The sequence below is a fragment of the Phragmites australis genome, chromosome 6 (assembly GCF_958298935.1).
Source record: "Phragmites australis chromosome 6, lpPhrAust1.1, whole genome shotgun sequence".
Lineage (NCBI taxonomy): Eukaryota > Viridiplantae > Streptophyta > Magnoliopsida > Poales > Poaceae > Phragmites > Phragmites australis.
Genome location: NC_084926.1, coordinates 10,825,906 through 10,883,220, shown reverse-complemented (window position 1 = coordinate 10,883,220; position 57,315 = coordinate 10,825,906). Strand labels below are relative to the sequence as shown.

Genomic DNA, 57,315 nt, shown 5'->3' with positions numbered 1-57,315 from the left:
GCGATCTTGACCGCCGACAAGTCTTTCCCGCTCCCGATCCCTCAGACCGCCTTGTCACTTGCACCGGCATCTACTTTGCTTAACTTTATCAACACGACGCCTTCATAAACCTCCATCTCTTGCCTTGATTGACCTCCACGTGTACTGTTAAGATCATCCTTAACTCCGTCCGACCTCCTTGATCGTCCGACACCAAGTACCCTGCTTAGCCACGATTACCCGCCGTCGATCGTCAAGTTGCATCCATCATCTACACACCATGAGACCAATAAACATGTATCTCCAGAACCATATAACATCATGACATATTAGTCCAAATCGAAATCAAGATGAAAAAGATCAGACGTAACAAAAATGTAAACACCAGATGGTCCGCGTGTTCACCTCAGTGCAATACCGAACCATCCGGTGAGTACAACTCCACTGGAACCCGATTTGCATTCCTCTATGAAAAAATTAGTCCGGTGATCACAAAATCCTAACACCGGATAATCCTGTGAACATCTCAACATTTGCTTCAGAACTGAAAAGCTCATGTGATACTCTCCGGTGTTCACACGCCCATCACTGGACCATCCGATGAGTACATCTTCATTGGAACTTAGTTTTTTAACCTCTCTAAAAATCTTTATCCGATGAAGCCTCCAATGATTACTCGTGCACACACCGGACCATCCGGTGAGGCAACCGCACCAGATTTTCACCTTTGCACCCTTCTCTGGAAAAAAATAATCCGGTGCTCACTCTTACCCACACCGAACCTTCCGACGAATGAATTTATCTCTGCCTCTACGCTGAAAGCTCCGATGTTCACATCTACCACACACCGGACTATCCGGTGAGGTCAAAAACCCTCACACCGGACTATCCGTTGAATGCAAACTTCCTGCACCGAGACACCGATACAAACTCTAATTCTTTTCAACTTTAGTTAGACAAAATTAATATAGTAGTATATAATCATACATATGCTAACCAATAAAAACCACACAAACATCAATTACTCATCACACAAAATAAATTAAAATACAGCTCAACTTGGTTTCTCAGCTTCGAAGAGCAAATTCCGTGGTACCGTGTTCACATTTATCAGGGATTCAGGTGTGGAGGGAGGATTTGTGTGACAAGGCCATTTTATCTTCTCGTCGATCAATGATCGTCATCACCTTTCCCATTGTACGTCCAATCCTCCATCGGTGAAATTCACATTTTTCTACTAGCTTCCTGGCGTGAATTTCATGCAGATCGGTGGCTTCACCTTCGCAAGGGAAAGCAAGGAAGCAGGGAACGTCCATATACCATCTCCGCAAATAAAACCGGAAGCTACTGCAGGCACCAGCAGCGCTGCCTCCTTGCTGTTGATCTTGTGCCAGGCAAAGACTATCAAGCTTCCCACACACATGTCGATAGCGAAGTTTGCGCCGACAAGGAACGGCACAGCCATTGCCATCGGCAGGGGCACGTACTGTCTGTACCTACGTGGCATGAAGCCCTTTGCTATGTTGATGAGCACCGCGAACGAGAAGAAACCAGCAGACAGCTCGAGGCAGTGTTTTGGTAGCGCAGAGAAGCCCTCAACGCCGAGGATAGCCATGTTCCGGTATATCAGCGCATACGGAGCCTTCCAGTATCCATCTGGGTTCCCGATATCAAATGCTCTGTAGAAGAGCAAGAACGTGAGTGGTGCGATGATGCAGCCCATGGCTGTACCGATTACCTGCCCAACAAGCATGGATTTCGGTGATGTCAATGTCAGGTGACCTGTCTTGAAGTCGTGCATCAGATCAGCGGAAACCTGCACTAGCTGCTTCACTATCCCACAACCAACAAGGCCAGCAATGACACCGTCGTCCTTCCCTCCCCAAGCTGCAAAGATGAAGAGAGCAATCTTGCCATAATTGTAGCTCATGTTTATGTCAGTGAGCCCAGTTCCATAGGCATTGGAGAACCCCAGCACAGGAGCAAGTAGATATGCTACGATGACATAGTACCACTTCACCTGTGGGAACATTATTGGTATGACAATTATCGCGATGATGCTTAACAAGGCGTATCCAGTGTATGCCAGCCAGTTTGGGATACTGTCCCGATTGAAGACTTCATCGCGCTGCATATCATCAGTTGCAATTGTATCATCATGTCCCACTGCAATTCACTCAGCGTCAGATAAGATTTTGTAATAAAAGGTGGAGAGAGACGGGAATGGTTGATTTCTCAGTGAACATTTACCTCTCTTAACATGTCTGTGGTTGGATCGTTCATGCAAACTCTTAACAGTGATTACTGTGACTTCGATGAAGTGGTAGAGGCCATCCCCCATGATCAGAGCTACACACAGGAAGGACTGCACCAGGGAACACGGTAAAAAATACTTTGTAAAACTGAATATCATAGACGGCGTGTAGTCTGGTTCGAAACGGAGTAAATAATCAAGCAGACCTTGTAACCAAACAAGCTTGTCATGCTGCTCTCTGGTATATTTGCTGGGTACCAATTTCCCTTTTGTTTGATGATGAGTGGCCACAATATCCCCCAAGAAAGTATAGCACCAAAGAGGGTGGAGAGGTTCACAAGATGTGAGCAGATCATCCCCGCACCAACATATGTGAGGCTAAAATCGAAGAAAAACCTGGCAGCCAAAGAACTAGAGATTTAGGAGATTCTGACATGCCCGATGCATTAGAATGAAGAAACCTTTGTTTCCAAGCCTTTAGACCAAAAATGTACGTTTGTTTCCAAGCCTTTAGACCAAAAGTAGGGAATTGAAGAAATCCACAACTCTCTCCGCCTGTGTAAAACCATTGGAAGAAGCTCCAAAGGAGGCTGATCGCGAAGCACCTCAGGAATTCACGGACTTGCTTCCTGACATGCAAGGTAAAAAAAAATATTCAGGTCATGAATTCATCACGAATAAACTGTTTTGTTTTTTCTGAAAAGTTTGGCAGGAGCTCTACCTGTTCATTCAAGGAGCGAATCAACCGGTAATTAGCAAAAGAGCAATTTGTCTACATGGCACTAATAAAATATAATCTGTTCCGTAGGACATTGTTAATTTTTTGCTTGTCTACAAGACATTGTCTAGTGTCCTACAGACAAAAAGTGAGTGTCCTGCAGACAAGAAATTTTTTAACAGTGTCCAACAAACAAATTCACAGAAAAATAGTGCCCCTAGACCAATTTTCCTTAGCAAGATTGAGTTCAGGTTCATACTTTGCATTCTCTTCTCCTTTAGGTGTATGGAATCCGTTTATAAGAACAGCAGTTGCAGTCCCACTTGGATAAGTCAATTTATAGTCTATGACCAAAGCCTGAAAAATGTTACGCAAATCATCAAGTGCTGACATGTAAATAAAACAAAATGGGAGTTGTTGTGTATATATCTTCAAACCGATAACAGCAGTCTATGCTTTATTTTTCATTTCTCTACATTAACTTCATTCGTTGGTTTAGAGCAGCGGCAAAATGGCATGGTAATTCTATTTAGCAGTTTCGGCCAAAACTGTATTACAGAGCAAGTCCAGAAGCCTACTTAAATAAATAGAGTTTATCCAAACTCAGGGACCTTCAGTAAGCAGTTTCCTCTTGAAAGGACATAAAATCTAATAAGCTTGGCAACCAACTTACAGTGAATTCTACTTGATCTAGTGCAGGTTTGAAATCTTGCATCCCTGTTTCTGAGAGTGTTTGGTGACGCAGTTTTATTGTTAAAAAATGAGAAACCAAGTTAAAATATACCTTGATTTATATGTAATAGGTGATTGTCAAGGTTGTCGATTTGGTTTGTTAAGTTTTGGATTGATTGAGCTTAGCTTGAACATTTTGATTATGTATTAACTGGAGTTGAAGTTGGAGAAATATATTTGCTTGCCTCATAGTGTGTATGTGACGGATGCAACTTGGCGGTCCACGACGGGTGATCGGGGCTAAGCAGGTGCTTGGTGCCGAACGATCAAGAAGGTCAGACGGAGTCAAGGATGATCATAGTTGTATACGTAGAGGTTAATCAAAGCATGAAACAGAGGATGAAAACGGCGTATTGACAAAGTCAAACGAAAGGAATATCGGTGCAAGTAACAATGCGGCCCAATAAATCGGGAGCGGGATAGACTTGCCGGTGGTTATGATAGCAAGATGGAGTACACGTGTCAACATCAGAGCGCTTGCTTAAGGTGTAAGCAAGTGGCGAGTCACGTTTTGAGAAGCGTGTAGAGAGTTTCATGGTTGGACCTTAAAACTGTGAGATGACTGGATGAGTATATGGCACCATCGTGAAGCTTGCGTCGAGACGAAGTTAAGTCGTGAAAGCGCCGCGGCCGTTCGATGAACGGAGCAATAAATGAACCAAAATGCGTTCGATGGTAGGTAGGAGTGGAGAGACAAATATTTTGTTAATAAGCTAGGAAACTTATAAGTCAAGTTTCTTAGACCTATAAATAGAGGGTAGGGCTACGAGAGAGTTTGAGCCAACCACTTGAGCTCCTTATGCCACCCATTTGAGAGCCTAGTGCTAGGATTTTAGAGGAAATGAGAATGAGTGTTTAGACTATATAATATGTGAGAGTTTTTTTTGAAAAAAATCATTGTAATCTACCTAAAATAGGTCTAACCTCGTTGAGTAATGAAGTTTATGTTTTTGCATATACTTGAATTCCCCTCCTTCTAGTCTCTATCCATTGGTAGGTTAGTGCTTAGTATTACCCTTTCCAAATGCCTTGCATTTGAGATGGTGTTAAGGGTAAAATGGTCATTGTACTCTAGTCTAAGGTTTGAGGTGTGTCTTATGTCTTATAATACACACACACACACACACATATATATATATATATATATATGGGGCTGTTCAATATTACTATATATTAGAGCGGCGCAGGTTGTTGGCCAGCCAACGGCTCCACGTCAGTAAAAAAATTTACACCGTTAGATTCTAATCGTGTGGCGCTCCGAGTTTACCTAGTTCTCTGCTTTGCACCGGCTAATGCGCTCCACCTGTCGATTTCTTATTGCCTCACGGAAAAATATTTGTGTCTCGAAGGCTCGAGAACCTCAAAACCTGTCTTGCCATCCTCGATCCTCGCCTCGTCTCCTCCTATTCACTTGCCTATTCTTTTCACCTTCCCTACTGTGCCTCCACTACCTTCCACCCTATTACGGCCATCATCCCCGATCTGTGCTGCCCTTCCCGGCGTTGCGTGGGCAGCCTTGGCGGCGGCCGCCTCCATATCCCCACACAACTCCGCTGCCTCTGCCTCTCCTCTCGTCCCTCGACTTTGTTGCATGGGTGCGGTGTCGCCCTCCTCTCATACCCATGCCATCGCCGCCGCTTCCGCTCTGATCGTCCGGTTGCTTTTCGCTCCGCGACCCGCCCCTCCCGCCGTGGCCCCGCCCCTGCTCGACCCTTAACGAGGCCGCGGTTGAGCCCGCATCGTTCTCCCGGCCACGTCTTGCTCCGCACCCTGTAGGCACCATCCCTTTTCTGCGGCATCCTCCCAAGCGCGTCGCCCCTCCCGTCGGATGAGCGCTATGGAAATATTAGCATCCATCGCCATGCTTATAGATTAATAGTATTGACATTTCAATGATTTTCCTTTTCTTTTGGAGGGCACAGGTAGCTGAACTTTGAGGAATTACTTGCACATGAACTATAATATTACCTCGTTTAGGTCATAATTACATTTTCCGATCCCTTACAACCAACTTCGCTAAACATCATGCTTATTTTATTTCCTACCTATTTTTCTCACTCCTCAATACAAACTAGTCATCACTACATAAAAAAAAAAGTAAAAAGCATAAAAAAAATATCACTAGCGCGCGGGGGCGAGCACAAGCCACTAGTAACTATACATTCATACACTCCTTCCCTCTATCTAACACTGAGAACTAGCAAATCTCTTTTTTTAATGGAGAACTGGGTTCCTTATGTCTTTTATTTTGTTTGACCCGTTTTTGTCTAACCTGTTTTTTCTCCTCTAATTAATGAACTACCAGCTCTTCTGCTATCAGAAAGCGCAAGCAGTAATTGACAATTTACTTCAAAACTGCATGTTATCCTAATGCTCCATTAATTCGAGACAAAAAATTTGGGGAAAGACAAAGACGGCACCTTTCTGAGCGGGAGCAAGCTGAGGAGCCCCACGAAGCTAATCGCGAGGAGGAATCCGGTCATCCACCGGACGCCGGGCTCCTTGTAGCTCCCCGGCGCGTTTCCCGGCGTGCTCACCCCGGCCAGCTCGTACGTCTTCTTGTTTAGCGCTAGTAGCGACGACCCAAACCCACCTGAACAGCACCAAAACCCGATTTTTATATTTGCAGCAACCAGCGACACATGAGTAAATGACGTAATTAAGAAAGACTAAGACTGCCTGATGAAAGGAGAGGGAGGAGGGCGCGCACCGCCGAATCCCATGGTGTAGCACGCGACGGCGCAGGTCTGGACGACGGTGTTCTCCTGGCGGGTGAAGGGTCGGGCCGCGCCGCCGCCGCCGCCGCCGAGGCCGAGGCGGGCGAGCGCGCGAGTCCAGCCGCGGAGCGTGAGGAAGCCGAGCAGCGCGGCGGAGACGTTGAGCGTGGGGATGATGCCCGTGGTGAGCGCCAGCTTCAGGATGATGACGGTGTAGACGAAGCCGATGAGCAGCGCCGCCACAAGGCCGCGCACAGTCACCTGGTCCCGCCACGTCGGCACCGGCGCGCGCTCCTCTTCCTCTTTGCGCGCGGGGTCCAACTCCACGTCCTCGGCGTCGACGCACTTCTCGATCTCGGGCCCCGCGCCCCGCGCGGGAGCTGCTTCCATGGAGATCAGGTGGATGGAGCGGAGGGCTGGCGGGGCGGAAGAACTTGCCATGGCTGCGCCCGCCTCTTTGTACAATGAGAGAGACCTGGCTTGGTGAAGGGGGGTTCGCACACCAAGAAGGCTTAGGTCGTGACTCAAGAGTCAGGCGCAAGTGACACAGCCACACAGTCCAAAGCGGCATACCAGCTAGGCGGTCGGCAACATCCTACATGCCGTGCCGTGGATTCCAATCATGCCAAATTCCTATCAATATCATCAAGACATGTAAATATCATCAAGCCAATCAAACCAAATTCCCATAAATTTCTTCAACCACGCTAGAGTGAGCACCGACTTTACCAAAAGCTCACATCTTCATCAACAACTTGGTCAAGACACTACCGGACTTGGTTAGTCGCTGCAGTGGCGACGGTCTTCCAGTCGATTCAGCATCTCGTTAGGATTGGAAAGAGTTTGTTAGGGCGTTTGGAACCTCACGAGATTAGATTGTCCACCGTAAGGCGCCAGAACCCTTTATTTATATGGCGCTGCTCGACTCGGGACCGCAACCATGTGTTGGTTGCGCCTCCGATCGTGGCGCGTACGGGACTCCCCATATCTCGGTCTCGTTAGTTAGGATTCATCAACCGAGATCAATTCCAACATTCTCCCCTTTGATCGTAAGGCTATCATCATAAGTCCACTCTCAATGAAATAGCACACCAAGGCAAAAGATTATAGCGGCTCATTAAATGCCACTGAAACTCAAAAACTTATAGTACACTATTTCATTTTAAAATGGAAATTCGTTATTCCTAATGGGAGTTGGTTTGCATTATGGTCATCTTATTCAGAATCATAGGCTTTCCAATAACCCCATACCGGCAACATGATCACGAAAAATATGGGGTGGTAAACCTTTAATGAGCGGATCCGCAAGCATTGACTTAGTACTTATATACTTAATCCTGGATTCTATCTTTCACAACATAATACTTAATGTCGATTTGTTTGGCAGCACCACTCGACTTGTTGTTACTCGTATAGAAAACTACAGATTGATTGTCGCAGTATAACATAAGTAGTTTTGAAATACTGTCGACCACTCTTAATCCCGGGATAAAATTCTTTAGCCATACAGCCTGCCCGGTAGCCTCATAACATGCCACAAACTCAGCTTGCATCGTTGAAGATGCTGTAAGTGTCTGTTTGGAGTTTTTCCACGAGATAGCTCATCCAGCGAGGGTAAAGATATGACCTGACGTGAATTTCTTAGTGTCTACACACCCCGCAAAGTCTGCATCCGAATAACCAACGACTTCAAGGTTATCGGATTATCTAAATTTGAGCATGTAGTTTTTAGTGCCTTGCAAATAGTGAAGGACTTTCTTAACGGCTTTCTAGTGGTCCGGTCCTGGATTTGACTGATATCTGTCAAGCATCCCGGTCACAAAAGCTAAGTCAGGGCGTGTACATACTTGAGCATACATAATACTTCCAACAGCCCAAACTTATCGCCCTTAACAATAGGAGCAGACGTGGCAGAGCACTTATGCATATTGTATTTCTTCAGTACTCTGTCAATGTATGCCTTTTAAGACAAACCTAATACCTTTTGGACCGATCTCGGTGAATTTCAATGCCAAGAATATAAGAGGCTTCACCGAGATCCTTCATATCGAAATTGGAGGAAAGAAATCTCTTGGTCTCAAACAACATATCCTTATCACTGCTAGCCAATAAGATATCATCCACATAAAGAACTAAGATGGTGAATTTTCCCCCTTTAAACTTTACATAATGCAGTTATCAACTTCATTTTCTTTAAAACCAAAATTTTTAATAACTTTATCAAACTTGAGATACCACTGCCTAGACGCTTGCTTTAGACCATAAATTGATTTCTTAAGGCGACATCCCAAATATTCCTTGCCTTTCATGACAAAACTTTCCGGCTGAGCCATGTAAATTTTTTCTTCCAAGTCACCATTAAGGAATGCCGTCTTTACATCCATCTGATGCAGCTTTAAATCATAATGCACCGTGAGCGCCATAATTATTCTAAAAGAATCTTTACTTGATACAGGAGAGAAGGTTTCATTATAATCGATTCCTTCTCTTTGCGAGAAGCCTTTAGCTACAAGCCTTGCTTTGAACCTTTCAATGTTCCCATTAGAGTCATGTTTGGTTTTGTAGACCCATTTACAGCCTACTGTTTTGGCTTCGTCAGGGATTTCTACCAGGTCCCACACATCATTATCGCTCATAGACTTTAATTCATCATTCATGGCATTAAGCCACTCAGACGAATGATCACTTATCATGACCTCTTTATGTGAGTTGGGATCTTCTGTCTTACCTATGCCATTAACATCTTCATTCATATAAACAACATAATCGTTCGAGATGGCAGGTCTCCTCTCACGATGTGATCTCCTGATCGGTTCATTATGCACTTGTCGGTGTATCAGGAACCAGGGGTCACTGAGTCTCGAGGCCCGGCCAGCCATCCGCCACATGGCGCCATTCCACGAGGTCCCTCCTAAAGGATGAGAAAAGCTCAAGTCCCGGGAGAAGGTGCTCGGGGCCACAGTCAGTGGTCCCCGGGCACCCCAGTTCCCCGATGATCCACAGAGCATAAAGTACCAGGAAGAAAGTGCTCGGGGAGGTGCCCGGTCACCCCTGAGCACCCTAGTCCCCCGACGATCAGAAGAGCTAAGTTCCGGGAGAGAGTGCTCGGGACTGCGTGCGGCAGCTCCCGAGCGCTCGGTTCCCCGAGGATCCGTGTAAAAGTGCTCGGGAGAGAGTGCTCGGGGCTACACGTGGCAGCCCCTGAGCACTCGATTCCCCGAAGGATCATGCAAGAGTGCTCGAGAGAGAGTGCTCGGGGAGGTGAACAGTACCCCCGAGCACCCGGTACCCCGAGGATAAGGATAGGCATTCTCGGGAGAGAGTGCTCGGGGAGGTGAACAGTACCCCCGAGCACTCGGTGCCCCGACGACCCAGAAAGGCCCCCGAGGGGCCCGCCGATGAGGTGTCCACCAGTCAGAGGTCCGAGGCCACATTTAATGAGCGTGCGTGGTCTGACATCTCCAACTTCTCCCGCCGCGGTGTCAGTTCCTGCCATGTTTTGGCAAAGAGGCGTGGGGCTATTAATTGCACGGGTCACATCCCGTATCATCCGGCTTGCCTTGGGATAACATCGTGAGGATCAAGGTGTTCCGTCTGCCGCCCTGCTGTGGCAGAGGAACAAGACAGGGTGGGCACGCCGGGTTGCCCTGCGGTTGCCCGGTGGGCCCTCTCCACGGCGCCCGTTGCCAGGGCGTTTATGGTGACAGGTGACCGGGCGTGCGGCGTTTTTTCCACCCCCGGTCACTTCACCCAGAAGAAATGATGATGTCTTTCCCAGTCATGGCGTCTTGGAACTTGTGCCCCCTCCTTCCCGTTTGGGACATGTTGCAGCCGGCGAGTACTTAAAAGAGCCGGTGGCACAGAGGAGAGGGCAGGCATCCAGGCATCAAAGAATCGAAGAGATAGATCCAGAGCCAGACCAACCAGAAAACAACACAACGCACAAAGCACAACGTCAACAAAGAAGAACGAGAGACACTGTGAGCTAGGTTGAGTACAGTTTCAACCGAAGAATTAGGAGCCTCAAGCTCTTAGTTAGGCCAATATTCTTGTAACCAGCAACATCCTTGAGGGACTTCCTCAGGACAGTTATTGCATCCATACAGGAGTAGGGTATTACGCCCCCGTGCGGCCCGAACCTGTCTAAACTCTGGTGCATTTACTTCTTTTTGCACTAGGTCATCATCCCCACCACCGGCCGTTGCATTCATTCCATTTATTTCTCCGACGAACTTATTCAGGATCATCCCCCCGGCCGAATCTCTAAAAAGGGGTCTCTCGGGATCCCTGCGACAGGAGTTAATCCTCCGACAGCACTGCAAGACCAGAACTGGGTACTGCAGGGGACTGCTGAGGCTCATCGTTAGGTGTATCGTTAGGAATTTCAGAGACCTCAACAGGGGGTGCATTGACATTAGTTTCTACTGAAGGTGCAACCACCTGGGGTACAGGGATGTAGGCTCTTGGATCAGCGGTATAGGAACATAAACTCGCTTTTCTTCAAGATCAACTTCCCTCAGCTCCAGATCCCTGTTCTCAAGAAATACAGCGTGTCTTGTTTCTACGAACTTAGTGATCCTATCTGGATAGTAAAAGCGATACCCCTTTGATCTTTCAGGATACCTGATAAAGTGGCAACTAACTGTCTTTGGATCTAATTTCCCAATATGTGGATTAAAGACTTTAGCTTCAGCTGCACAATCCCACACGTGTAAATACTTTAAAGAGGGTTTTCTTCCAGTCCATAATTCATAAGGTGTTTTTGGAACTGATTACTGGGAACCCGATTAAGAATGTGTGCGGCTGTCTTAAGTGCCTCCATCCACAGTCCAACTGCTAAACTAGAATAGCTGAGCATACTTCGCACCATGTCCATAAGCGTGCGGTTGCGTCGCTCAGCTACCCCGTTTTGCTGAGGTTCACCAGGTGTAGAATATTGGGCTAATATGCCATTTTCCTGAAGGAATCTGGCAAAAGGACCAGGGATTTGCCCATATGGGGCATGCCTTCCATAATATTCTCCCCCGAGATCCGATCTCACTACTTTAATCTTCAGGTTGTGCTGATTTTCTACTTCAGCCTTAAATATCTTAAATTTATCGAGAGACTCAGATCGATCTTTAATGGGGTAGGTATAGCCGTAACGGGAGAAATCATCAGTGAAGGTAATGAAAGAATCAAAACAGTCAACTGATGTCACAGGAAAAGGACCACATATGTCCGTGTGAATTAATTCTAATAATCCAGTGCTTCGAGTGACCCCTTTCTTTATTTGCTTAATGTATTTTCCTTTAATACAATCTATGCAATGGTCAGAGTCGGAGAAGTCTAAGGGTTGGAGAATCTCTTCCTTAATGCTTCATTCTCCCCCTCGAAATGTAGTCTAGATGACAATGGCACAATTTCGAAGAAGTCTCATTAATTATACTTCTCTTTCTCTTATGGCTTATATCATAGACATTTATCGTCACAGAGGATTCATTGGGAGGAAGCATATAAAGTTTGTCTTGTCGGATGGCAAGACCAATAACATCTGAATTAAATTTAAGAATGCATTTATTGTCTCCAAAATTACAATGAAAACTATCATCATCTAACATCGAAACATAAATGAGATTCCTCCTCATGGAAGGAACATAAACTACATTATTCAGTCTAAGAGTGAAGCCACTATCAAGAACTAATGGAAGGGATCCGACAGCTTCAACTTTAGTTTCCTTCCCATTGGCCACTCTAAGACTTCGCTCCCTCTTTCCTAATGTTCTCGTGGTAAGGAATCCCTGTAAGGAGTTGGTAACGTGCATAGTGGCACCTGAGTTAATCCACCATAAATTAAGGAAAAAATCAACATCGCGATCAAGTCGCTCATGCTCCACTTCTCTTTCTGAGTGTTGTAATTTACCTTAAAAGGAGTAAACTCAAGAGGGAGAGAGGTCATAATGAAGTGGACAAGGAAACCCTCAGAAATTTTCATGTCCATACCCTTGAGTTTAGCAGCCATATCTGTCATCATCATGATGTGTTCTCTTATGCCACCGGATCCATAATTATATTTACTGTTGAGGAGCTTCTGAATCAGTGTACTGGCATAAACCTTGGAGGTGCCTTTAAATTGCTCCTCCACAGATGCCAAGTAGGTCTTAGCCTTTTTTGAGTTTGGGATCGCTCCCCTTGTAGCATCTGATATTGAGTTCCTCATTATCATAAGAGACATGCGGTTGGAACGCTCCCACTTCTCAGAAAGTGCATCATAAACTTTCTTTAATTCATCATAATTTTTCACGCCAATGGCGGGAGCAGTGGGAGCGTCAACCCTGAGTGCATAATCCAGGTCGAAAACACCAAGGACAATAGTCACCTTAGCTTTCCAAGTGGGAAAATTATTGTCCGTAAGTTGCTCTATGCCGTCAATAGTGGCGGCAATAGAGGAAGTGTTAAGAGCTGGAGAGAAGAATTGTGCCAGATTAGAAAATTTATCATAAGGAAATAAAATTTGCACGAAAATAACCCTACGTTGGTCTGATTAAAATCATGCGAAAATAAAACTCTAATCCGCATCACCGTTGGGCAGAAAACGGAAAAGAATTTGAACTATCACATAAAATGGCGCATAATCACAGTCAACTTTGGTCAAAAAGTAATTATGAACCTACATAAAATTCTCCGAAAAAATCTTCCCATTGGATCCAATTCAACCAAAGAATTAATCATAATATTATATATTTTGTGTGTGCATAAAGCATCATTAATCTTGGGCTATATTTCAATGGAAATTTCAGTGCATAAAAGATAAAACGTTAATAAATCACTGAAAAATTCCGAAAAAGAAAGAAGCCCATAGCCGACCTTGCGGCCCAGAAAACAGTGCGCAGCCCAAAAAATTTCCGCGCGTGCGCGCGTCGGCCCGGCCAAGAACGCGGCCCAGCCACTGCGTTCAGCCTGTCTACGGGAGTGGCCCGGCCGAGGGCATGACCCAGACACCGCGCTTGACCTTTCTACGCGAGCAGCCCAGCGCAGCACAACCGTTCATCGCGATCAACGGTTGGCTGAAGAAATCACCTGGTATAAAAAGCCACCGGTTGAAAAAACCCTAACCCTAATTCATTTCTTCTCTTCCCCTCCGATAAATGCAGCCGCAGCGCGCGAGAGAGAGGCAGCCGCCCGAGAGTTCCGACACCGGAATACCGCCGGCGAGAGAGAGAGAGAGAGAGAGAGAGAGAGAGAGAGAGAGAGAGAGAGAGAGAGAGAGGCCACCGTGGGTCTACCCGCCGGAGTGCACGCGTGAGGAAGAAGCACGTGCCTCCATCGGTTAAGTCTTCGGTGGTGCCGGACCATGAGGTCGTGCGAGCGGCGACCTAAGAGGAGCATGCTGGAGACGACGTGCAAGCACAAGCAGTGGAGACGAAAAGACGTCGCCAACCGGAAGATCCGCGTGCAACCGAAAAGAAAAGGAGGAGATCCCGCCGGAGAAGAAGAATCCGACGGACAACGGCGTTAAAAAACGCGTAAGTCTCATCCTCATCTTCTCTAGATTAGGGTTTGTTCTGAGAATGAGATTCGAATTTGGGATTTAGGGTTCAGATTTGGGGATTTAGGGTTCGGATTTGGGGGGAGAATAGGGATTGGGATATTCATTAGGATTTGTATTAGAGTTTCCCCAATCCCCTCCTTCTTAATGCTACCCGAACTTAATTCGGTATGAAAGTTGTGGATTTACCCCCCCCCCCCCCAAAACACACAAGAACATACATATATGCATAAAAACATCTAATCCGAGCCTTAAAGAACCCTAATACATGAATATGTAGGTTTAAACAATGCTAATTGGGGCTAATTCGCATCAATTAAGCCTTAAACAGGAGTAATTATTGCCTAAACTTACTTATTTGACAACAACAGTACTAAAAATATCACCTTAAAAATGTGCACTCTAATAAAATATCACCTTAAAAACCTAAAATGACATCTAGTTAAGAACAAAATCAAAATTTTAAAATGATATCTATTTAAAAATAGAGGTAGTACTGAATTAGCCAGCCAACCCGTATGTTTGCTAATCCTTCAGTTGAATTCCAGAAGGAAAAAATGAAATCATTTTACTTTGAGGGGAGGGAAAAAAATTATGAAATCCTGATGCGTTGGAAGAGCCCGAAAGAAGAAGCTGAGCCCATACGGAAAAGACATCCGACCCAATATCGCAGTAAGGACGGCCCAATTAACATACAGCCCAAAACATGTTGGCGTGTGGCATTTTTTATTTTTTATTTCTTAAATTAAAAAATTGTAAACATATGTACTTGTTTTGAAATATTGCAAATGTAGACTCATGTTGCCTGTTGGAATGGTGCCAGGCCAATGGATGACAAGTTGTGTCAGCCTCATTCCAACTTAATTACTTTCGCATTCATGCTAACATATTTTACTGCATAAACCATTTTGTAGAGTTCACAGATATGATGACATCATAGCGTCGACGAAGGACCTGGAGCATATCATCAAGGAGAGTACAACGAATATCTCAATTGACTTTGACACCTTCCTCAACTCAGGTGGTGCACAGGATGAGATCCCCTCCTAGCTTGGTAGGGCTCCTCCCATAGTCACAGGATGACCCAGGAGAAATACATGACGCTAGCTCCCATTGGCTGGTCTTCACAGACAATTGTCCCACCCAACTCACTCACGTACTCAGTGGAACACGTTAGAGCATGGGAGTACAGAGTGCCGCGACCTTTTGAGCATATACAGATTGTCCTCAAACGGAACACATGTAGATACTTAGTTTATAGACTATATTATGTGTATCATATATTATGGATATATTATTATACTATGTTACTATCCTATATCTGATTTATTATCCCGATTCATTCTTTTGTTAGTATCGTGACATAGGATTCCAACTAACCGTTCCATATATGTTGTGATCTCAAAAATCTAAAAACAATGTCAAACCTCTTGTGATGCTAACGGTCAGTCGAACACGGTTTAACTGAGCTAACTCAAGTTCGAAGCTCGACATCCTCTTAATGAAATTCCAAATGACGTCCTCCCCTATGTGCTTATTTTTAAAATCTAAAAATAATTAATTCTAAAATATTATCCTATTTGACAGGTTATCATTCATGTCTACGCTGGCAAGTCACGTCGATGTATCCTCGAGCGATAAGAGCTTAGATTTACAATATTTCAAAATCAACACTTATATTTGTAATTTTTGATTTAAAATAATATAAAAAATCGTTAGCGTGTCACACGCCCACACTGCCAATCGAACTGTCGAAGTGCCTGCAGCAGCGGTTAATTAACTCAGCATACCGCCCCAGCGTCCGCGTCTTCTTCCACTTGCTTCTCATCTGCAGGTCAATCACTCACCCCCACCGACCAACCCCAGTTGTCAACCCCAAATCGCGCACAGCATCCAATGGATCCACCGACCGCCGATCGATCATCCGCCGCGTCGCAGACCCCAAGAACCTCTCGGATCTCCCGTCCGCGTCGTTTCCCGTTTAAATCCGTTGTGCGGACCGCGGAAGGACGGGGAGGAGCAGAAAGAGGACGGGAGCTACGCGATGGAACTCGTGGAAGGGCTCGTCAAGGGATTGAAAAGTGTCGCGCTAGACGACGCGGTGGAGGGGGCTGAGAGGAGGAGGGACCGCTGTGCAGCTCTGGTGGACGGGGACCTGGAGGAGAGGGCTCGGTCGACGTGGGCCGAGGTGCTCGTCACCTGTTCGTTACGATGCCGCAGCGGAGGAATGATCGGTTTAGAGAGAGCTGGGTCAAAGCGTCTAAGGGGTCTTGGCTCTGCAGGTGGTCTCCGAGGAGAAAGGCGAGGACCATGAGCAGAGGCAGGGGAAGGCGGAGCATGACAGGAACCAACAGCAGCATATCCCCGCGCTCACTCAATGGCACAACCAGGTCGAGGGGTTTGGCTTTCTTATGGTTTTTTGGCACCTTGGTTACGAATCCATCTTATCACATTGTGCCCTGTTCGTCAGTGCAGGACGAGGGAGCTCAAAGGAATGGTGGAGGACCGGATGGTGTCATAGGCGTTGGCAACTTTAGGCCACAGCAACAGAAGGCACAATGTGGAAGAGAGCAACAGGTTCATATATGTTCCGCTTGCAGTACATCCTGTGTTCTATCTTGTTGCCTGATTGGTGGTGACAAGTTTCTCCAACTGTGCACTTGCTGCAACATTGTTTATACGTTGCAGCATCTGATGCCACTAGGTTACACTGATACATAGTGCAGATGTTGAAGCATAACTGGTTGTTCACGATTATCTTTTTTCCTATATCACTTTGCTCCAGTTATCTTTGTAAAATCTATTTTTTTAGACAAATGTGAAATACTGTTCCAGCCTTGTAAAATTTAATTAGCTCCTTGGTTTGAAATATTAGGATGGAGAAGAGAGAAACAGTGGAGGTTAGGTCGCCGTGGGCGACAGAAAGCATCACAGAAGACTAGATCAGGTTTGTTTTCAATCCTGCTGGAGGATTGGGACCTTTCTATTTTTCTCCAAACATAAAAATGCATGCATAACTTGTTATTCATAGGTATCTTGTGTGCTCATATATAGCATCGGTGTATATTATATCACCTCTCAAAAATGGTATGTTAATTAAATCACATGTCATTAGTGAACATAAATCCTTCTGGTTGTTTCTCTATATTGGTTTCCGTTTGCTTCAGCACTTTAAAATGCTGTTCGGTGTTCAGAAAGTACCTGTGCATTCATAGCTGTATATATCAGAGTCTAGAAGTCAAATTATCCTCAGGCCAATGCTGCAAAGTTTTGTCTTCTATCTCCTGTACACCATATAGTGAAACTGTGTTTTTAGAATGTTTGCATTCAAACAATACCATGGGTAAGTTTATCTCAAGGTCAGTATTATTATAATTTTATTTGGTTATACAAATATATTACAATAGATATTGGCGGTGAAAGTTATATTTTGGAGAACATGTCAATGTCCAAAACAACACTTATTTAACTATTTTGAACCAAATGTATGTATTGTTATTCCAACTTTCTCGATATACTGATATAACATGAACTGAAAGTTACACCCTGTTTGAGAAATCTGAGTATATGGTGGCTATATAGTATTCTTTTTTCCTGACTAAATTCTGAACTTCTGTTAACTCTATGAAGCACTCTGAAGAATCAAAGGGATACAAAAGACCACCATCTGAACAAGAATACTCTTTTTTTTTTTCTCGAACACGCAGGAGAACTGCGCGTCATTATATTAAAAAGAAAAATGAACCAGTTTATAAGGGAAACTGGTCTCGAAAAATCTTAATAAGCACCGCCATACAACCACGGAGTCTAGCTCACGCACAAGACAAAGAGGGAAAGAAAGAAAGAAAAGAACCCCAGACCCTCTAACGACCAGATGACAAGGCACGACAAAGCAACATACATACAACCTGGCAACCACATATGCAACATACAACCTAACACTCCTGAACAACGAAGCGACACCTAACCAAACGACACTACCTAGCCAGTTAGTAACTACGCCCAGCTAGCACCTCGACCAGGACATCCCGACAACTCAACAGGCGGAGCCTTACTCCCACGCCTCACGACCCAACTCGGCTAGCAGCCCACGTTGAACCACAAGCAATAGAGGGATCCTGGGACGACGGAACAAAGCCACCTCCACGAAGCGCATAAGGTGATGAGAAGCTCTGCTAAGTAGGAGAACGAAGGGGTTGGAAAGCGAGCAGCAATGGAGGATGGTGCCCTGCAAGGAGTGCCGCCGGTTGCAAGAAAGAACATATGGATTCTCCGAAAACGACGCCTTCAAGAAGGGAGCGGCAAAGGAACCGCCATCGCTCGTCTAGGAAACTGGACAGGGTTTTCACCCGGAGAGATCCCAAAAGGGGAAGCTTCTCCACGAAGCCTCTAGGGAGGTTATGACACTCGTGGGCGTCACCGTCGTCGGCAATGGCAAGGAGCCTGCCAGAGCTTTCACCCCAATTCCCCCCTTCACGACACACCCAAAGAACCCGAAGGCACCATGGGTCGACCAGATCACCTGCAATAGCGCAACCAGTAGCACAGAGCACAAGAACACGACGGCACGCATCCACCAGCAAGAGGCGACCGGGGGCCGAGCCCTAGCCCGCAGCAGCACACGACATGATGGTCGGGGTTGTACCAAAAACATCAACATCAACGGAGGGCGAAGGGTGAGGCAATGCAACCGACAGCAGCCGCGCCCACACCAGCGATCTGAGGTGGACGAGGAGACGACCACAACAACGAGCACCAGGAGAGCAGCACACCTCAGACCAAAGCGGCACAGGGAGCCAGACACAACCCCACATCCGCCCTCCGCAGCCGCACCACCACAGCCGCCCACCACGAGGAGCACGCTGGCGCAGCACCCCAACAGAGAGCCCGCAAAGGGTCCGAACTCGGCGAAGAGGACCGTGCCGGCAACGAATCCGAGCGGATCCGGCCGCCAACGGCCAAATAAACCGGCAACAGGACGTCACGCCACCGCTGGTCGGAGGCCCGACCGGAATAGAAGACCGGCAACAGCAGGCCTAAACCGGGCAGTCGCGACATGCAACCGCGTGGATCCGGTTGGGAAACAACAGATCCAAAAAGCTTCGGCGCAGATCCGGTCGGAGCAAGCACCCACGCATCGGCCGGCCGAAAGAAACGCGACCAATAGGGAGAGGGGAAGGGGGCGGGGAGGGAGGTAGAAGGGGAGAAAAGGAGGGAGAAGGGGGGGAGGGCGCTGCCACCATCGCCGGCCATCACTGGGTGGGGAGGGCTAGGCGGCGGCGGGTGGAATCGCCCCCGAGTCACCAGAGCTAGCGACGCAACAAGAATACTCTGAGGATGTCAGTCATATCCACCATGGCCTAAATGTGGAGCCTACCAGGGAGGAACTCAACGATTTGTCAAAAGCATGTGGTCGGCTATGGGAGCTTGATCTAAACCGCCTCATTCCCAGTAAGGACTACACAATTGAGTGTGGTGAAGGGAAGAAGGTTTATCAGAAGGGGGACAAGGCATCTGAAAATCTGTTCAGCTGGCTGGAGGACAATGTACTGAGGAGGCCTACATACTCCCGTTTCTGTGCACTTCTTGACACCTACAACCCCCACCAAGGATACAAAGAAGTAGTCACCCAGCAGGACAAGCATGAAGAATCTGCTTTCATTGAGGAGATTTCAAGAAGCGCTCCAATCAGGTACTTGCACCGGTATTTGGTGCTGAAGGGGGGCACGTCTCAGGACTACCAGGACTTCAAGAAAATGCTGACATCCTTGTGGTTTGATTTGTGTGGAAGAGGTGGCTGCTCTAATAGCTCTTCTGCTTTTGAGCATGTGCTTGTGTGAGAGATCAAGGGGCAGAGACAAGGTGAGAATGAGGTCTCAGGCTTCCACAACTGGATTCAGACCATTTTGCGTAATGTTTCAGCAGCATAACTTTATTTGTTGCCTTATCTGAGAGATTATGATGGTGTTGGGTGACAAATACGCAGTTTTACCTTGAAGAATCCAATGGAAATGTTGACTACCAGGGGTACATATTCCTGAGGAGGCGTGGGGAGCTAGTGAGTATCATCTGAAAATACTTGGCATACACATATATCATGAGGGAGCTTAGCTTTTCAAATTGATCTGCAGCCGGACTCTGAGATGCAGCTGCTCACAATTCAGTTTGAGTGGCACGGCGTGTTAAAATCTGTGTCCAGCACACTGATTGGTGTCAGTCCCGAGTTTGAAATTGCACTCTACACTCTCTGCTTCCTTGCTGGAGGGGAAGATAACATATTGGCCCATATTCAGTGAATATCAAGTGCTACAGATTGGGGGATAACAATATTGGTTCAGCTTTCCCAATCGCAGAAAGCTGATTGTTCTGATGACCATATACTAAAGGTCAGTTAGGTTTCAAGCATGGTTCTATCAGCAAAAATAAATTGTATTTTTCAATAATTTGTTGCAGTTATACTGCAATGTGCACTATGTGATGTAACTCTTGATCAACACATAAATACAGCATCCTAATTGAAAATAGTTGTTTTCCGTTGTTGTTGTCAGTGCATGTTCTTTATGAAATTCAAGAAATCAAATGTACAGAACAGAAGGTTCTATTCTCTTTTACTTTTCTTCCTTTAGGAGCTTGTATTAAGTAAATCTTCAACATTTTTAATGGGTTAAAACTCAAAAAGGTATATTTCACCATATGAAGTTTTAAATAACATCAAATGAATTCTGGCATAGCGCTATTAGGAATTACATTTTGTACGTAGGATTCTACCGAGAAAGGAGACTGTTACATGTACATGGCATATATTCATCACTTATAATTTATGTTGTAGAAGTAAAAAAGATATGTTATGATCTTAACTTTACAAGCTGAAATCATGCAGTAAAAAATAGAGCACAACATTACATTTCATACCTGAAATAGAAGGCCTTTAATATTGTTAGCAACTGCAGCATTGCTAGTCAATGGCAAAAGGCGGCGGAATTGTGTAATGAAAAGGAAGAATATGGCACCTTTATCACTATCTACTTTTACAAGTTCTAAAGTTGCAGTCAAACATAGAAAGCGGAATTACATTTCATACTATGATCCTTAACACAAAGAACTCTTTACAATAGCAACCCTGGAGTCTCAGACCTACTCAACCAGTAGAAAGTAAATGTAAAAAAAGTGGGGTCATCTAAAAGATATAGAGTGGAAAGAGGAAAACATCTATAACGAGCCTATCTTCATAGCCACACCAGAAAGTACGGAGTCAAAAGAAAATATCACAACTACAAGTCTACAACTGAAGGTTATGTAGGAGTTCGAGCAGCCGCAGCCCTCATGAACATGAATCTCCTCCTCGCTATGCTGTTTGCATTCTCACCTAGGGCAGCCAGGTGAAGCATCCGCCGCCTTGCTGATGCCACGGCAACATCCTCTGCGGTTGGTTTCCCAGACGCCTCATGGGGAGGTGAACTGTCACCTGAAGCGCCCACATCGCCGTCCGGCTCCTTGTGCTGCATCGCTTGCTTCAGGCTCTCTACCACCTCTCTCATTGTTGGACGGTCTTTTCCGTGCTTTGCAAGGCAGCTATTGGCCAATCTGGCAATTTCTCTAGTGCCCTGCTTCGAGTAATGGCCTTCGAGCCTTTTATCTATAATCTTGCTGAATCGCTTACTTTCGACAGGATACTGCCTCACCCATTCCAGAAGTTTCTGCTCATTCTTGGGGCGGTTCCTTTCCATTGAGCGCCGTCCAGTGAGGATCTCATATAGAACCACTCCAAAGCTCCAAACATCACTCTTCGCAGTGAGATGGCCTGTCTCAACATAGTCTGGAGCTGCATAACCAAAAGTCCCCATAACCTGATTGCAAATTGTTCTCAATAAGATACGGAATCAATCGTCCATAGGAAAGATTCTAAAACAACGCTAATAAATCATGAGGAAATTTTATTCTTAATCGATGAAACAAAATCACCACATACCGCTGTAGACACATGAGTATGACCTGCTGATGGCCCTTCTCTAGCCAATCCGAAGTCTGAAAGTTTTGCTCTAAATTCCTCATCCAGCAGTACATTGGAAGCTTTGAAATCACGATATATGACCTATAAAATTGCTTTTATTGATTCAGCGATCAAACACAAAACATCTCTTCGTTCTATTCAGAAGAAAAAAAGATCAAATCCTATTGATAGGTTTGGTGTCAAGAGAAGTTACACAGATTGTTTTGAAAGCATTTAGGAACAAGAAAGAATATTCATAACACTCCTTTCTCTTAACTATCTTTGGTTTTATCAATATGATCACTCAACAACACTATTTCATCAGAAACACAAACAATAACATAGTCCAAAGCTTCATAATCATAATCTGATTGCTCATAGCCCAACTATTTCATTCCCGAGAGTACTTGGAGAAACAAAGTCTATGTACTAATTACAAGTGCAAGTCAATGATCAGGTCGATAAGTGGCAACACAATTTGGAGTTATCCATCTAGATATGTTCAATAAATCATTATGGATTACCACATTTCAGCATTTTAGATAGGATGTGATAACTACAAAAAAGTGTGCATGTAGCATTTCCTGTGATTTGCTATTTGCAAATCATGTATTATTTCATTTTAGACTACAGGTTCAGTGCTCTCATTTATTAGAGAACATCAAGTCCAGCACTTTCTCTGTTCAAAAGTTTTCCCTCCTGTAAGCCTTGCCTATAATGTATCTTTTCGTGCCGGAGAAGAGTTGTGAATAAAATACTTATACCCGATTCCCGTTCAACCAAATCCAGAACTCTGATAGACACAGAATAAAGGTTTTGTTTTTGTGTGTGGAAGGTTGCTAAGCTGATACCTGGACTTCCAATCCGTCATGGAGGTACAGCAATCCCTCGGCAGCACCTAGTGCAATTTCCAACCTGATGTCCCATGGAAGGACAGGGTATGCCCGATTGAACAGATGATCGTCCAGGGTCTTGTTCGACACGAACTCATATACCAGCAGCCTCTGAGGGCCCCGCTCGCTTTGAGCGGCGCAGTACCCAATGAGTTTGACGAGGTTTGGGTGCTCAACAACTCCTAGAAAATGAACTTCTGCCAACCATTGCTTGTGACCCTGGTCAAGGTGGTAGTAGGAGCCAAAAGGATTGAGTCAAATTACTGAAAGAGTCCTACCAAAGTAGCACATGAATCCATTTATGCAAATTACTTAAACTGAATTTATATGTGTCACAGATGAATATCAGCAGCATCAGAGAACTTTGAATTTCTGATATACTAGCATTACTATGTTCATCATACATGTTAGTACGCTGTTTTACAGATTGCATGTTACCGTAAGGCTTTGAGCCATTAGTGAATAGAAGTTCGTCCCAGTTTTGGAAGCAAAACAAAATATCATAGTTGTTCTACACTATTACACAAAGAAATTAATGTAAATAGCAAGCAACAGACTGTCAAATGCTCAAAAATTCATGATGAAAACCAAGATAAGATGACACGGTGAGCCAAGATCACACCCAAGGGTACCTGATGGCCGTTGGGATTGAGCCTTTTGATGGCGACCACCGTGCCGCCGGCGGGCCCGCCGGGCAGCCGGACGACGCCCTTGTAGACGCTCCCGAAGCCGCCCTCGCCGACCTTGAGCAGCCGGCTAAAGTCGCTGGTCGCGGCCCGGAGCTCACGGAACCCGAACTCTCTCAGACTATTGGCGCCCCTCTCCTCGTACAGCTCCGGGATGCTCCGCGCCGACGAGACCGAGACCGAGCCCGACGACTTGCTCGCCGCGGGCCTCACGGCCGCGCACGAGTCCTCGGACTGGCTCGTGCCGACGGCCGACGACACCGTGGAAAAGGACAGGTTGGAGCGCGCGGCCGTGGAGACGGTGGAGGGGAACGAGGCGGCCGCCGGAGACGCCGGCGCTGGACCCTCGTGCCGCCTCTCACCTTTGTTCTTCTTGATCTTAAGACTGAAGCGGCGGAAGCAACCCATTGCTTGGAGCAAGAAAGCGGCGGGGCTCAGCTCGTGGTGGTTTCTTGCCTCGTTTTCTCCATCGCGTCCACCTCAACAGCTCAAATTACGATCAGAACGACGCAAATTGTGGTGATAGAAACAGAGGTTCTTGTTTCTTCTCCTTTCTAGCTCAAGAACAGCTTGCCAGCTCCTAGGAATGAAACGGATCAAAAGCAGCAAACTTTTGAGGTATAATTTCTTGGTTGACGGCTAGACGCGACGAGCCAAAAAAGAAAAACACGGCAGGAGGCAACGCAAGCGCCCCCCCCCCCCCCCCCATAAGTCAATAAATTGAAGCAGAATTGTTTGACGAAAAACTCCCAACTAGTCCAAGGTGAACAGGAAGCTGGGAAACAGATGAATTCACCCACGCTTCTTATCCTAAGCATCACTTGAAGCAATGAAACAGAGAGGGACAGAGGTGGTTGAAGCATAGATTACGCGCATAAGTGTCTGCAGAAAATTATAAGAAATTGTGGAGGAGTCAAACCAAAGGTGCTTGGAGAGCGATAGGAGAGCAGATAGGTGGGGTTGTAACGGCAAACTGCAATATAACTCTCGCTCGCTCGCTCCCTACCTGCCTCCTTTTCTATTTTATAGTTTACGTACCAAACTGGTAGTCTTATATTATCTAATCATCAAACCTACTTGCAGTGTTTCTCTAGGGTTAGCAAATTGTTTAGTTGCTCTGAACTCTGAAGTATTCAAACTCTCACAAGAACATTTTTCGCACTACGAAATTCAGTCCTAATTTTTTGTGGTGCGATATGTGTTAGACACGCCGTGCAGCTGACCTGGCTGACTGCCATTTCGGTCATCATACTCACCAAAGCAGCTCCGAGGCAGCTGAAAGCCATCTTAGATTTCTCGTGACTGGATTCATACCCAACCAATCTGATATTTGTTTCCCTTCTTTTGCAAATTATTTTTTATTCTCTTTGAACGTTTTGTTTTATTGCAATTCTTGCGACTCGCCGATTGAAATCCTGGTAAAACTTGACTCGGTAGAAGTCATAGACGTCTTAAAAAGGCTGCTGAACCTGAAATACGTCCTTCTACAGATGGATGTCTCCTCGGTTGCCTAGACCATGAATCTACAGAAAGTTCGAAAAGTGAGAAATTTGACAGTTTTTGCAAGAAATTTTACGCAACTTTAACATGATAGACTCTCCAGCCTCCTGTCAGAATTTGGCTTGTTAAGAGACATAATTTAAAAATTCCAAAGCAATTTATCTCTTGTAGGACCGAAAGTGATGACTAAAAGTGTTAATAGGCACATCAATAATTTCTTACGAAATAGATAGACTTCTCCTATTTTTAATCATCTAACACACCTTAAACCTTAAGCGAAATTAAAATACTCAGAAAAACAAAGCAAGATAAAAAGTTTTAAGACAATATGACTCTACGGATGAAATATGAATCATATGTTCCATTAAAAAACACTCTATGTGTCTTTGTGCTAAAAACTCATAACTTTAAAAATGAACGAAATAGAGAAGAGATCACCGACCAAGTAAACTCTCCAAAATGATGGTCTAGAAGTAAGAGAATTCAAGATCCCATCACATATGCATGTGTATGTGAATTCTATATCTCTAACATCAAGAAAAACAACTTTCCAAGATTTTAAAATTTTAGCTCAAAAAGAAAAACAAAAATCAACAATAAAACACCAAGAACTTGCAAACTTACAAGGGAACCAATAAAAGAAAACAAGAAGGAGGGGAATCAAGCGTATGCAAAAACTTAAATTTCATTACTTAAAGTGATCAGCCCTATTTTAGTCGAATTACAAAGATTTGTCTCTCAAAACTTTTACCTATTATAAAGGCTAAGTACTCCTCTCGCTCTACTCTAAAACCCTAGCACAAGGCTCTCATATGGATGGCTCAAGGGGGTGGCTTCCTAACCAGCCAAACCCCTCTTTATAGCATAAGAAACTTAACCCTCACGTTTCCTCGGTTCCCAAAATATCCCTATCTTGTAGTATATTCCTACCTATCACTAGGGGTATTTTTGTCCATTTTCTCCTCCATTCAGCGGACGATCGTGACGCCTTCACGACTTAGCTTCGCCTCGATGTAAGCTTCGCTATGATGCCACATGCACTTCATCCGCCCGCGGTTTTATGGTCAAACCAGAAAACTGACTCACACGCTTCTTAAGGCATGACTCACAGCTGGTTGCTTTGACCTCAAGTAAGTTTTTCGATGTTGACGCGTGTCCTCTGTCTTGCAATCTTGACCGTCGGCACATCTCTTATGCTCCCGATCCCTTTGACCGCCTTGTCACTTGCATCGGCATCCCTCTCGCTTGACTTTGTCAACACACCGTCTTCATCAACCTTCGTCTCTTGCCTTGCTTGACCTTCACGTGTACCGCTAGGATCATCCTTGACTTCGCCCGGCCTCCTTGATCGTTTGGCACCAAACACCCCGCTTAGCCCTGATTATCCGCCATCGACCGCCAAGTTGCATCCATCACCTGCACACCATGAGACTAGCAAACATGCATCTCCAGAACCATATAACATCATCACATGTTAGTCCAAATCGAAATCAAGTTGAAAAAGATCAGACATAACAAAAATGTGAACACCAGATGGTCTGGCATTCACACCAATGCAACACCGGACCATCCGGTGAGTACAACTCCACTGGAACCCAGTTTACATTCCTCTTTGGAAAAATTAGTCCAGTGATCATAAAATCATAACACCGGACAATCCAGTGAACACCTCAATATTTGTCTCAGAACTAAAAGGCTCGGGTGATACTCTCCGGTGTTCACACGCCCATCACTGGATCATCCAGTGAGTACATCATCATTGGAACTTAGATTTTCAACCTCTATGGAAATCTTTGTCCCGTGAAGACTCCGGTGATCACCTGTGCACACATCGGATCATCCGGTGAGACTACTGCACCAGACTTTTACATTTGCACCCTTCTCTGAAAAAATTAGTCTGGTGCTTACTCTCACCCATACCGGACCTTCCGGTGAATAATTTTTTCTCTGCCTCTATGCTGAAAAGCTCTGGTGCCCACATCCACCACACACCGGACTATCCGGTGAGGTCAAAAACCTTCGCACCGGACTATCTGGTGAGTGTAAAATTCTTGCACCAAGACAACGATACAAACTCCAATTCTTTTCAACTTTAGTTAGACAAAATCAAAATTGCAAAATATAACCATGCATGTGCTAACCAACAAAAGCCACACAAATATCAATCACTCATCACACAAGATAAACCAAAGCACATCTCAACTTGGTTTCTCAATCTCCCCCTTGATGAGTGCATTGACAACATCACAAAGAACAAAGGAAGGTTTGAAGATCGCACAAGAAGCTCATCCAAGTGACAAAAACTCGAAAAAGAGCAAGAACTTGTCACGTGGTATAAGAAGATTTTAAAGTCTAGAAGAGAAGAATATACTAGCAAGAAAAGCAAATAAAAAAGCAAAAATGCAAAAGATACTCTCCCTATGCTCCCCCTGGATGAATGCACATATTACATATTCTTCCCCTTTGAGAGTTACTTTCCTGATTTCTCCCCTTTAACAATACAAACATCAAGGATAAAATATTATGCAATGCATGAATATGCATATAAAATAAGCTTTCACAAGTATACCACAAAGCATTTGCAAGAGCTAGAATTGTCAAAGGGCTGCGAAACAGAGAAGGTGAAGCTCACAATTGCATAGAGGCTCAAAAAGAGACAGTGACACAAGGATATATAGCTTTACAAGCTAAACCTGAATAATTGATTAGCGCATTGAAGTTCACATAGCTGAATCATGTTCAAAGTAACTACCACATAAGCATCCACTCATGCCGAGGCAATACAAGTATGAAGAACTAACCAATTTCAACCTCAAACTAAGCAAACAAGAGTTTAGGATATAGAGCTTTGCAAACATTTACATATAAAACTAAGACTTGGATTGATCAAGTGGTTAAAAAGAATTAACATTTAGGCACACCCTGAGGCTTCAAGATAACTGTATAGGATCACATTTTATCACAAGAGACTTGATTTTTCATGATTATTCAATTTGCATAAGATATCAAGATGGTCACAAGATCAAGTTAAGTAGTGCCTTTATGACACAAGGAACACATGTTCCCCTAAGGTTCTATCATGAGTTAAACATTTAACGAAGATAAAAAATATAGTGTAATATTCCCTAATCCACTGTCTTGAACCAAAAAGTCCTAGAGCAAGATATTCATCAAACTAGTCTTAACACAAGCATTGACTAAGCCTAGCAAATACGAATATGGTGATCAAGAAAGTAGCATTTTATAGCCTACATGATTCATCTTATGGAAAACTAGCTTGCTCGAGATGTTTCATGTCAAAGCATCAAGAAGAGTATAAGATTAAAAGATTGTTCCGCACAACTACTCAACTTAGTCCAAATTCAAGTCTAGTACAAGAAAATACTAAAAACATACAAGTTAAAGGTCAATTATTATGATTATCTTACATGATGAGATGCAATGCAAATGCTCAAAAGTAAGATAGAGTATTTACAAGGGTAACTCCCCTCACACAATGCCATAGGGATGACACACTCTAACCTCTCCTCTTAAATAGGTAAATCTGGTTTTCTCTAGAGGCTTGGTATATATGTCGGCTAGCTGGTGTTGGGTATCAATGTAGCTCAATTCAATGTCTCCCTTCTCATTGTGGTTTCTCAGAAAGTGGAATCTCACATCTATGTGTTTCTTAAATACTGAACTGGGTTGTTGGCAAAGCTGATAGCACTAGTGTTATCACACAAAAGTGGCACATTCTTGAAATCCAACCCAAAATCTCTCAAGGTAGCAACCATCAGCAAAAGCTGTGAGCAACAGCTAGCAGCAGCTACACATTCAGCTTCAACAGTAGACTGCGCAACGCTAGACTGTTTGCGAGAAGACCAACATGCAAGAGAGGTACCCAAGAAATGACAGGTACGAGAGGTACTCTTCCTGTCAATTCTACAACTAGCAAAATCTGCATCCGAAAAACCTTGAAGAGAGAGAGAAGAAGTGGCAGAGTAACAAAGATCATACTCCAAGATGTGCTTGAGGTATATGAGTATGCGTTTCACCGCTTAGCGGTGAGATGTCCTTGGTGAAGCTTGGAAGCACGCACACAAACAAACGGCGAAGTGAATGTCCAATCTTATCGCCGTCAGGTATAGGAGGGAGCCAATCATGCTCCTATACTCTCACTGGTCCACCTCCTCTTCATCTTCATCCGAATCAAGCATTGTCGAGGTAGCCATCGGTGTGGCCAAGGGCTTCACATCACTCATGTCGAACTTCTTCAGTAAATCCTTGGTGTACTTTGTATGATGGACAAATGTACATTGCTTGATTTGTAGTCCGAGGAAGAAGTTAAGCTCACTCATCATCGACATCTCAAATTCGCTACTCATAGTTTCTGCAAACTTGGACACAAGAGCATGAGAAGAACCACCAAAGATGATATTATTCACGTAAACCTGAACAAGTAGGAAATCATTGCCATGCCTGAGAGTGAACAAAATTTTATCTACAGACCCCATCTCATACCTATGCTCTAGCAAGAAAGACTCATGTGCTAGTGATTTCAGCAAGACTTTCATGATCGAGACTGATGCTAGTGATTTGGGTCTTGAAGGCTGTGCTTATGCAAGATGGTCACCCAATTTCATTCCGCAGTCAGTATTTATGTGCCAAGAATAGAGCTCTTTCCACCTATGAGAAGGAATGTATGGCATTGTTGATGGCGGTTGATAAATGGTGTTCCTACCTCTAGGCCAAGGAGTTTGTGATTCGCACCGATCACCGTAATTTGCTCTTTTTGACTAAACAATGTGCCACTATCAAATTGCAGTAGAAGGCTATTGTCAAACTGATGGACTTGCAATTTTGTATTCAGTTCAAGAAAGGCTCAACCAATGCTGTTGTCGATGCCCTTTCATGCCACCTAGATCATAGCCCAGTGTGTGCCATTTCTGTCAGTGTGCCTTCCTGGGTTGATCGGTTAGTTTCTGGCTATAACGATGATGATCATTGTAAGCAGCTACTGACAGAACTCGGTGTATCTGGATCCAATGATAAAGGTTTTTCACTAAACAATGGCATCATTAGGTATAAAGGCCGTGTAAGGGTGGGTTCTAATCCTTTAGCTCAACATCATATTTTGCAATATTTGCATAGCAGTGGCATAGGTGGCCATTCCGGATTCCATGCCACCTATCACCACATCAAATCCTTGTTTACTTGGCCGAAATTCAAAGCATCTGTGCAGCAGTACATTCAGGAATGTTCCATTTGTCAACAGGCTAAGGTGGAACATGTCAAATTGTCTGGACTGTTAGAGCCATTGCTAGTTCCCTCTCAAGCTTGGACCACTGTAAGTCTCAATTTCATTGAGGGATTACCCAAGTCTAGCAATTATGATGTGATTCTTGTGGTCATTGAAAAATTCTCCAAGTATGGGCACTTCATATCCTTGGCCCATCCTTACATAGGCCTTCAAATTGCACAATTGTATTTGGATCATGTTTACAAATTCCATGGGTTACCTCAAGCCATAATCTCATATCGGGACCGTGTATTCACCAGTCACCTTTGGCAGGAGCTTTTTAGCCTTACTGACACTCAGCTTTTGATGAGCTCTTCCTATCATCCTCAAACGGTCGGTCAGACCAAGCGTTTGAATCAGTGTTTGGAGGCCTTCTTGCATTGTACTGTGCACTCTTGTCCTCATCGTTGGAGCAAGTGGCTGCCTTTGGCCGAGTACTGTTACAATTCCTCTTACCATTCCTCTCTCGGTCGTACTCCTTTTGAGGTTCTATATGGACATCCTCAGCACCACTTTGGCATCACTGATCCTCACGACTGCATGGTGCCGGACCTTGAGCATTGGTTGAAAGAGCGTAATCTGCTCACTCGATTGATCCAGCGGTAACTGCTGCGCGCACAGTAGCTCATGAAGCATCAGGCTGATGCCAAATGCTCTGAACGTGAGTTCCAGGAGGGCAACCTTGTCTATTTGAAGCTTCAGCTGCATGTCCAGAATTTAGTGGCCATGCGCAGCAACCACAAGCTTTCTTTCCGGTTCTTTGGCCCATTTGAAGTGCTGCAGTGGGTTCGACATGTGGCTTACAAATTGGATTTGCGTGCTTCTAGTCAAATTCATCCTATGGTGCATGTATCTCAGTTCAAGCGCCACGTTCCACCTCATACTCAGGCCAGCTTGGATCTTTCAGTTGTCTGTAGTGATCCTTCGTAGGATTGTTCTCCAGTTTGCATCCTCAGCTCCGAGATGGTTCTCCGTGGCGACGCTCTTGCACGGCGCATCAGGACTCAATGGAGTTCCTTTCCTTTGGACATAACCACTTGGGAGGACGAGGCTGATCTCTGTCAGCGATTTCTTTCGGTGCTGGCTTGGGGTCAAGCTGCTCCTTAAGGGGAGGGGAGTGTCACGGTCCAGGTGGCTGTATGATTGAGTTGTGTGCTGGCCATATGGTTGTGTCGAGTGTGGTAAGGCAGTGGGCCGTATGATTGAGAGTGTCTCTTCATCGTTCAATGATTTCTAGCCTAAAACACATTTGTTTTTTTTTTCTAAATAAATGTAACGTGTAACACCCGGAAACCACCACAAGGCTGGAGTGCTACTAAAAACAACATATAGGACCGCCGAACCTTAAAGGAAATTTCGGCAGCAACCTCCCCTATAACTGGAGGTATGACTGACCACTCAACATACACAAAGATGTATATAACATCACACTAGTGGTAATGAGCATCCTAGCAAGAGGAATATGTCTCGATCATATATTCAAACCACCACAGATCAAGCATACATCAAAAGACTAAGAGCCGCCCACTGACAACACAACAAGTCTAAACAAAAGATAAAGGTGATCGTGCAAATGTCGTGCAACTACCCATCCCGCATGATAGCCATCACCTCAAGTTGTATCTAGAAATATAGCAAGAGTGAGATTTAAAAATATTAGCAAGTAAATTGTTTTAACAAGCTATTTAGTTACAGATGATTAAGCGATCATCTTTAATAGAAAATTAGAAACTGAAGATGTTATAAACATCTGGAAACATGATTAAACCTGACAAAACATCAACAACCACATACTACCATCCGATAGCTACTATTCACATTATTAGTATTAAACAGAATGGTAAAAAAGACTTCCTTTCAATATAAGAATGACATCGAAGCAATTAAAGTAAAAATATACATATGAATGCATATGTATGCACATGACACGCTCTTTCTCACCCTTACCCCTCCATAGGCAACGTAAGGATGTGCGTCGTACCCCTCCAAGGGCAACTTACGACGTTGTATCAATACGGTCGCGGCTATAAGATGACGACAAAACTTTCAATGCAAGATGTTATGCTTCATGTATAGCCAACAATGTAACTTCCAAGATATGTATAATACTTCTAGAATTGCATACTATAATAAATGAACAACTTCAAAGCGACAAATCTCGGTTACTTCATTTCTTAGTTCAAGAATTCGAGTAAGATTCAGAATGTAAACATTAAGACATCATGTATAATCGAATGACACAATTTCAGGTATATATGTCATGCTTCGCATTTGAAGAATATAAACAAATGTAAGAGAGAAGACATATCTCACTCCATTTACCTCATAATCCAGGGGAAACATCAATTCTTCAGAAGGTGGAAAGTAAGTCACTTGCTCACATTTAATTTAATAAATTATTAGTAAGTGTGACAACTAAAAGATGGAGGTAATCAAATAACAGGTTAAAGCGTAGCCATCCGCTACATTCACTTGCCTTCACCGATGACGAAAACGGGAACTAGATTCATCCTGAAGCAGCAACACCTGGACAAGTGCATACATTAACACCAAAACGCCGCAACAACTAAAGAAAAAGGAGACACATTCCTCCGCCTGAAAACCCCGCACACAAGGCGATATCGAAAACGATGGAGATACATCTACCGCTTGACTAGCACAACAATGGGCATGATCCTCCTCTAGTTAGGTCAAGGTCTGAAGAACTAAAATAAAAGCACAAGCTATGCACATCAGACAACAACACTATTTGTCAAATACTCCTAATCCGCTCATCCAACAAGAACAAGAACAAGACCAACGCCATCGAAAAGATATTGATAAGACCTACGACCTTCATTATAACCATATGATCGAATTCGACACTGGTTTAATCTCAAATTTCAGTTTATATCGATGCACACAACGAACAATCAATACTCTAGTTCGACAACGAAAACAACCGATCCCAACTATCTACGAGCATCTAATGACTATGAAGAGGTCACCTTTGCAACAAGGAAGTTGGATCGACGAAACCCCAGAAATCCTCCTTCTCTCTTTCTTCTTCTTCTTCCTCTCTCTTCCTTCCCCTTTCTTCTTCCTCTTCCTTCTTCTCTCCTTTATCCTCTTCCTTCTCTTTCTTTCTTCTTTCTTCTTTCTTTCTTTTCTTCTCTTCTTTCTTTTTTCTCTTGGCCAGTTGGCCCTTCCCCTAGCTCCCCTCCATGCCCCCTACTTCCCCCCTGCTCCACCGGTCGGTGGCACTCCGACCGGTGGCCGAGGCAACACGGTAAGAGGTTGGGGGGCGGCGGCAGCTGGGCGCAGCGATCGGGCGGCGGGAGGCGGTGGCAGTTGGAGTGGGGCGGGCAAATGGGGCGGTCAGGCGAAGAGGAACCACTGAGTCTTATCCATATTTTTTTTCATTTTATCCAATGATCTAGATTTATTGTGCTAGCTATGGACTTACTGAGTGCCCAAACGGGATAATGTATAACAAAACAAAATCATTTCAACGAGATCTACGCATCCATGGTCTCCGATCGTCCATCCAAACAACATATCAAAAAGTCAAAACTTGAACTCCTCCTAGGTCCCACAGTCAACAGATGAATTTTCTCATTTTTGGGTATTGCATAACCCTATATATAACACCGTTCACTAGCCGCCGCCACCAGGTACCGACTCCACCTCCCAGTCGCCTTGTCATCCCATCCTCGCCCATTGCATGCCCTGCCAACGACCCCACCACACCTCCCTACATACATCCCCACCCCCTTTGCTCTCCTTCCATGGCGCTCCCATGAATTCCGTTCTCCCATACCTCTGCCACCACTCCACTCAACTGGTGGTGAAATAGGTGCAGCTCTATATCAATGCCTCCCCTAACCATTGCAAGATCATAGCCCCCTTAGTAGCCCTACCCAACCAGCAGTCCTCCACCATGGAGGGTGGCACTCCCACCACCTCACCATCTAGCCTACCGCTTGCCATCACCACGGGGCTAGTTGACCACCCCAACCATCTCTCTATAGCTGGGGGCCACTAAACCCCCCAAAACCTTAACCCCTAGCCCCCGACCCTAACCCGAGATCACCAGGGTTTCGAAGCTTGCCAAAGAAGGTCGTAGACCTAATCTTCAATCGCATCCCACGTCCCACGATACGAACTTCACATGATTTCATCCCCAAAAATCATTCGAATGATATATAGTAATTTCACTGATACCTATACTCCTATAAAATGCAAGAGTTGTGACAGATTCGATAGATCTCTATTGTCCACTCAAGTTGATCAAACTGTCATCATACAAAGTTGGATCCATTCCTCATTCCAAAAATACATTTAATATCCTATTATTTTCCTTCCATACCTAGACATCCAATATGTGTCTTCTATTCATTCTAAAAATACATTAAATCTCTCATTATTTAACTTTTATACCGAGACATCCAATATTTGTCTTCCGCCTCACAACGTTGCTACGGACGATCAACTCTAGATGATACGGTCCCCTCCACCCTCCTATCCAGGTACTCACCATTCTCCTCTCTCATCAAATTACATGATCATGTTGTGAATTTTGTGTATACATCTCTCTTTTTTGTTGTGCTATATTATTTTACTTCTTCAGATTGTTATATCCTATATTGATTTCACATGTGTGAAACATGTGCGCAATTGCTAGTATATATAAATTGCTACGCAGGGTGGATTCACTACTACAGAAAAAGTCATCAGTGCGGGCTCAAAAACTCCATCAGTAGCGGTTTTTGAACCGGCACTGATTACTCAGCACTGATAATCATAGATTATCAGTGCTAATTATACAACTGGTACTGATAGTTAGTATTAGTGCCGGTTCATAAAATAGAACCAACACTAATACTAGCACTATCAGTGCCGGTTCCTAACAGATAACCGGCATTGATATTGGCACTATCAGTGTCGGTTCTTATTACCAACCGGCGCTAATACATATTACGGATTCAAAAAAAGCTCGTATTTTAGAAACAAAAATAATTTCAGCTAAAATGTAGTAGCCTTGTATATATAGCTCAATCCAGCATATCTTGTACACATGTTACAATAGACATCTGCACAACTACAACAAGCTACATACCAACTGGCCTACTACTATAAGGCAATCATGATTTGATATTCATGTAACCATCTGAAATTTACCAATGGGAAAAAATATGACAATGCCACCGTGATCATGCAAGTATAATTCAATAAAAATTTGCATACAGAGAGATAAAAGAGAATAAGATGCAAGAACGGAACAAGATCGACACAAACACGACAACATCACTATTGTAAACCAAAAATTATGTCACATTAGATTAGAACAAAAATCTTGGACCTGCATTTCAAGATTTCATAAACAAACTAGCATCTCAAATAGTTGTACAATGGTGGTCGTGAATCGTAGGAAGCCGGAGCCGATGGACATGGCAAATAGCGAGAGATGGAGCTTGTCGCAGTTGGTGAGCGCCTTGGTGGTGTCATACTTCTGACCGGGCATCGTGAAGAGCTTGTTGGAGAAGATGGAGAACCTGCGCATGTCGAACGTGTTGAACCGCCAGTAGCAGAGCGGCACGATGACGTAGATGAACATGGCGAATCCCACAGCCGTGTTGGCGATGGACGCCCATGACTCCACCAGCGGGCTGCCGTGGTACGTCGAGATGCCCACCCAGTAGAGCATGAAGGTGTCGACGTCGAGGCCGTGGTACCCGGACTTGACCTACTGCGTTGTGATGCTATGCGGCCACACCCAACATGCCCACGAGAAAAAGGTTAGGATCGCCAGTAGGTACCCCTGTTGTAACATCCTCAGTTTTAGCATTTTAGAAAATAGCAAAATTCACTCAAAATTAAAAATAATAATTATTAAATCAGTATAAAATCAAGGAAATATGTATATGAATGTATATATATACCAATATGTATATATTCATATATATTAGATTGGCTAGGTATTCTAATTGCACTAAACTAAATTCTAAACTTCTTCATGCATTAAATTAAATCATATGCAATTGGTTTAATGGTTCTTATGGTTCTTTGTGTAGCAATTTGAATTTGAATGTCTCTCAAATTTGAATCTCAATCTTGTTTCAATTCATCAGAAATCCAATCGAATTCAATTCCTTTGAATTCAAACCTCTCCCACAGTCAGAGCTTCAAATCTTTTCCTGATTCAAATACCTGTATTTGAATTAATGCCTTCCCATTCAATCACTTCACAAACTCAGTTCAATCGATTCGAATCTTGGTTCAAGTTCGAACCTCATATTTGAATCCTCGTTCCAATATCTTGTCAATTCATGCCAATACAATTCAATTTAAGCTATTCAAATTGAATTGTTACAAATCCATTTTGAATCCAAATGCATTCATCAAATCATCACACATTTGATTCCAAATTTGAATACCTTTATTTGAATTATTACACTCAAATCCATTTCAATTCAAATCCATACAGTTGATTTATCACTCTCTCAATCTCTCACTCTCTGTTCTCTCTCTATTCTCCCTCTCCCTCCCTCAAAGATCTCCCTGCCACTACATTGCCTCTGTGTTCACACCATGGCACCAAAAGTCCTCTCTCACAGCTCACCGTACCGCCATTTTTCTCTCCCGTTCACACCCTTCCTTTAATCCTTCCATGAGCAGGCAAAAGCCAATTTGCTTTCTCCTCTCTACCATCCACCTGCCTAAGACCACCATAGCACACACATGAGCAAGCATCACAATCGAGTTCTGCACCTGCACACACACGCCAAACAACATCATAGCAAAGCACAATGTCGGCCTTCTCCTCTCCCTGCATGCATACACACAAACATAGCACATCGCAGCATAAGCTCAACTGCATAGATCCAACGCACCGGCCCGCGCCGCCAGACGCTCAACCGCACTCCAGTACGCCATAACACCCAGTTAGCCCGGCCCGAGCTGGCCTCCCTCTACTCGCACCATGCAGTCATCGTTCGCATGCTGTTCCCGCGTGCAGCCACAATCGTGTGCACTGTTGCCATTGCCAGTGCGCTACCGCTGACCCCCCACTACATCGTCTCGTGCTGTCTCGGTGAGCCCCTCTTCTTCCTGCGCCCTCCTCCATTCGGCACTACCGCACCCTTCCCCGCTGTTGTAGTCACACAGCCGCACCGGGCCCATGCACTGCTGGTCCAAGCTGCTGCTGGCCAACTCTGCTGGTCCAAGCCGTCGTGCCACCCTCCCGTCGTTGGCTCACGCCACCACTCGGCCGCACCCTTCTCCACTACGCCGCACAGCCGTTCGGCCGCGCCCTCCTCCGGTCGTGCTGCACCCAGCCACGTTGCGCTGCCAGCGCGTGCATCATCCACCCACACACTGCCCAGCTGGCCTTTGCCACTCGTAGTCACGTCGTGCCGTTGTCCCGTGTGCCAGGCCACCACCGCCACTCCACCGCTCATCTGCTCCCTCTCCTCAGTCCCTCTGGCCACCCCTCTCTCCCTCGCATGAAGAGCCGCCGCTGGTGAGCTAGCTTCTCTCCGCCGGCCACCTCTTCCTTGCCCGGTCGATGAGATCCCCTACGGCGCTGCCTCCTTTCCTCTAGACGGCCGCCACCTCTTCTCCGGCCGACCTCGCCCCGGCCAACGTCCCTCTCCACCGGTGCCCTTTACCCCGCTCTAGTCTCCCTCCTCTCTCTCGGTCGCCTCTCCCTTCTCTTAGTGAGCCACCATGAAACCATCAGCCTTATCCTTGGCCACTACCTCCTCTCACCGATCGTGCCCCAAGCCGGCATGTCCACAACCTGCTCCACCATGGACCGTCCTTTGCCGCCGGCCCCGGTCCATAAAAGCCACGGACCAAATCAACCAGCCTAGTCCACCGTGAATCCCCTCACAAACCTCCCTCTGGTCCATAGCCCCGTAGACTGAGTTCATGAAATAGTGCTCTATCACCTTTTTTCAGATTTATCCTTCTGGTAAATCTTCTGATAGTCATATCTCCTCCGTTTCAACTCCGATTTTGGCGATTCTTTCGCCGATATTCTTCTAAAATCATAATCTATCTCTCGACCAATTCTTATATTTTTTGGAGTTTGTTTAATTTTCTCATCTGGTATTTATTTTCGTGTCATGTCATTTAACTAGAATTAGTTTTGTCTTTTAATAAAGGAAGTCGAGTTAGTTAATTTGATAACCATGCTTAGGTTATAATAATATATTAGTCACTTATATTAATCTTGCTTAAGTGTAGGTTTAATCGTCATGTTAATTAAATAATAGTTTTTAGAATAACTAAAGAATTAATATTTTAATTAAATGGTTAGAAATAGATTGTTATTTCATACTTTAATCCATAGATTTAATCCGAGCATAATCAATGTAATAAGTTTAACTAGTGTAGCTACTAAATAAATAGTTATCAGTCATTAGAATACAGTAGAATAATTTAACATTGCTAATTAGTTAATTAATTGAATACCTTTTATAATTAATTAATTAGTTTAAAAGAATAGTTTCACCTAGTTATTTAATTACATGTATGCTTTTATGATGACAATAAAATATAACTTAATTAGTGTGGCAATTAAACAACACTAGGTAATTAAGATTAATTACTAGATAAACTTAGTTTAGTGCTATAGATTAGAATGTTTAATCCGACACTTGAGCATTTATAGTTTTAATCAACTAGGGTTATACTTATATATATATATATATATATATATATATATATATATATATATATATATATATATATATATATATATATACACACACATACATACATACATAGATGTATGTATGTATGTATGTATGTATGTATGTATGTATGTATGTATGTATGTATGTACGTACGTACGTATGTATGTATGTATGCTCACATACATGTAGACGTGAGTATCACACATACGTATATATTGATACACGTGCACTTACCTACACATAAAACCCTAACTGTCGTTTTCTGGTAGTTAGGCTAATAAACGTTCATCTAGTCGTTAATAACTTGTTTAGGCTTTCTCTTAAATTGATAAAATAACTAGATAAACAACATGACCTAGCTTCGCTAAGCTGATATCGCTAGTCTCTGTATGTTAGTCTTGCATAACTAAGAGTTGTCGATCGTCTTCTCGCTAGGTTAGTTTTTACCGTTTTTTCAGTTGCTCTTTCTTTCACTTTGGTTTTATTCTGGTGTTCATTTGCTTAGTCATTGTGCGCATTTTATTGTTAATCTGCGTAGGCTCGAAGTCAAGGTTCTAAGAAAGAACGAGAGGAAGGAACTGAAGGCAAGGCCCGCGATGAAGAACTTGGGAGACTCGAACGACAAGACCAATCATGAATTGACCTTTAGGAAGGCAAGTCTTATTTCTTCGATCATATTGAACCTATGTTTTCAAATAATCTACATGATCCACTAAAACTAAACTTATTATCGCATGAGCTATGTATCGCGTTTTCTTTAAACTGCTTATATTAGTTAATCCTATCAACACTTGTCATGCCTTAAATATCATCATCTAGAATACATATCACCTTAGGATTTACCTGTTGTTATCTATATTAATGACGGATGATGCCTTGATATCTATCATGCTTATGATTGAATACGTCTCCTCAGAGATATCGCTTTTGAAAAGGTGTCTCTTCGAAGATATCGCTTCATCATTATCAATGTTAACTCATATACCATGAATCTTTGATGGTTGTGAATTCCGTATGGTTGTGAAATCCTTGATGTCGTGCGGGATATGGTGGACGATGTGTAAAATAGGTGAAAACTATTTTGGTAAGGGTAAGCGGGTTAGTCCTCTAAAAGTTGGAGGCTATCTCATATGTTGGGGGCTTGAGGTGATACTTAGTGCCAATGGAAGATGTCTTCCCTGGTCATATAAGCACCGAATCTTGCGCCGTCATGTTTAGCCATCCTATGCAACCATACGTCCTGAATGAGCAGGACTTGACTTCTCTTTCACCGAATCGAGTTGGGCATCATACTAGGAGGCATGGGAGGCAACATTGAGCAAGTGTCTTCAGGTTCTATGTGAAGGAGTTTTCGCCCCAGTCGAATCGGGGGTCTGCCCTCTATACGAGCATCTAGGAATGATTCGCTCCTCCGCCTATAATGGATGGAGGCAGAACATATCATATGGATACAATATACAACCTTTGCTGAGTGTAAAACTATTTGAATAGCCGTGTTCGCAGTTATGGACATGCAAAGGCATGTTCACACTTGATTAGACTCAGGGTGTGTGTCTTGATGAGTGAGTGTATGGACTAGATGTCCGTGTTATGAGGTTGCTGGCTCAATCCGTTAGGATCTGTATGATACTAGAGGTACACCAGATGTGACAAAAGAGACTGTGAAGCGAGGTGTAGCCCCTCCCATGACCGAAAACCCCCAGATATAACTTATTATTGTTTTCTATATTTAAAACTATTTTAAAAACTTTGTTACCAGGTTACCTTGTTTTAAACTGTTTCAAAAGCTTTGTTACTAGATTATCTTATTTTAAACTGTTTTAAAAGCTTTGTTACTATGTTACCTTGTCTTTGTTTCAAAAGATTAACAGTAGAGAATATAACTGGATACCTGCATAAAACTTGCTTTACACTTAAAATTATACTGTAAAGTCTTATCCTTGAAATACTCATTATGCATCTATCAACCCCTTGAAGTAGTATATGACTTGTTGAGTACCTTCCGTACTTAGTCTTGCTGCTTTTAGATCATTGCGATGGAGATCGACCTCAACCAGGTTGAAGTTAAAGAGAAGAAGTCTAAGGTCGTATCCGCACCTGAGTTTCCTATGGTATTGTGTTGCATTGTTCGTTTCGCTCCGTTATGTTGTAGGCTCTTCTGCTTGGCTAGTCTGTTGTGGATCTTTATCCACCAAACCATATTTTGCGCCTTTCAGGTAATTATTTTATCTTATTTTATTTAAAGTATGTATTTGATTTATTCTTTTGAATTCTATATGTATCGGCTACTTGATCCAGGGATTGATATAGGAGGCGCAAGGGAACCTGAGATCGGGGTCCTGACACCGGCAGTGCATAGTAGGTGAAGCACATCCACGAGTGCAGTGCCACAGGGTGGGGTCACGCAATGGAGCGAGGCGTAGGGGAGGAGAGGAAGGGGGTTGGGTGCCGTGGTGTGCTGTAGCGGCGAGCAGAGGACAACGATGGGGACTAAAGAGATATGGGAGAGAGAGGTACAATGTGGAGGAGATAAGGGAGAGAGAGGAACGATGCAAAATAGATAAGGGAGAGATGGATGGAGCCGAACCTCAAACACAAGCCAAAATCAGAGTAAAATTAAATTTTGGGTCCGATCCAATTTTCAGTGCTGACTCCTAACACGAACCGACACTGATAAGAAGTATTAGTGCCGGTTCATGGTTACTAGTTGGTACTGAAGTATCAGTGCTGATTTTTTTTCCAAGAGCCGACATTTATACTAAGTATGAGTGTCGTTCACTCCAGCTCAATGATTGATCAAGCGTGTGATGTTACAAACAGGCATTGATACTTCATCAGTGTCAGTTCTAGTCTAGCCAGCACTAATATCCTGACATGGATGATCAGTTTTGTTGTAGTGATTTGACATTATGAGTACTTGCCATATAAATTGTTGTGAGCTTAAATTTTTAGGACCGAGATAAGAGACTAGAGGGGAGATGAATAGATATTTTATAAATTTTTTACGAAATAGATGACATACTCTTTGTTCACACAATGCTCCTCAAAAATGCACAAGCAGAAACATAAACTTTAGAGAGACAAAGTGACAAGGAAAGTTCTAACGCAACATGACTCCACGGATGAAATATGAACCATAGGCTCCATTCAAGACCATTCCGTGTTTCTTTGTGCATAAAAACTTGAAACTTGAATGAAGAACAAAGCAAAAAGACAGACACTGAAAAGAAGTAATTCTCCAAGTTGATGTTGTAGAGGCAGGGGGATTCAAGACCCTCTCAAATATATGAGTATATGAACATTTTATGCCTCTAGCAACAAGAAGAATAACTTTCCAAGGTTAAAAATCACAGCTCAAATGCAAAAAAAACAAAAATCAACTAGGAAATCGGAGAACTTGAACCGAAGGCAAGAGAACCAAAAGAAGGAGATGAGCACAAGCTCATGCGAGAAAATAAACTTCATTTAGCACAGATGTCAGCCCTATTTTTGGTAGATTACAAAGTTATTTCTCTCTCAAAAGCTCTAGCCTATTACAAAAACTAAACATATCCTCTACTCTCCTCCAAAACCTATCACTAGGCTCTCAAATGGCTAGCTTAACCTCTCTTTACAACCTTACCCCTCTATTTATAGGCCTAGGGAGGTGCATTAGCCGTTAAGTTTTCTTATTCCCAAAATACGTTTCACCAGTAATGCACTCCTACCTACCACCGAGGTATTTTGGTCTATTTTTTGCTCCATCCATCGAACGATCATGACTTCTTCACAACTTAGCTTCGCCTTGATACAAGCTTAGCGATGATGCCACATGACTCTCCAGTCCTCTCACAGTTTTAAGGCCAAACCACGAAACCCTAACACGCTTCCCAAAGCATGATTAGCTGCCACTTGCTTCCACCTGAAGCAAGTGCTTCGATGTTGACGTATGTCCTCCGTCTTGCAATCTTGACCGCCGGTAAGTCTCTCCCGCTCCTGATCCCTCGGGCTGCCTTGTCACTTGCACCAACATCTCCTTCACTTGACTTTGTCAACACGCCATCTTCATCAATCACCTCATGCTTCGCTTGACCTACATGTGTACCGCTAGGATCACCCTCAACTCTGTCTGGTCCCTTTGATCGTCCAACACCAAACGCCCGCTTGGTCCCGATCATTCTATCGTCGATCGCCAAGTCGCATTAATCACCTGCACACTATGAAATAACGAAACATAGTTCTCCCACTCCAAACCATCTCCAGGTTACTTCAAAACAAAAATTCTCAAATGAAAGCACATCCTGCAGAATTCATGAACACCGAATGTTCTGGTGTGTTCATCCTCTGAATACCGGACCATCCAGTGAATATAATCCCTTTTGTGCACTAAAGATTTTGCTCTCTGCAAGAAATAGTCCGGTGATCATTTCCCATCACCGGACTATCAGGTGCATGCAAATACATCATACTATATTTTGCAATATCTCTGGACAAATTAGTCCGATGTTCTTTTTGCCTTCAACACCAGAACATCCGGTGCTTTCAACTCCACCAGTCCTCCATTTCACAAACCTTCTGCAAGAAATACTTTGGTGGCTTGTCCGGTGTTCACAACACAAAGCATCGGACCATCCGGTATATATCTTCAAACTTGGTGCCAAAAATTCTTTTACTACAGAAATTGTTTCGGCGCTCACACTTTACACCACCGGACCATCCGGTGAGTAGTATCAGTTTTGCCTCCAGACAGAAATACTCTGGTGTTCAGCTTCAACAGATCACCGGATTATCTGGTGAAGCCACTTTTCTAGACACCAGATATTCCGGTGACTTTATTTTTCTTAACTTAGACAAAAATATCAATTCCATTCTCCTCCAACTCAGGTTAGACATGAACAAGAGCAAGTATAAACATATGCTAACCAAGTTTAACTCAAAATAACCATTGTCAATAACTCATCACTATCAAGTCAAGACAAGTCTCAATTTGATTTCTCAAAATTGCAACAAGGAGTGCTATCGGTTTTGACAATAAAGTTAGCTAGTTAAATCGAGTAGGAAAGTAGAGCGGCGGTTTCATATGGAACTCACTCTCCCATTTACTCGCCTCCCGTTGTTGAGTGCATGGCACACAATTCTTGAAGTTTTACTATGAATTGCAAGGTATGCACATTGGCTATTTGAGGCAATCTATGGAGGAAAAAATAAAGGTTTTTTTCACGCAATTGTCAATGTTAGCCGTCAGTAAGCGCCAGGCCACCAGTACCTCCAACCTTTTAAGGTGCTCTTAAAGGTTCTGAGGTAAACTCAGATGAACTAACAGATCAAGTAGAAAATAAAAACAATACGACTGTAAGACTCTGAGGTAAACTCAGATGTTCCACTTCACTCTTCACTTCCACGAAGAAACCGTGCACTGTCTCAGAGCCCACTTCGAAGTTGTAGCAGGCACTAGCTGTTCACGGCAATATGCATGTCCATCCGAATGCAAGTAGGTACTGTATTTGTTTGATGCATGCCCCTTCCGTTTCCTTTCATTTTGCACCATTATTTTGTATCTTGCTGCAAACGTGCACACCTCCAATGGAGCGTGCTCCTCTACAGTCAGTCAAAATTCAAACCAAGATTCATTTGGTTTACAGCTTACTCTCAATATAATGTGGCCCATTAAATCTTTTGGTACCAAATGAATTAAAAGCATGGAAATTAGGTGTCATATGTATTTGAATTCCTATGACCTGAAAATGCAGGAATTCTAGAGAAGGGTGTTAGGATGCATCACAGATTCACAGGGACTCTGAAAGTAAAGATTTCTTGACGCACCTATCGAGTACATGGTCCTCATGACGGATGTCGTGAGGAGAAGATTACTTGTATATGTACCTCTTCTGTTTCAGTGTACTCATTTTGCCAAGCTCCTTTGCCGGTGTGTGAGTATAGAAGCACAATCAAATCCTTGGTGTAAATTCATCGATTCAAGATTCATCTCGTCTCTTACATAAAAGTTTTTTTGATAGATCGATGCGAAGGTTTGATATCCAGTCGATTCAAATAAATATTATTTGCTCTTAGGCCTTCTTTAGGGTTCAGTTTTAATATAGACAACAGACATATAAATATTATGTGCTGTACGATTTGCTGGGTAATGTCAATGGATATTTATGTACTGTACACGAGTGGGGCATGAATTAGTTGATAACTATGTTGGATACATAATGTGATAACTATGTTGTACATATTGTCATTTCTCGTCCAAATATTTTGTGTATGTCTCGCGGAACATTTGACTAGCAACCGACGCATCCATAGCCAGGCAGGCAGCCACCGAAGGAAAATGTATTGCAAGAACTAGAAGAGAAGATGGCGCTAGGAGAAACGTCGCCTCACGCCCTCATGTCAGGACGATTGCGCTAGGCAGGCATCATGAACCGAGCCTACAAAGGCCATGGCAGCGAAGCCCTGAACTGCAGCTCTTTCTAGCCCTTCCTCCCTCCCTCGTTCCCTCCCTGCGCGGCCGCGGAATATGCGCCGCGCCAACCGCTGCTGCTCCGGACGGCCCCGCCGTGCTGTGCCGCCGATGCGCTTCCGTTTGCCAAGGCTAGCAGTGACACCATTCGCGCGCACCAGGCAGGCAGCCCTACTCTCAGCTAGCCTCGTGACCGAATCGCTCGAGCCTAGCTTGGAGCCCTGGATCATGGCCATCTTGACCCGCAACTCCGCCCGACGTCTGACTGCACTGTCCCCTATTGCCATTCTTAAAGAATTCCCCGAAGAAAAAAATGATGTGCCAACTCGCAGCTGGGCGCGTGGGTTACACACTTGACACTTGTACTAAGCAATAACCCCTGTCACCGTTTGGGAGAGCGGAGGATAACGAATCCCACACTACAGAAAATCAAGAACAAATTGAAGAATACCATATCGGACACGGGCCGGTGCTCGCTGCAGGGAACTGTATAGTATAAGCCGATGGAGTGAAATAGGCTCATTAGTCATATTTGTTAAAAAGAATAATATTTAATTAATTATTTTATCTAAATAGGTTGAGTTAAGTTTATGTTTGGTTGGTTAATCTGAGATCGTATGAACGGATGTAAGAGTTGTAATCGTGATCGGTTACTCATATGAAGATAATTTTATAACACTGATAAGTAAATCCGTCTGTATAAATAGATACAGAGCCTGCATCTGTTAGACCAAACTGCGTGGAGGCAGCCACAACTCATTAGCGTGGAGCAATCGCAAGTCAATTACGATTCGCTATGGACGACGGGAAACCGCTCCTGACCTAGATAAGTCAGACTTCTTCCCCCTGGAAATGACAGGGGTCGGAGCGGAGAATCCCTGGCATGTCGTGATCCAAACTCACTACCCGTCTAGCCTAGGAAAAGTAGTCGTGTTGGCTGCCATCCCTAGGAACGAGCCAGGATTCTTACCTCTTGCCGGCCTCTCAAACAAGTCCAAAGTCGAGCCGGAAAAAAATTCATATTACGTGTGAGTACGTACTTACCATATATATAAGTTCAGGGGCGGATCCAGGGCCCGTGCTGGGGGGCTGCAGCACGGGCCCAGCCCATGAAGCCCAGAGGAATAAAGGAGAAAATCCAGAAAAATTCTAAAAAACCTCTCTCACATAGCACGGGCCCAGCCCAAAAAACTTAAAAGCAAAAGACCCAGCACCCCACTCTAACATGGGCTGGATCCGTCATTGTATAAGTTCCTATGAAGACTGGTAAGAATTCACTTTATGTGAGCACGTACTTGTTATATAAGTTTCTGCGATGTTAAAGTCTATACACATCTAGGGATATCATCATTGAAGAATATGTGCTTAGCTAGTAAAATGGATTAGGAAACAATAATGGTCAATTCTCGTTTAATATGACGAACTCTCTTTCATTTACTCCCACCCCTTGGCCCTTGCTGAACGCCAGGCACGTAATTCTTGAAATTTTACAGTATAATGTGAGGTAACCTCAGATGTTTCACTTCACTACGCACTTTCCAATGAACAAAACCGTGCACTGTCTCAAAGATCCTAGCTATTCTTGGCATTGACAATGTGGTGGTACTGGGTTTTTTGCCTGTCCATCTACATGCAAGTGCAGTAGCTATTTTTGTTGACGCCTCATCTTCGTCCTTTTTTAATAATAAAATATTCTAGCTGCAATATTTACGGATGGACGAAACAATTTCTTATTATAACGTTTTCACTCTGACGCATACTGTCATTTACCACGTAAGATTATTTTTAACTCTATTCTTTTTTTTCGTTCTTTTTTTCATTTCCATTCCTTTTATTTTCTCTTATCTCCAATAGCTTCTTTTTGAGGGGAATCACGAAGGGAAAGTAGAGATAATCCCGTCCTGAAGGGAATGATCTTGAGAATCCTTTCGTGACGGGAATCGTGAAGTGAAACCGTTGGAACGTTGAAGTGAACGAAAATCCCTTCACGACGGGAATCTAGCCCCTGAAGAGAAACCCTTGAGGTTAGTCTAAGCACACTTCACTAGCTAAACAAATGAGATTTAATAAATAAATAATTTATTTTATTAAATACCTATTTTATTATTAAATCTTCACATATACTTAGCGAAGATATCTATGATAATTATCCTGAAAAGAATGATATTTTTTTTTTATCCTGCGTGCAGATTTGTTCGCTAAAACCGGGGCGTGCTCCTCCACCCCTCAGTATTCAAATTTCATTTTGCCCTGGCTAGTCCAAGTGGCCTTTTACTTTTAGGACTCATTTTGGAGCGCATGGGTTGAAAAAAGCCTTTTGGATACAGTAAGAAGTTAGACAATTGCTTGCTATTGTACATGTGTCGTCGAAGATTAGGGAACCGAGTCTAGTTTAATTGGTTGAGAGTGTGATCATTCAGGTTTGAGTTCTCTTCGACACGAATTTAAATATTTATTTTTTTATTTATAATATCATCTCATTCTCCTAGATTGATTAAGTTTTATATGTTGCCTAATACTTATGTGAACCAGAAAATGGATGTTCGCCACATGCAAGAGAAAAACGTGTGCTATGCAGTCAAAATATATGCCTTCTCACCACACTGCGAGCAAAAAATCCAACTACTTCCGATCCAAACCGTCCTAGATAAAAAATCACTTTGAAAACTCAACCTTTGTTAGGTATTAAAATTTCGTCAAAATTTTGATGAAATTTCACGAAATTCAAAGAAAAATGAAATATATAATTTTTTAAAAATTTCATTAACAGGTAGGACCATATAGCAAAGGTTGAAAAATAACTGAAAGTTCATAAATTAAAAATGCAAAACGAAATTGAAATCCGTCACCTTTGTGAAAGTTCGCCACGGTCCAAGTCCAACGAATGCTGTTTTAAGGCGAGCCTAGTTGGGGTAAAAGCTTGTGCGTTTGTCACGGAACAAGAAACCCAATAGGCCAGACTGGTTCACTAGGCAGTAGGCACCAACACACAGGCTTCACGAACGCCGTCACACGCTGCCAACTGGGCCCCGCAATTTCAACGAGCAACTCGGGCCCGCAGTCCATAGGCGGCGCTGTGCATGTGACCCCGCACATGCACAGAAAACGTTTCCCTCTGTCGCTCTGCGCTTGCTACTCGCTCAGCCAGCCACTGCTTTCCTGCAACGTCAATGACAGGTGGGCCCATCGCACCACGAGGGCCTTTCCCGTTCCACAGCTATCAAAAGAGTTCTTTCCATTTACGCGCGCGCAGAGACCCACCCCCGACCGGGAAATAAACCCTCTCCTCGCCTCGCCTCGCGCCGCGCCGCGTCTCCCAGCCGCCGGCGATGCCCGAGCCGCCTAGTTCCGGATCCCCACGCGTGGTCATATTCCTTGACGGCGACGAAGACGGCAGAGGAGGAGGCGGTCGCTGCTGCGCGCGGGAGGAGGGCGCCGCGATCTCCGTCGGCGGCGTGGGACGCAAGCTCATCAAGCCGGAGCTCGTCGACGGCGTGGGACGCAACCGGGAGGTTCCGGGGGCGCGGGAGCGCGCGCTGGCGGCGATCTCGCCGCTGACGCAAAACCCCCGCTACCCGTCCTCGCGGCTGCCGGTCGCCGCCGCCCGCCCCTCCGGCCGCCCTCAGGCAGATATCATCGAAATCTCCGACGATGACGGCGACGTAGACGACGATTGTGAATTCCGTGGTGGGATGCAGCTTGAGAAAGTCCTGATGAACGAGGGGAGCGGCAATGGAGGGAGGCGCGTCAAGGAAAAGCCTTTCGACGATTTGGGCTGCAATCGGGTTCATTCAGCAGCGCCAGGTAGTTCTACCGCGAAGAGGAAGCGGAAGAGAGAGTCCCCCGGCAAATACAAGGCTGATGCGCGCCGCAGCCATCACGTGGTCGCCCAGAATTCGGGCGCTCCAGGGGCTGGCCGTGACGCCGCAAGGTTGGCCGATGAGGCCAGGAGCCCCAGGGAGAGGAAGAATTGGAAGAGCGGAGAGGCAGACAGGGGATGTGCAGGTGACCGGTCGCTCTCTGGCTCGGCCAAGGAGGCTCTCGTGTCCAGCGAGGAATCTAGGGGTGCTCCCAGCAAGGCGAGGCTTGGAGGGGGTACGAGATCAAGCGGCGAGAGGAAGCACGGTGCTGCGCCGGTGAACTTTGTCGGCGCCACGGTCGGGTCGAGGATCCGGTCACGAGCGCGTCAGCAGGGGAGAGTACAATATGCTACGTGTTCTGCTCGGGTGGCGTCTGACGACAGGGAGCAGGTTCAGGCTGAGAGGGGAGAAGAAGTGGAAGTGGATGATGATGACACTGGAGGTGACGATGGAGTTGCCCAAGATAGTGAGCGGGAAGAGGATGCGGAGGGGGAGAAGAGGGAGGATGGCCATGGTGATAGCGAGGATGAATGCAGAGAAGGCAAAGATTCTGCTGATGCTGCTGATGGTGATGATGATGATGATAAGGTGGAGGAGGAGGTAGGGGAGAAGGATTTGGACGAGGAAGGTGGCAATCAAGAAGACAGCCATAGCATCTACGAAGGTGAAGAAAAAGTCGAGAATGATGATGAGGAGGAGGAGGAGGAGGTATCAGAAGAGGAGGAGGAATTCGATGGAACACGGGAGGAGCAACCATGCACGCCTAGCAACGCCATGGCTGGTGGCAGTGTCAGGTCAGGAGGCGACGGCACGCAAGCATTCAGGAGGAGGATATTTGAGGGGATATTTTTGCTCGATAAACCAGACAAAACCATCGGCAAGGGTATTGAAGGGCGGACACGATCAAAGACAAAATGCAATGACAAGAAATTGCTCAGGCGCGGAACGTACAGCAAGCCTTACTGTATTGATCTGAGGGACTCGACATCGGAGTCGGAAGAGGATATACCACCGCCGGTGCAGCCGCGAGGGCTACTGTCATCAAGTGAGGAGTATGAGGAACACAGCAGGAAGTGCATAAGAGCAAGAAAGAAGAGGCAGTTCAAGGGACCAATTGCCAGTAGTGATGACTCTGAGAGGGAGAGAGCATTTGCAAGGTATGTCGGGGAGGGATCTTCTCGCAAGCCGAAGGGGGCATCCAATCAGCAGGCTGTCAGGGAAGGTTGCAAAAATTATCTTGGTTCCAGTCCAGGGTATGATGGTTCCAATCCAGGGCATGTCAAACGCAATGGTCCAAATGTAAAGGGACCAATGAACATATCCAATGCACAGGATGATCTTTCCTTCAAAAAAAATGCGCACATTGCTCAGTTGAGGAAGCGCTGTCGAGCATCTAGAGCCAAGGCTGCATATGATGAACTACTCAACTCTTTGTTTGCTGAATGGGAGAACCATACTGATGATTCTGATCCTGCACATGTACAAAGTGGCGTCAGCTTGCCGGTGGTATTCTCGTTTGGGGACGAGGACGAAGTGGTAGAGAAATCAGAAAATGGTAAGTTTCAGAAAGAACTGTGGAGGGAATTCGACGTTGCCTTGGAATCCATCGATATTGGTTCTCACGGCTGTGAGGTGGTATGTAACCTTCTGTTATGTAAAAGTCATTCAGTTTATACTTTTTTTATAAAGGTATTTCCAGTTTTATGAACAGCATTTAGTTTTGAATAGTTGTCTCTTGTGCATTTGAATTTCTCACAAAATTAGCCAAGCACTACATAGCCAAATAGTTCGACATTAATGGGTACTCATAGTCAGTAAATAAGTGGGAAAAAGTGTCTTTTGCTAAGCCATCGCAAAGGTGGATTGAATAATGTCAATCTAAAGGTCGATGCCGCGATCCACGACCCCGGATTGAACGACCCGGATCGTGGGTCCTGTTCGCCCAGAGAGAGAGAGAGAGACTTGAGATGTGTGATGGGTCGACGCCCTTCTTCCTAGCGAGCCCGGCGAAGCCGAGCCCCGCCCCAGCCGTGCCGTTGGAGGTGGCAATGAAAGTCTCCTTGATGTGGAAGGCGAAGGAGTCGGCGGGGATGATGTCACCGAGCCTGCAAAGCATGTGGAGAAGGAGCCTCGAGAAGGAGCACCCTATCGCAAAGTGCCGCTGACTCGAGCTCGTCCAGGGGGTGGAGGTGGCATATCCGATGGAGAGCTATCTCTCGAGCACAGGTTGAGGTTCGTCCTCAATGGGAAAATGGAGGTAGGGATTCGATGGGGGATCCGACGAGATTCGCTCGAGGATGCCTCACATGACCTTTCTTCGGGGTCATCGCGGCTTTGGCTCAACGGAAATGGCGATGGCACATCAGATTTGGCCAGTGACGTGTGGAGTTGGTGGCACGACGCGAGAGGAAATGGAGCTCAGTGTGGTGCTGAGCGAGAGGGTGAATGAGGAAGGGTGAGAGAGAGGAGAGGTCGGGGAGGAGATAAGGCCACACTCCCACACATGACCGGCCGCATGGCGACACTCTCTTGCGGCGACAGAACGGGAAGGAGAGATGAGCAACTGATGGGTGGGTCCCTCGGTGAATAGTGTGCAAAAGCAATTAATCTCTCTCCCTCTTAAGCCCGTTCCATCTGAAATTATTATATCGTCGAATAAGGCATTAAGTAATTAAGGTATCAACTCATGTCATCGATCTGGATGAATCATGGTCGCATTCTGTATCGTTAGTTTATCGTCCCGAGGAGATATACCCCATTTGTACCACATTTTTGCTAGATGTCGACCCGCGTCCTGCGACCCTGTTCCTCAACTCAATCGACCCGTATTTCTGGTGACTATGACCTAAAAGTAGTATATCCTTCTCAAAAGGGCTTGAGTATTATCGATTCGCATGCCTGACTAAATAGTTTTGTGATAGTTAATCTAGCACCTACGGATAAAAAACTGACTGCCATCCAAACTGTCTCCAGTCCATAGGGTGAATAAATCAAACCTAATCTTTGACATTTAACTCATTTTGAGATAATGGCAAACCTATATATGAAAGAAAATTTGCGTCCTACAATAACTGAATTTTTCTGTAAATTTCTTTTTAGACCTGCATATGCTAGCTAAGAAAAATTGGGATACTTTACTACAATGTTTTGTATTTGTCAGTGACACTATGACTTTCTATAGTTCTTTGTTAGAGTAATCATCTGCTATGAGGATAGCCAGACAACGTCGGCTGCTAGGTGAGGGATTAGACCATAGGGGAAGACAACATATTATGGGAGACTAGAGAAGGAGACTGGAAACTATATTTATTTTTCTTACTTGCTTATAATGATGCGTGAATGCCCCTTTATATAGAGAGAGGAGATTACAATCCTAAATAACTCTAAATCCTAACTTATCTAATTTATCTCTAGTTGAATTGGAAACTAATCAAACTCTATTTTCTAATCCAAATCAAATCTAACTTCTGCTAAACTTATCTTTTAATTAAATGGCAAGTCTGGGTCTCCTGCCATAACATAACTCGCGATACAAGACTGTCAGTACTGTTCCTGTTCGTGAACAGTAATTCCTGCATGTGGACAATAATCTTTGCACATAACAACTTCATCCCTCATTGTAAGACAGCTCGTCCTCGAGCTGTGGTAGCAGCTATGGTGGTGTAGATCCTTCCACTGCTAAAGCAATAGAACCCTTGCTGGATTCAGAACCTGGTATCGATACCAGATGCGAGGGTAATCATCCGCCAGAAGGATAGCCGGACGGCGTTGGCTGCTAGGGGAGGGATTAGACTATATAGATTGGGGAGACAACACATTGGGGGAGACTAGAGAATGAGACTGGAAACTAGATTTAATTTTCTTACTTGCTTACAATGATGCGCGGATGCCCCTTTATATAGAGTGGGGAGATTACAATCTTAAATCAACTTCAAATCCCAACTTATAATTTATCTTTAGTTGAATTGGAAACTAATCAAACTCTATCTCATAATCCAAATCAAATCTAACTTCTACCAAGCTTATCTCTTAATTAAATATCAAGATTTGATCTCCTGCCATAACATAATTCGCGATACACGGCCGCTGGTACTGTTCCTGCGTGTGAACAGTAATTCCTGCACATGGACAATAACCTTTGCACATAACATTCTTGGTTTTGGGTCAAGGTAGCCATCATCTTTTGTTTTCGTTAGCAATTGGTTAGCATGTTGAACTGGTTGTAAGATTCTTTGAAAACTGTAGAAATGTTCCCTACTTTGAACAGAAAAGGTATTACAGAATATTATATCCTCAGTAATAGCTTTAGGTACGGTTAAGACCCAATCTCCTTTAAACAAACCAAAGAGATCAAGTTCATCGGTTCCTCCTTGTTGGAATATCCTCATCACCGCATCAGACAATAGTCCAACACTCCGGCACATTCACACCTTGCAGGACTGGATTGCTCTTGGTTCCATGCAGAAATTTAATTCAAACATGCCTGATACCCCACAGATGGGTACAGTTAAGACTCAATCTCCTTTAAACAAAACAAAGAGATGCAGTCCCTAGGTTCCTCCTGCACATTCACACTTTGCAGGACTGGATTGCTCTTGGTTCCATGCAGAAATTTAATTCAAACAGGCCTGATATCCCACTGATGTGAACTTATGTAGTCTTGTTTATTTTACATTTACTCCATTTTGATCCATAATCCAAATATTGTTTGTTGTGTTCAGGGTGAAATTACTGATGGGCAAAAGGGTCCTCCAGGGGAAGCAACTTCATGTAAAAATGGGAAGCATGATTTCACTATTGATGAGCAAATAGGAGTTTGGTGCAAGCATTGTAATGTTGTTGATCTTGAAGTCAGATATGTTCTGCCCTCTATGGTAAGAACTGTTCGCTGCAACATGTTCCCTAGATCGCACCAACCCTTTATTATGATTAAATTGTTTTTCCTCGTCCAATAGGGTAAAATTCCTTCAGAAAGGGAACCGACAATAAATCCTGAGTTGGACTCGATGTTTAAGGAAATGCTCACTCTTTTCGAAGAAAATGATTTGCTCGCATCGAATGACAATGAAGGATCATGCAGTTTTGGTGCTCGCAAAGCTGGTTCAGTCTGGGATCTCATTCCTGGAGTCAAGGAAGACATGTTCCCGCACCAGCAGGATGCATTTAAATTCATGTGGGAGAAATTGGCAGGAAGTACTCAAATTGAACAGCTGAAGGGCACCATGAACATTGATACTGGAGGTGGCTGTGTGATTTCTCATGCCCCTGGGACTGGCAAGACCCGACTAGCAATCACATTTGTTCAATCCTACCTCGAGCAATTCCCGCAGAGTAGGCCGGTGATCATTGCTCCAAGGGCGATGCTGGCAACATGGGAGCAGGAGTTCAGAAAATGGAAGGTGAAGGTCCCATTTCATGTTCTAAATTCCACTGAGATCAACTGGAGTGAAGACAAGATCATCCAAGAACAGGTTGAAAAGAATGGAACATTTGCTCGGAGGTTATTGACAGATAAAATGAATCAAAATTATAGGCGACTGGTCAAGCTAGGGTCTTGGATGAATGGTACTAGCATAATTGGTGTGAGCTACTCGCTTTTCAGGAAGCTAGCGAATGATGGAGGCATGGATGGGCATAAGGTGAGGAAGGTGCTTCTTGAGAAACCCGACTTGCTTGTCCTTGATGAAGGGCACACACCAAGGAACAAGAAGAGTCTTATCTGGAAAGTTCTTGCAAATGTCCGCACCGAAAAGCGAATAATTCTATCGGGGACTCCATTCCAAAACAACTTTGAGGAGCTTTATAACACCCTGTGCCTGGTTAGGCCAAAGGATGCAATACTTCTGGAGAAGGACGAAGGCAAGGATTTCTGGACCTCTTTAAGATTAAGTAACATCACAAAGGCAAACATAGAGAAAATCCAGAAAAAACTGGACCCAGTTGTGCACATCCATAAGGGTAACTTCCTTGAGGAGTCTCTCCCAGGACTGAGAGAAACCGTTGTGATTCTGAACCCTCTTCCTCGTCAGAAGGAAATCATCGCAATCATAGAGAAGACTGCAGAAATGGGCACTCTTGATGGAGAATACAAGATCTCGCTTGCATCAGTGCACCCATCCCTCATCATCTGCGCAAAGCTGTCTAAGAAAGAGGCATTTCTGGTGGACAATTCTTTGCTAGAGAGTCTACGGTTGAATCCCTGTGAAGGGGTTAAGACGAGGTTCGTTTTGGAGATTGTCCATCTATGTCAAGTGCTAAACGAGCGAGTGTTGGTGTTCAGCCAATACCTTGAACCATTGTCCTTGATCATGGAACAGCTGAAAACAAAGTTCAATTGGACTGAAGACAAAGAGATCCTGCAAATGAGTGGAAATGTCCTGGTTAAAAATCGCCAAGCCATGATGGAGGCCTTCAATAACATGAAGAGCGAGGCCAAGGTAATGCTTGCATCAACCAAGGCCTGTTGTGAGGGCATAACACTTGTTGGGGCATCACGTGTGGTTCTCCTTGATGTCGTGTGGAACCCTTCCGTCGGAAGGCAAGCAATCGGCCGAGCTTACAGAATTGGCCAGAAGAAGATTGTGTACACGTACAATCTGATTGCAGACGGCACGAAGGAGATGGAGAAATACAATAGACAAGCGAAGAAGGAACACATGTCCAAAATGTTGTTTTCAAATGAACCGCAGCCTGGAGGATGCAACATGTCACCAGAATCAACACTCAATGACATGATTTTGGGAACAATGACTGCACGTGAAGACCTCAAAGAATTGTTTGTAGAGATTCGCATTGAAAATCAAACTGATGGATCAATCAAGTAAGTGGAAGATTCTGATATTATAATGTTTGTAATCTTATTGTTTGTGCAATAGGTTCTGACTTTTTTATATATGTTGTTTGTATTTTCTCCGTTCCTACTATATTTGTTTATTTAATTGAAGCTTATGATTTTCTGGAAGGAGGTGCATATCCTTGGTAAGTATAGCATGTGCAGTGCAGAGGCATATTGGTAATACTCTGCAGTGCATCATGCCTTATTTGTTTGTGGAAGGAGTGTGGAAGGAGTAGACTTTAGTTGGTCAGCATGTCGGTTCTTTAACTGGGTATTTGAAGTGCCAGTTCTAATGATACTTTTTTCCTAGGGATGCTGGAGAGATGGAGAAGGAAAATGCATCTCAGCGTCTCCAGTAATATGGAAGTAGGAGAACGATAGAGCCCCCCCCCCCCCCCCACACACACACCAGATGACAAACTATCAAGACGCTGTTGCTGCCAGGAAATTTGACTGATCGCTTGTGTTTCAAGTCCTTGGACCTAATGTTTTAAGCTATATTTGCAACGGATGAGACCCGAAGTTGTACTTCCAATATTAAAAAAAAAAGATTGCAAGGGATAACTCAGAAGTTTATCTTGTACTGGGTACCCTGATGTGTTTCAAAAGACGGGGACGACATGGCCTCAGCACCTCCTGAGGCTTTGCACAATGGATAGGTGACTGCAGCTGCCGCCACCGCTCGAAACCCACTGACCAGTCCTACTGTGGTAACTGAAGTCTCAAAATCGTACATTTTTGTTCTTTTATACCGTATCACTTGATTAATTCCCAGAATTGTTTCTCATTGTGTGCAACTAATAGCGAAAAGCATCACCGTGACACATTATTTACCTTTCCAGATTGTCACATCAGATTTTACAAGGTTAAATAGGATATATATATTGGGGGGGGGGGGGATTAGTGCCAGTTTTATCATATATGTAGTGATATTATTTATGATAAGTAATATTATATCGAATGATCACAGTTTTATTGAAATAAGTATCAGAGTATTAAATAGTAGTGGAAGAATAAAAGGAAATTCCAACGAAAGCTTCAGGACACACCATAAACAATCGATTGAGGGCAACACGATCTAGACATTTCGTCTTCGTTGTAGTCCTCAACTTCTTTGATTTTCACGTAGTCTTCTCTAATTGAGTAATATTTATAGTAAATAGCAAGTGTGAGTATTATCGTACTCTACAAGTGTGAAAAAGTATGACATGAGAGT

General features: G+C 44.2%; 4 protein-coding genes and 1 pseudogene across 7 annotated transcripts; 3 read left to right on the top strand and 2 right to left on the bottom strand.

Moving 5' to 3' along the window:
• Positions 1 to 887: 887 nt before the first annotated feature.
• LOC133921651 (metal-nicotianamine transporter YSL2-like) lies at positions 888 to 6,939 on the bottom strand. 4 transcript variants are annotated; one of them, XM_062366622.1, is made up of 9 exons: positions 6,394 to 6,939; positions 6,104 to 6,276; positions 3,211 to 3,308; positions 2,728 to 2,862; positions 2,440 to 2,629; positions 2,230 to 2,344; positions 2,000 to 2,145; positions 1,796 to 1,866; positions 1,582 to 1,717 (listed from the first exon to the last, which is right to left on the bottom strand). In XM_062366622.1, exons 1-8 carry the CDS (start codon positions 6,839 to 6,841, stop codon positions 1,813 to 1,815), a joined length of 1,359 nt encoding a protein of 452 aa, XP_062222606.1. In that variant the 5' UTR covers positions 6,842 to 6,939; the 3' UTR covers positions 1,582 to 1,717; positions 1,796 to 1,812. The 4 variants fall into 4 exon arrangements, with proteins under 4 accessions (XP_062222603.1, XP_062222602.1, XP_062222606.1 ...); XM_062366619.1 differs by having other exon boundaries at positions 888 to 1,717; positions 1,796 to 2,145; XM_062366621.1 differs by lacking the exon at positions 1,582 to 1,717 and having other exon boundaries at positions 1,782 to 1,866.
• An 8,782-nt stretch (positions 6,940 to 15,721) lies between these two features.
• Positions 15,722 to 16,956, top strand: LOC133921650 (uncharacterized). Its single transcript, XM_062366617.1, has 4 exons — positions 15,722 to 16,116; positions 16,211 to 16,318; positions 16,404 to 16,505; positions 16,804 to 16,956. Exons 1-4 carry the CDS (start codon positions 15,973 to 15,975, stop codon positions 16,831 to 16,833), a joined length of 384 nt encoding a protein of 127 aa, XP_062222601.1. The 5' UTR covers positions 15,722 to 15,972; the 3' UTR covers positions 16,834 to 16,956.
• Positions 16,957 to 18,328: 1,372 nt separating this feature from the next.
• Positions 18,329 to 20,452, top strand: LOC133922945 (uncharacterized; annotated as a pseudogene).
• A 457-nt stretch (positions 20,453 to 20,909) lies between these two features.
• On the bottom strand, positions 20,910 to 24,458 carry LOC133921649 (probable serine/threonine-protein kinase PBL19). Its single transcript, XM_062366616.1, has 4 exons — positions 23,444 to 24,458; positions 22,770 to 23,030; positions 21,898 to 22,020; positions 20,910 to 21,775 (listed from the first exon to the last, which is right to left on the bottom strand). The coding sequence occupies exons 1-4, from the start codon at positions 23,903 to 23,905 to the stop codon at positions 21,221 to 21,223; spliced, it is 1,401 nt and encodes a 466-aa protein (XP_062222600.1). The 5' UTR covers positions 23,906 to 24,458; the 3' UTR covers positions 20,910 to 21,220.
• A 24,275-nt stretch (positions 24,459 to 48,733) lies between these two features.
• Positions 48,734 to 56,146, top strand: LOC133922944 (SNF2 domain-containing protein CLASSY 4-like). The gene is made up of 5 exons (XM_062368450.1): positions 48,734 to 49,928; positions 50,130 to 50,899; positions 53,986 to 54,138; positions 54,220 to 56,084; positions 56,140 to 56,146. The coding sequence occupies exons 1-5, from the start codon at positions 48,734 to 48,736 to the stop codon at positions 56,144 to 56,146; spliced, it is 3,990 nt and encodes a 1,329-aa protein (XP_062224434.1).
• Positions 56,147 to 57,315: the final 1,169 nt, after the last annotated feature.

Coding starts and splice junctions, on each gene's coding strand:
- LOC133921651 (XM_062366618.1), bottom strand. CDS start 6,841: ATGGCAAGTTCTTCCGCCCCGCCAGCCCTCCGCTCCATCCACCTGATC. Junction 3,309..6,103: donor GCTTGCTCCCGCTCAGAAAG/GTGCCGTCTTTG, acceptor AACATTTTTCAG/GCTTTGGTCATAGACTATAA. Junction 2,345..2,439: donor CAAGCTTGTTTGGTTACAAG/GTCTGCTTGATT, acceptor TCCCTGGTGCAG/TCCTTCCTGTGTGTAGCTCT.
- LOC133921650 (XM_062366617.1), top strand. CDS start 15,973: ATGGAACTCGTGGAAGGGCTCGTCAAGGGATTGAAAAGTGTCGCGCTA. Junction 16,117..16,210: donor CTCGGTCGACGTGGGCCGAG/GTGCTCGTCACC, acceptor TTGGCTCTGCAG/GTGGTCTCCGAGGAGAAAGG. Junction 16,506..16,803: donor AATGTGGAAGAGAGCAACAG/GTTCATATATGT, acceptor TTGAAATATTAG/GATGGAGAAGAGAGAAACAG.
- LOC133921649 (XM_062366616.1), bottom strand. CDS start 23,905: ATGGGTTGCTTCCGCCGCTTCAGTCTTAAGATCAAGAAGAACAAAGGT. Junction 23,031..23,443: donor TCAATCCCAACGGCCATCAG/GTACCCTTGGGT, acceptor CACCTTGACCAG/GGTCACAAGCAATGGTTGGC. Junction 22,021..22,769: donor ATGACGGATTGGAAGTCCAG/GTATCAGCTTAG, acceptor GCAATTTTATAG/GTCATATATCGTGATTTCAA.
- LOC133922944 (XM_062368450.1), top strand. CDS start 48,734: ATGCCCGAGCCGCCTAGTTCCGGATCCCCACGCGTGGTCATATTCCTT. Junction 49,929..50,129: donor CAGCCATAGCATCTACGAAG/GTGAAGAAAAAG, acceptor TCGATAAACCAG/ACAAAACCATCGGCAAGGGT. Junction 54,139..54,219: donor GATATGTTCTGCCCTCTATG/GTAAGAACTGTT, acceptor CTCGTCCAATAG/GGTAAAATTCCTTCAGAAAG.